Source organism: Lissotriton vulgaris, chromosome 1_1 (genome assembly GCF_964263255.1).
Source record: "Lissotriton vulgaris chromosome 1_1, aLisVul1.2, whole genome shotgun sequence".
Lineage (NCBI taxonomy): Eukaryota > Metazoa > Chordata > Amphibia > Caudata > Salamandridae > Lissotriton > Lissotriton vulgaris.
The window spans coordinates 100,676,957-100,749,045 of record NC_141685.1 but is presented as its reverse complement, the minus strand read 5'-3'; the positions used below and the strand labels follow the sequence as shown (position 1 = coordinate 100,749,045).

The 72,089-nt window shown below is 46.9% G+C and overlaps 1 protein-coding gene across 1 annotated transcript; it reads left to right on the top strand.

Moving 5' to 3' along the window:
• Positions 1-19,477: 19,477 nt before the first annotated feature.
• On the top strand, positions 19,478-21,248 carry LOC147737585 (uncharacterized). Its single transcript, XM_086936405.1, has one exon. It carries the CDS (start codon positions 19,551-19,553, stop codon positions 21,246-21,248), a length of 1,698 nt encoding a protein of 565 aa, XP_086792531.1. The 5' UTR covers positions 19,478-19,550.
• The last annotated feature ends 50,841 nt before the right edge of the window (positions 21,249-72,089 follow it).

Below are 72,089 nucleotides of genomic sequence, written 5' to 3'. Positions count from 1 at the left end.
GGATGAGGTGTTTTAGGTGCTCTCTGATAGTGTATCCTGGGTTGAGCCTTGGGTCTGTAGTATGGCTAGGATGAGGTGTTTTAGGTGCTCTCTGATAGTGTGCCCTGGGTGGAGCCTGGGGTCTGTATGATGGCTGGGATGAGGTGTTTTAGGTGCTCTCCGATAGTGTGCCCTGGGTGGAGCCTGGGGTCTGTATGATGGCTAGGATGAGGTGTTTCAGGTGCTCTCTGATAGTGTACCCTGGGTAGAGCCTGGGGTCTGTATGATGGCGAGGATGAGGTGTTTCAGGTGCTCTCTGATAGTGTACCCTGGGTGGAGCCTGGGGTCTGTATGATGGCGAGGATGAGGTGTTTTAGGTGCTCTCTGATAGTGTACCCTGGGTGGAGCCTGGGGTCTGTATAATGGCGAGGATGAGGTGTTTCAGGTGCTCTCTGATAGTGTGCCCTGGGTGGAGCCTGGGGTCTGTATGATAACGAGGATGAGGTGTTTCAGGTGCTCTCTGATAGTGTACCCTGGGTGGAGCCTGGGGTCTGTAGGATGGCTAGGGTGAGGTGTTTTAGGTGCTCTCTGATAGTGTGCCCTGGGTGGAGCCTGGGGTCTGTATAATGGCGAGGATGAGGTGTTTTAGGTGCTCTCTGATAGTGTACCCTGGGTGGAGCCTGGGGTCTGTATGATGGCGAGGATGAGGTGTTTTAGGTGCTCTCTGATAGTGTGCCCTGGGTGGAGCCTGGGGTCTGTATAATGGCGAGGATGAGGTGTTTCAGGTGCTCTCTGATAGTGTACCCTGGGTGGAGCCTGGGGTCTGTATGATGGCGAGGATGAGGTGTTTTAGGTGCTCTCTGATAGTGTGCCCTGGGTGGAGCCTGGGGTCTGTATAATGGCGAGGATGAGGTGTTTTAGGTGCTCTCTGATAGTGTACCCTGGGTGGAGCCTGGGGTCTGTATGATGGCGAGGATGAGGTGTTTTAGGTGCTCTCTGATAGTGTACCCTGGGTGGAGCCTGGGGTCTGTATGATGGCTAGGATGAGGTGTTTTAGGTGCTCTCTGATAGTGTGCCCTGGGTGGAGCCTGGGGTCTGTATGATGGCTAGGGTGAGGTGTTTCAGGTGCTCTCCGATAGTGTACCCTGGGTGGAGCCTGGGGTCTGTATGATGGCTAGGGTGAGGTGTTTTAGGTGCTCTCTGATAGTGTACCCTGGGTGGAGCCTGGGGTCTGTATGATGGCGAGGATGAGGTGTTTCAGGTGCTCTCCGATAGTGTACCCTGGGTGGAGTCTGGGGTCTGTATGATGGCTAGGGTGAGGTGTTTCAGGTGCTCTCTGATAGTGTACCCTGGGTGGAGCCTGGGGTCTGTATGATGGCGAGGATGAGGTGTTTCAGGTGCTCTCCGATAGTGTACCCTGGGTGGAGCCTGGGGTCTGTATGATGGCGAGGATGAGGTGTTTCAGGTGCTCTCCGATAGTGTACCCTGGGTGGAGCCTGGGGTCTGTATGATGGCGAGGATGAGGTGTTTCAGGTGCTCTCCGATAGTGTGCCCTGGGTGGAGCCTGGAGTCTGTATGATAACGAGGATGAGGTGTTTTAGGTGCTCTCTGATAGTGTACCCTGGGTGGAGCCTGGGGTCTGTAGGATGGCGAGGATGAGGTGTTTTAGGTGCTCTCTGATAGTGTGCCCTGGGTGGAGCCTGGGGTCTGTAGGATGGCGAGGATGAGGTATTTTAGGTGCTCTCTGATAGTGTGCCCTGGGTGGAGCCTGGGGTCTGTATGATGGCTGGGATGAGGTGTTTTAGGTGCTCTCTGATAGTGTAACCTGGGTAGAGCCTGGGGTCTGTATGATGGCGAGGATGAGGTGTTTCAGGTGCTCTCTGATAGTGTGCCCTGGGTGGAGCCTGGGGTCTGTAGGATGGCGAGGATGAAGTGTTTCAGGTGCTCTCCGATAGTTTGCCCTGGGTGGAGCCTGGGGTCTGTATGATGGCGAGGATGAGGTGTTTCAGGTGCTCTCCGATAGTGTACCCTGGGTGGAGCCTGGGGTCTGTAGGATGGCGAGGATGAGGTGTTTTAGGTGCTCTCTGATAGTGTGCCCTGGGTGGAGCCTGGGGTCTGTAGGATGGCGAGGATGAGGTATTTTAGGTGCTCTCTGATAGTGTGCCCTGGGTGGAGCCTGGGGTCTGTATGATGGCTGGGATGAGGTGTTTTAGGTGCTCTCTGATAGTGTAACCTGGGTAGAGCCTGGGGTCTGTATGATGGCGAGGATGAGGTGTTTCAGGTGCTCTCTGATAGTGTGCCCTGGGTGGAGCCTGGGGTCTGTAGGATGGCGAGGATGAGGTGTTTTAGGTGCTCTCTGATAGTGTGCCCTGGGTGGAGCCTGGGGTCTGTATGATGGCGAGGATGAGGTGTTTCAGGTGCTCTCCGATAGTGTACCCTGGGTGGAGCCTGGAGTCTGTATGATAACGAGGATGAGGTGTTTTAGGTGCTCTCTGATAGTGTACCCTGGGTGGAGCCTGGGGTCTGTAGGATGGCGAGGATGAGGTGTTTTAGGTGCTCTCTGATAGTGTGCCCTGGGTGGAGCCTGGGGTCTGTAGGATGGCGAGGATGAGGTATTTTAGGTGCTCTCTGATAGTGTGCCCTGGGTGGAGCCTGGGGTCTGTATGATGGCTGGGATGAGGTGTTTTAGGTGCTCTCTGATAGTGTAACCTGGGTAGAGCCTGGGGTCTGTATGATGGCGAGGATGAGGTGTTTCAGGTGCTCTCTGATAGTGTGCCCTGGGTGGAGCCTGGGGTCTGTAGGATGGCGAGGATGAAGTGTTTCAGGTGCTCTCCGATAGTGTGCCCTGGGTGGAGCCTGGGGTCTGTATGATGGCGAGGATGAGGTGTTTTAGGTGCTCTCTGATAGTGTACCCTGGGTGGAGCCTGGGGTCTGTATGATGGCGAGGATGAGGTGTTTTAGGTGCTCTCCGATAGTGTACCCTGGGTGGAGCCTGGGGTCTGTATGATGGCTAGGATGAGGTGTTTTAGGTGCTCTCCGATAGTGTGCCCTGGGTGGAGCCTGGGGTCTGTATGATGGCTGGGATGAGGTGTTTTAGGTGCTCTCCGATAGTGTACCCTGGGTGGAGCCTGGGGTCTGTATGATGGCGAGGATGAGGTGTTTTAGGTGCTCTCTGATAGTGTACCCTGGGTGGAGCCTGGGGTCTGTATGATGGCGAGGATGAGGTGTTTTAGGTGCTCTCCGATAGTGTACCCTGGGTGGAGCCTGGGGTCTGTATGATAACGAGGATGAGGTGTTTTAGGTGCTCTCTGATAGTGTGCCCTGGGTGGAGCCTGGGGTTTGTATGATTCCTAGGATGAGGTGTTTCAGGTGCTCTCTGATAGTGTGCCCTGGGTGGAGCCTGGGGTCTGGATGATGGCGAGGATGAGGTGTTTTAGGTGCTCTCTGATAGTGTGCCCTGGGTGGAGCCTGGGGTCTGTATGATGGCGAGGATGAGGTGTTTCAGGTGCTCTCTGATAGTGTACCCTGGGTGGAGCCTGGGGTCTGTAGGATGGCGAGGATGAGGTGTTTCAGGTGCTCTCTGATAGTGTGCCCTGGGTGGAGCCTGGGGTCTGTATGATGGCGAGGATGAGGTGTTTTAGGTGCTCTCCGATAGTGTGCCCTGGGTGGAGCCTGGGGTCTGTATGATGGCGAGGATGAGGTGTTTTAGGTGCTCTCCGATAGTGTACCCTGAGTGGAGCCTGGGGTCTGTATGATGGCTGGTATGAGGTGTTTCAGGTGCTCTCCGATAGTGTACCCTGAGTGGAGCCTGGGGTCTGTATGATGGCTGGTATGAGGTGTTTCAGGTGCTCTCTGATAGTGTACCCTGGGTGGAGCCTGGGGTCTGTATGATGGCTAGGATGAGGTGTTTCAGGTGCTCTCTGATAGTGTACCCTGGGTGGAGCCTGGGGTCTGTATGATGGCGAGGATGAGGTGTTTCAGGTGCTCTCTGATAGTGTGCCCTGGGCGGAGCCTGGGGTCTGTATGATGGCTAGGGTGAGGTGTTTTAGGTGCTCTCCGATAGTGTACCCTGGGTGGAGCCTGGGGTCTGTATGATGGCGAGGGTGAGGTGTTTCAGGTGCTCTCTGATAGTGTACCCTGGGTGGAGCCTGGGTCTGTATGATGGCGAGGATGAGGTGTTTCAGGTGCTCTCTGATAGTGTACCCTGGGTGGAGCCTGGGGTCTGTAGGATGGCGAGGATGAGGTGTTTTAGGTGCTCTCTGCCAGTGTGCCCTGGGTGGAGCCTAGGATCTGTATGATGGCGAGGATGAGGTGTTTTAGGTGCTCTCTGCCAGTGTGCCCTGGGTGGAGCCTGGGGTCTGTATGATGGCGAGGATGAGGTGTTTTAGGTGCTCTCTGATAGTGTACCCTGGGTGGAGCCTGGGGTCTGGATGATGGCGAGGATGAGTTGTTTTAGGTGCTCTCTGATAGTGTACCCTGGGTGGAGCCTGGGGTCTGTATGATGGCGAGGATGAGGTGTTTAAGGTGCTCTCCGATAGTGTACCCTGGGTGGAGCCTGGGGTCTGTATGATGGCGAGGATGAGGTGTTTTAGGTGCTCTCTGATAGTGTGCCCTGGGTGGAGCCTGGGGTCTGTATGATGGCGAGGATGAGGTGTTTCAGGTGCTCTCTGATAGTGTACCCTGGGTGGAGCCTGGGGTCTGTATGATGGCGAGGATGAGGTGTTTCAGGTGCTCTCCGATAGTGTACCCTGGGTGGAGCCTGGGGTCTGTATGATGGCTAGGATGAGGTGTTTTAGGTGCTCTCTGATAGTGTACCCTGGGTGGAGCATGGGGTCTGTATGATGGCTAGGGTGAGGTGTTTCAGGTGCTCTCCGATAGTGTGCCCTGGGTGGAGCCTGGGGTCTGTAGGATGGCGAGGATGAGGTGTTTCAGGTGCTCTCTGATAGTGTACCCTGGGTGGAGCCTGAGGTCTGTAGGATGGCGAGGATGAGGTGTTTTAGGTGCTCTCTGATAGTGTGCCCTGGGTGGAGCCTGAGGTCTGTAGGATGGCGAGGATGAGGTGTTTCAGGTGCTCTCTGATAGTGTGCCCTGGGTGGAGCCTGGGGTCTGTATGATGGCGAGGATGAGGTGTTTCAGGTGCTCTCTGATAGTGTGCCCTGGGTGGAGCCTGGGGTCTGTAGGATGGCGAGGATGAGGTGTTTCAGGTGCTCTCTGATAGTGTGCCCTGGGTGGAGCCTGGGGTCTGTAGGATGGCGAGGATGAGGTGTTTCGGGTGCTCTCGGATAGTGTACCCTGGGTGGAGCCTGGGGTCTGTATGATGGCGAGGATGAGGTGTTTTAGGTGCTCTCTGATAGTGTACCCTGGGTGGAGCCTGGGGTCTGTATGATGGCGAGGATGAGGTGTTTTAGGTGCTCTCTGATAGTGTGCCCTGGTTGGAGCCTGGGGTCTGTAGGATGGCGAGGATGAGGTGTTTTAGGTGCTCTCTGATAGTGTGCCCTGGGTGGAGCCTGGGGTCTGTATGATGGCGAGGATGAGGTGTTTTAGGTGCTCTCTGATAGTGTACCCTGGGTGGAGCCTGGGGTCTGTAGGATGGCGAGGATGAGGTGTTTTAGGTGCTCTCCGATAGTGTACCCTGGGTGGAGCCTGGGGTCTGTATGATGGCGAGGATGAGGTGTTTTAGGTGCTCTCTGATAGTGTGCCCTGGGTGGAGCTGGGGTCTGTAGGATGGCGAGGATGAGGTGTTTCAGGTGCTCTCCGATAGTGTGCCCTGGGTGGAGCCTGGGGTCTGTATGATGGCTAGGATGAGGTGTTTTAGGTGCTCTCCGATAGTGTACCCTGGGTGGAGCTGGGGTCTGTAGGATGGCGAGGATGAGGTGTTTCAGGTGCTCTCCGATAGTGTGCCCTGGGTGGAGCCTGGGGTCTGTATGATGGCTAGGATGAGGTGTTTTAGGTGCTCTCCGATAGTGTACCCTGGGTGGAGCCTGGGGTCTGTATGATGGCGAGGATGAGGTGTTTTAGGTGCTCTCCGATAGTGTGCCCTGGGTGGAGCCTGGGGTCTGTATGATGGCGAGGATGAGGTGTTTCAGGTGCTCTCTGATAGTGTGCCCTGGGTGGAGCCTGGGGTCTGTAGGATGGCGAGGATGAGGTGTTTCAGGTGCTCTCTGATAGTGTGCCCTGGGTGGAGCCTGGGGTCTGTAGGATGGCGAGGATGAGGTGTTTCGGGTGCTCTCTGATAGTGTGCCCTGGGTGGAGCCTGGGGTCTGGATGATGGCGAGGATGAGGTGTTTTAGGTGCTCTCTGATAGTGTGCCCTGGGTGGAGCCTGGGGTCTGTATGATGGCGAGGATGAGGTGTTTCAGGTGCTCTCTGATAGTGTACCCTGGGTGGAGCCTGGGGTCTGTAGGATGGCGAGGATGAGGTGTTTCAGGTGCTCTCTGATAGTGTGCCCTGGGTGGAGCCTGGGGTCTGTATGATGGCGAGGATGAGGTGTTTTAGGTGCTCTCCGATAGTGTGCCCTGGGTGGAGCCTGGGGTCTGTATGATGGCGAGGATGAGGTGTTTTAGGTGCTCTCCGATAGTGTACCCTGAGTGGAGCCTGGGGTCTGTATGATGGCTGGTATGAGGTGTTTCAGGTGCTCTCTGATAGTGTACCCTGAGTGGAGCCTGGGGTCTGTATGATGGCTGGTATGAGGTGTTTCAGGTGCTCTCTGATAGTGTACCCTGGGTGGAGCCTGGGGTCTGTATGATGGCTAGGATGAGGTGTTTCAGGTGCTCTCTGATAGTGTACCCTGGGTGGAGCCTGGGGTCTGTATGATGGCGAGGATGAGGTGTTTCAGGTGCTCTCTGATAGTGTGCCCTGGGCGGAGCCTGGGGTCTGTATGATGGCTAGGGTGAGGTGTTTTAGGTGCTCTCCGATAGTGTACCCTGGGTGGAGCCTGGGGTCTGTATGATGGCGAGGGTGAGGTGTTTCAGGTGCTCTCTGATAGTGTGCCCTGGGTGGAGCCTGGGTCTGTATGATGGCGAGGATGAGGTGTTTCAGGTGCTCTCTGATAGTGTACCCTGGGTGGAGCCTGGGGTCTGTAGGATGGCGAGGATGAGGTGTTTTAGGTGCTCTCTGCCAGTGTGCCCTGGGTGGAGCCTAGGATCTGTATGATGGCGAGGATGAGGTGTTTTAGGTGCTCTCTGCCAGTGTGCCCTGGGTGGAGCCTGGGGTCTGTATGATGGCGAGGATGAGGTGTTTTAGGTGCTCTCTGATAGTGTACCCTGGGTGGAGCCTGGGGTCTGGATGATGGCGAGGATGAGTTGTTTTAGGTGCTCTCTGATAGTGTACCCTGGGTGGAGCCTGGGGTCTGTATGATGGCGAGGATGAGGTGTTTAAGGTGCTCTCCGATAGTGTACCCTGGGTGGAGCCTGGGGTCTGTATGATGGCGAGGATGAGGTGTTTTAGGTGCTCTCTGATAGTGTGCCCTGGGTGGAGCCTGGGGTCTGTATGATGGCGAGGATGAGGTGTTTCAGGTGCTCTCTGATAGTGTACCCTGGGTGGAGCCTGGGGTCTGTATGATGGCGAGGATGAGGTGTTTCAGGTGCTCTCCGATAGTGTACCCTGGGTGGAGCCTGGGGTCTGTATGATGGCTAGGATGAGGTGTTTTAGGTGCTCTCTGATAGTGTACCCTGGGTGGAGCATGGGGTCTGTATGATGGCTAGGGTGAGGTGTTTCAGGTGCTCTCCGATAGTGTGCCCTGGGTGGAGCCTGGGGTCTGTAGGATGGCGAGGATGAGGTGTTTCAGGTGCTCTCTGATAGTGTACCCTGGGTGGAGCCTGAGGTCTGTAGGATGGCGAGGATGAGGTGTTTTAGGTGCTCTCTGATAGTGTGCCCTGGGTGGAGCCTGAGGTCTGTAGGATGGCGAGGATGAGGTGTTTCAGGTGCTCTCTGATAGTGTGCCCTGGGTGGAGCCTGGGGTCTGTATGATGGCGAGGATGAGGTGTTTCAGGTGCTCTCTGATAGTGTGCCCTGGGTGGAGCCTGGGGTCTGTAGGATGGCGAGGATGAGGTGTTTCAGGTGCTCTCTGATAGTGTGCCCTGGGTGGAGCCTGGGGTCTGTAGGATGGCGAGGATGAGGTGTTTCGGGTGCTCTCGGATAGTGTACCCTGGGTGGAGCCTGGGGTCTGTATGATGGCGAGGATGAGGTGTTTTAGGTGCTCTCTGATAGTGTACCCTGGGTGGAGCCTGGGGTCTGTATGATGGCGAGGATGAGGTGTTTTAGGTGCTCTCTGATAGTGTGCCCTGGTTGGAGCCTGGGGTCTGTAGGATGGCGAGGATGAGGTGTTTTAGGTGCTCTCTGATAGTGTGCCCTGGGTGGAGCCTGGGGTCTGTATGATGGCGAGGATGAGGTGTTTTAGGTGCTCTCTGATAGTGTACCCTGGGTGGAGCCTGGGGTCTGTATGATGGCGAGGATGAGGTGTTTTAGGTGCTCTCCGATAGTGTACCCTGGGTGGAGCCTGGGGTCTGTATGATGGCGAGGATGAGGTGTTTTAGGTGCTCTCTGATAGTGTGCCCTGGGTGGAGCTGGGGTCTGTAGGATGGCGAGGATGAGGTGTTTCAGGTGCTCTCCGATAGTGTGCCCTGGGTGGAGCCTGGGGTCTGTATGATGGCTAGGATGAGGTGTTTTAGGTGCTCTCCGATAGTGTACCCTGGGTGGAGCCTGGGGTCTGTATGATGGCGAGGATGAGGTGTTTTAGGTGCTCTCCGATAGTGTGCCCTGGGTGGAGCCTGGGGTCTGTATGATGGCGAGGATGAGGTGTTTTAGGTGCTCTCCGATAGTGTACCCTGGGTGGAGCATGGGGTGAGGTGTTTTAGATGCTCTCTGCCAGTGTGCCCTGGGTGGAGCCTGGGGTCTGTAGTATGGCGAGGATGAGGTGTTTTAGATGCTCTCTGATAGTGTACCCTGGGTGGAGCATGGGGTGAGGTGTTTTAGATGCTCTCTGCCAGTGTGCCCTGGGTGGAGCCTGGGGTCTGTATGATGGCTAGGATGAGGTGTTTTAGGTGCTCTCTGATAGTGTACCCTGGGTGGAGCCTGGGGTCTGTATGATGGCGAGGATGAGATGTTTCAGGTGCTCTCTGATAGTGTGCCCTGGGTGGAGCCTGGGGTCTGTATGATGGCTAGGATGAGGTGTTTCAGGTGCTCTCTGATAGTGTACCCTGGGTGGAGCCTGGGGTCTGTATGATGGCTAGGGTGAGGTGTTTCAGGTGCTCTCTGATGGTGTACCCTGGGCGGAGCCTGGGGTCTGTATGATGGCGAGGATGAGGTGTTTTAGGTGCTCTCTGATAGTGTGCCCTGGGTGGAGCCTGGGGTCTGTATGATGGCGAGGATGAGGTGTTTCAGGTGCTCTCTGATAGTGTACCCTGGGTGGAGCCTGGGGTCTGTATGATGGCTAGGATGAGGTGTTTCAGGTGCTCTCCGATAGTGTGCCCTGGGTGGAGCCTGGGGTCTGTATGATGGCGAGGATGAGGTGTTTTAGGTGCTCTCTGATAGTGTGCCCTGGGTGGAGCCTGGGGTCTGTATGATGGCTAGGATGAGGTGTTTCAGGTGCTCTCCGATAGTGTGCCCTGGGTGGAGCCTGGGGTCTGTATGATGGCGAGGATGAGGTGTTTCAGGTGCTCTCCGATAGTGTACCCTGGGTGGAGCCTGGGGTCTGTATGATGGCGAGGATGAGGTGTTTCAGGTGCTCTCTGATAGTGTACCCTGGGTGGAGCCTGGGGTCTGTAGGATGGCGAGGATGAGGTGTTTCAGGTGCTCTCTGATAGTGTGCCCTGGGTGGAGCCTGGGGTCTGTAGGATGGCGAGGATGAGGTGTTTTTGGTGCTCTCTGATAGTGTACCCTGGGTGGAGCCTGGGGTCTGTATGATGGCGAGGATGAGGTGTTTCAGGTGCTCTCTGATAGTGTACCCTGGGTGGAGCCTGGGGTCTGTAGGATGGCTAGGGTGAGGTGTTTTAGGTGCTCTCCGATAGTGTACCCTGGGTGGAGCCTGGGGTCTGTATGACGGCGAGGATGAGGTGTTTCAGGTGCTCTCTGATAGTGTGCCCTTGGTGGAGCCTGGGGTCTGTATGATGGCTGGGATGAGGTGTTTTAGGTGCTCTCCGATAGTGTGCCCTGGGTGGAGCCTGGGGTCTGTAGGATGGCGAGGATGAGGTGTTTCAGGTGCTCTCTGATAGTGTACCCTGGGTGGAGCCTGGGGTCTGTAGGATGGCGAGGATGAGGTGTTTCAGGTGCTCTCCGATAGTGTACCCTGGGTGGAGCCTGGGGTCTGTAGGATGGCGAGGATGAGGTGTTTCAGGTGCTCTCTGATAGTGTACCCTGGGTGGAGCCTGGGGTCTGTAGGATGGCGAGGATGAGGTGTTTCAGGTGCTCTCTGATAGTGTACCCTGGGTGGAGCCTGGGGTCTGTATGATGGCGAGGATGAGGTGTTTCAGGTGCTCTCCGATAGTGTACCCTGGGTGGAGCCTGGGGTCTGTATGATGGCGAGGATGAGGTGTTTTAGGTGCTCTCTGATAGTGTGCCCTGGGTGGAGCCTGGGGTCTGTATGATGGCGAGGATGAGGTGTTTTAGGTGCTCTCTGATAGTGTGCCCTGGGTGGAGCCTGGGGTCTGTATGATGGCGAGGATGAGGTGTTTCAGGTGCTCTCCGATAGTGTACCCTGGGTGGAGCCTGGGGTCTGTAGGATGGCGAGGATGAGGTTTTTTTCTTGGGGTCCGTGGACAGTCGGAGTTTACAAGACAGCATCCCAGGGCCACTATACTCCGGCACTCTGATTCACATAGCCATGACTCTCCCGTTTTGGGACTTGCCTCTGAGGGTACCCCAGACGCGATTCAATACAATGCAGAAGAAGCACTCATTAGCTGCAATGTGCAATCAGTGGTTCAGTTTATAAAAAGAAAACCACTTTTAACAGCAGACAAGTAAACCGTGCATTTAAAATAAGATGAACATTGTAAGTCAAAGGTGCCTACGGGGCAGAATTTACAGACTAGACTCCTTTATTGCGCTCTTTCTTAGGTGCTAGATTGTTGGCTACTGTGAGGCATTTCACCAATTGTTCCTTCACGCTGAGTCCTATAACTAATGTCAATCGACTGGGAGATGCTTCTGGTTAACTGAATAAAGTCCAGAAGGTCTTGGGTTCTTGTTGTTAAAATGTAAGGATGTTTTATGGGATACACCCATGGATTGTGGTATGCAGGCTGTTTTTTATGTACTGCCTTGGTATGCAGAGTATAAAGCTGACAATGCTAAAACTAGTGCCCATCCATGAATAAAAGAAGACACACCCAGAAATAGCTTATCCTAAAAACCCACCTTCCAAACACAAGATACCAAACAAAAGGAAAAGCTGAGCTGCTGCAGGCGATGTCCCTAGTGTCTGATTACCGGTGTTTGTTAAGGTTTACAGGAGTCCAGAGGTTACATAGCAAACTTTGTCTATGCATGCCGTGTATTTTTCATTCATTATTGAAGTGTTTATGAAATCCACTCATCGCGTGCCAGAAGGGAGATGTATTTGACTACAGTTGTTTATATAGCGCCAGACTAGATCTGGTCTGTGTCTCCTGCTCCACAGCTTGTACCCATAAAAGTGCATCAATGTCTCCTTCCCTTGGAAGCAAATCCACTTGTATTCCAGTTTAAGCATATTTATTCTCATAGAATCACTTTAAAAATTCACCGTTCCGCAAGTAAATTTAAATTCAGTCTGCCCAGTTCATTTTGGAGGTTCTCCCTTCATCAGGGGGCGCTCGTGAGGAATCTATGTTGTATGTTGTGTGCGGAAAATAGTGGCATAAGAATTAACTTGCAATGCAATCTAATCCTACAGATACATAAATTAATAGTTTACTACATGACCTGGTAGACCCTAACCGCATGTCTGCGTTTGTGTTATACCAGGGTCTCCACCTTTTCGATAGTGAGAGCTACTTCTGATCGAAGAGAATCATCCTGATCGACTGCCTTTATCACGTGGCTTAGCTAAAGGTAGATAAATGCCAAGCAACTTAATTGCTGCCCCTAAGACGCCCAGTCCTGCTGCAGTGAGCACATAGCATTTGTAGCACTGGGTTAGGAAAGGTTTACCTGTAGGGCCCTAAGCCTTTGTAGCACGTTTAGGTTTACCTGCGGGACCCCAAGCATTTATAGTACTGGTAGGAACAGTGTATCTGTGGGGTCCCCAGGGACGCGTTTTGTTCATTTTATTCTTATTAACGAATCCCATCTGAGAGGTGAGTGTTTCACTGAGGGTTGTGGCCTCTTTGTCATGCAATACATGGGATGCCATTGTTCTCTCTAAGTGAGTGTGAAGACAGAAGACTTCTATTATCTGGTGAGTTGCCCTCCTGTTCATTGGCTCCAGCCAAGATCCGGGCCCTGCTTTAACAATTCAAGATTCATGTTCAGTAGTGGCAGTCACAGTATAAGGACTGTGAGCAAGACCTGCTGTAGAGTTTCCGCTGTCCTAGGAAATATGTCTCAATGTAGGAAAGTGCCTGTTTTGGACATGGTTAGCCTTCACTTTTTACCTGGAAAATGATATAGTATTTACTGGAAGTGCACAGGGTCCCTGCCAACCAGGTCCCCTGAGCCCAATCTCCTTCCCTTAAGTGTACCAGTCGTTTCCACGGTTGGCACCGCATTAGCTCACTTATAAGTCCCTTGTAAAAGATACCTCTGGTACCAAGGGCCTTGTTGTTAAAGAGGGTCTCTAAAGGCTGCAGCACAAATTATGCCACCCTAAGGGACCCCTCACCAAGCACATACATACATACATACATACATACATACATACATACATACATACTGCCACTGCAGCTGTGTGTCTTGGTGCAGACAAAACTGAAGAGTCGACATGCCACACATCCCTGTATGCGATGCCCATAGGGAATGTCTGAGATGTAGGTAAGACACCCCTCTAGCAGGCCTTATAGTGCCCGCTGCTATAGGGATATCTCCTGTGAGGGCATATCTGCATGAGCCGATATGCCCCTGCAATTCCCTTGTCGATTCCGGGATATTGCAAGTGACCAGGCAAGCTCTATAGTAAGCACATTGGCTGGACACTTGTCATTACGAGTTCCCCAGCCTCATGAAGGTTTCCCTGAAATATGGGATATTTGATACCAAACATCTCAGCATATTAAACCTGCATTGATTGCAGTGTCCGATTTATTAAAAATTGCACACAGGGTGCCCCTTAGAGGGGTCCCCTAAGATCTACTAATCCTTAGTGTGATCATCGACTGGCCTGTGTTTTTGGTCTAATCACTCTCACTAATGTGCACCGTATTTTCGGTGTCAACACCATCGATTGAGCACTAGTTCAGTAAAAAGAGATTTACAAAGTACCTGTGTCTTGGCAAGATAAGCAGTGTGCTGGTCATTTATTCAATCGAGTCTGTTGTTGAGCTCTGAGTTCAAGCTGCCCTTTAATGTAAACAGGGTCATTGATTTGGCAGTATCACTATCTGTAGTTAAATTAGATAAAAATTAGTTCTAATTGCCAACTCTCTGACACCCTGAATGGCCTCAACCCAATCGCCATCGCCAAGCTTGCCTAGATCCCTCTCCCACACAGCTCTCCACGTCCCCAAGGCATCCAGAGAATTGTAGATCAACTTCCTGTAGATGGTTGAGATTGCTTTTTCGGTCAGGGGACCAGTTAGTAGCTGATCCTCCAGTAGGGGTGCATCAGGCAACTGCCCCCCTTCCCGGATGTGACTTTGCAGAGAGTGGCCACCTGCAAATGTCAGAACCGTTTTTAGTCACCTAATTTATACTTTTGTTGTAGGATCGTGAAGGACACAAATGCCTGTCCCCACCACACATCGCCCGGCCGCTCTAAGCTAATCAATCCCCATTTTGTGAAGCCCTGCAATCCTCCCACTGCACTTACGAGATCACCACCATACAGTGGAGTAATTTCAGTCCGCTTACCTTCCCAGCCTAAATACTTGGTAGCCTCTCTCCACACCCTTACCACTGTTTGGCTACGAATAGGTAGGGTGCCCTCAAGCTTTCTTCGATAGAGCACCAGGTGGGGTAACCTCTCTTGCCCATGGACTATCTATCTACCCGGTAAGCAGGTTCCTCACGGTCCGCAAAAACCCAGTTGTTGACTGCCACCATCTGCGTGGCCCAGTAATACTTGTGAATGCTCCGGACCGCCGGTCCACCTTAATCAACTCCCCTCTGCAACTTACTCAGCGTGACGCGCCGCCATCCCACAACAGGAGCCGAAGTTCTCAGACTACCTTTTGAAAAAAAATGTCTGGTGGGATCTTAAAGGACATTTTTTGCCCAATGTACAGGAGACCCTGGAGGGTCATCACTTTAAATAGGGCCACCCGGCCCAGTAAGGAGAGCGGGAGCGCCCGCAAGGTGTGGGGTATCCCAGCGAAGACTGTCTAATTTCGGGAGTATGTTCCTGCCTGTGCTCTCTTGTAATGAACACAACCAAATATTTAAAGCCATGTAGTGCCACCCTAACTGTGCACCTAGAGTGCAGCCGCAGGGTCCCTGCCACCAGCAGGAATATTAAGGACTTCTTCCAGTTGAAATTATATCCTGATCAACATGAATACCCCTTATGAGAGGTCCTGGTGAACCCAAACATGTGTGAAGAGCATAGGAGACAAGGAACATCCCTGGTGGACGGCAAAGAATCGGTAGACTGTATTATAGAGCGTATGCTCGCTAGAGGGGCCACATACAAGAGCTTAACAGCAGCGCCACTGGTTCAGCAAAGGAATCCCCTGTTGCATATCCTACTCCATTAAGGTGTCAGAGATTTAAGCGCGTTCCCTGGTGTGGCATAAAGCCCGATTGATCAGGATGAACAACTGTTGCAATTTCTGTCCGCAGGCAGATCGCCAGGGTGTTCACAAGGACCTTAGTCTCAAAATTAAGCAAGGAGATAGGTCTATAAGACCCACACTCAGTTGCTGGTTCGTCCTTTTTTGGGATGACCGCCACCTCAGACGTTCTTTGGTCTTCCGGGAGACACCCTTATTTTCAGGCTGTCTGAAACCTCCTCTCGAGGCACTCCCTGATTTTATCCATCATGCTTTTATATAATTCTAAGGGGAGCTCATCCGACCCCGTCGCTGGTATTGTTTGCAAGGTTCCTATTGTCTTATTAATTTAGTCTACTGTCAGGTCTTGGTCTAGTGCGTCTCGGTCCTTATTTGTTAGCATTGGCATGGTCAGGTCTTTCAGGAAGTCTCTCCCAGTATTTCCGTCCCCTTGTTGTCAGTGTCCTCAAGGATCCAGTTCCATCCTTTGTCTTGTCTCTCTAACCATATAAGCAACTCATTGGCTTTATCACCGACATCATAGAGACAATGCTGGGTAGCCAGCGCATGAGTGCACACTATTTTCCATTAGTGCTCTTAATGTGTGCTGCTTCAGTTGATGGTGTAATGGGAGAGAAACTGATTCCCCACTTGCCAACCGAACCTTCAGGAAAGCACATTCCTTGTCCTGAGACTCGCACTTCAATTTACGTTCCTTCGACATTCTCCCAATCAAGGCTTGTGTCTGGCCTCGAATCACTGCCTTGAATTCATCCTATAGTATGCAAGCTGATTCAACAGGCCGCCCGTTCTCCTTAAAATTGAATTCTGCTCTATCTCTCATACGAGCTTTGAACGTCTTGTCTTTTAAATATCACGGATCAACCCTTGGGGGTAGGATGAAGTCCACAACAGGAGCATCGAGTTGCACCTCCACCAGCGAATGGTCTGAGATTCCCCCTGCTATGTGCGTAGCAGCTCTAAAATCAACTTTATGGACACTGGGTGAAAGGATGGTGCAGGCATGCCAGACTACCATTTGCTGTAGACAGGTGCGTCCAGTTCTGATACCCTCTTACCCTCTAGGGGCATTTAGGAGTATCATGAATATAGTATAGGTGCAGTTCTGTCACTTCAGTCACCCCAATGCGTATATGCTCTGTCGTAAGCATCTTATCCTTCCACAGGATGAATCAGTCTTGTCTAGGTCTCTTTCCTGTTTCCCGGCACTTGAATGGCATGCCCGAACACTCAAGAGTGCAGTGACCCACCAGCAGGCGTTTGTGGAGCGCTTTTGTCCTGGATGTCGGGCTGCATTCTGTAGGGCACCCACTCTGTCTTTTCTTTGCCTTTGCCTGTAGTTCAGCAGTCCCAAGGTAGCAGTCACACCTGGCCTGTCGGTAAGTGCAGCCCCTCTGGAGGCCCGACCGTCAGCAATTGAGCCCACACTGTGGCCAGCTGGACCACAGGCATAAGCTCAGACAGGTTGTTCGACACTGGAGTAGTTGTAGTCCCTCATGGGGCTCTGACACAGAGTAGTCAGAAATTCAACAGCTAAAAGCCCAACACAACACATGCTCTCCAGGAAGCCAGTAGATTCAGACTCTGTTGTGTTAGGAATTTGGCAAATGCAACCTTGAACGGGCCGTTGGCAGCACACAATCGTCCAACTGGGCCTCACCAATCACGTTGTCGTAGAGTTTTATTTTCTTCATTAAACTGTTGGGAGAGTCTTGGCGGGGGAGGAGGTGGTCCCTCAGACTAGCTGGTCCTGCTGGATGGCTTTCCGGCCCGCCCTACAGATAACGAGGATGTGTCGGACCTTGCTTCTTCCAGGACAGCCTTGTCCTCCTGCTGGATAGTCAAACTCCCTTCCCTTTCTTACCAGACAGGCAGGCTTCTAGGCAGACTTCTAGGCTCTTCAGGACAGGCACACAGCTTCTCGATTAAGTAATTCAGCCTGCTGGTGATATCCCCTCAACTTAGATAAACTGTCAGGCTCTCACCATCCCTGGTGTCACAGCAGCCACCTGAGTTCTTTGTAGAGCACTTTATTCCTTTGTAACAGAGGACTTTGAACAAGGGTATAAAAAAGGGATAGATGATCCCACTTGCATACACAACTGCCAGGCAGGAGATGCTGTTTACTCTGTCGCACTCTCACATTGCATTTATTCTACGCGCACCAGCACCCTAAACACACACTTGATGTTAGTGCAAAGTCTGGGCACAGGTATAGAAATGGAGCATTCCATGGGTGTGTCAGTAGGAAGCAACTCCACTGACCATGATGCAAAGATCTCAACAGGCTATTGATCCTTACAACAGGGTGCATTGCCACCACCCTCTATCTGGTAAACCCATGACAGTCCTGTGCCTTAAATAAGGGCACACTTTGTGTGACCCTCCAGGTCACAGGACCGGTCCAAGACCTCTCATAGTCCCTTGTTAGAAGTTGCACAGTACTGGGGTGGCAGAAAAATCTCATGTAATTGTTTTGTGGTAGATTTATCCCAGTAATGTGCAATTACCAGTTTGACGCTATTGACTGTGGAGTTGCCACAAGGAACAGATTCTTCTGCCTGTTAAACCGCATGCTATTCATTATTTCATAATGTTTTTGGGCTTTTATTTACCACTTGATTTAAGCAGCTGGTAGATATATGCATGTGGTTGGTTGGGGGGGCGATGGGTGAAGCAGGGAAGGGAAGGGTAAAGAAATGTCCAACAAAGGGAAGAATTGTGTGTTTCCCCCAGTTTGTAAAAAAACAGCATAAGTCTTGGCTGCTTCTGCTGCACCCAGAGTCTTGTGCGTCTTTTCAGTCTAATTTTCCTGTCTGGAAAATATGGTGTCCTGTTTTTCTGCACCCGGTACATCTAGGCGCAGAAAAACCTAATAACTGATAATCAGGTGGAATAAAATGAGCACATGAGAGTACTCCTTAATTTCATTGCCCTCGATTCATACTCTGGACCATAGTTGAGGGATATGTCTAGGCCTAGTCCTCGCAATACATAATAGATTTGTGTGCGGCAGAGGCCAGAGCTCAAAAGTCAGGATACCAGATACAAGTAGGTGGTAACTCAGGGCAGGGCGAAACGCCTGCTGTCCACAGATGGGAAATTCCCGTCCCAGAAATCTACTTTAAAAATTAATTAATAGTATCCTTTTTGAAATGTATGTTTGGTGCCAGTGCATATGACTTTAATTTCTGCCTTTGGGATTCTATGTTACAAGTTCATAGGGTGCATGTATCCTTTGTGAGCTTAATAAAATGTTGACATTTCTATAAATCCTCACTCCTACATCCAAGTACACTCAGGCTATCATTCTACACTCTGCTCTGTCTGAAAAACAGCTCAACGTTTTCAAAATTCTGCAACTCTGCATTGATTTGGCTTGTAAATTATATTTTTGGAAATTTTCATGTATTAACTATTTAATTTTATTACGATAGGTGATTGAAATTACTGACGAAGAAAGCAAGATATAGCACCAGGCAACTGAAGTCAGTGCCATAAGAAGGATTATTTTGAAAAACTGAAGGACATCCAGCATTCTACGTTTAAACAATTTCCAAAATCTAGGTGTGGCGAGGAAGTGGGAGCTGAGGAAAGTACTATACCTGTAAGTGAAGTCTCTAATTTAGTATTTCATTAACCCAGAGCAAAGCCATATCTGTGCACAGAATAACCTTCATCTAAAGCATCATGTAATTCCAGAGAGGAAGCACACACTGCATAAAAGAAAGTTATAACAAAAGGTTTCCTCTGCAGACCATCAAGGAAAAGACGCTGAGAGAAGACTCTGAAGCTGACACGTTAATAACCGAAAGATTGAAAAATCACCTTTGTTCAACAACCGTTTTAACCAGTTACACAACTTTGAGACTATCTGCCTCTGGGAAGAAAACCGCGACCCAGTCTGCTCACTCTTGCGAAAACCTTAAAAATTCACCACTTTATTGTGTTCATGACCATCTCAGAGTGTTTCCTTTTTATTGTGTACTGTTCTGTATTTCTATGTAAATCGCCTCAACAGTATCTGCTGTGAATGAGTGATATGTAAAACTGTTAAATATAAAAATGGATTAAAGGAGCACCGTTGCGCTATAGGTAATGTAAATACATCCTCGTCTTCAGAACTACAAATCTTAACCTTACACCAAACATAGAAAGGGTAAAAGGAACTGATGTTCTGAGACTCGTGATCCACAATAGTACTCTGCACGTTCTAACACCCTCATTTACTGCAATTACATCAGTGCAAAAAGGTACTTATCAGTTTAATGATTAAATATCAGACTAACACCTTATCACTGCATTGTTAAGAACCTATACAAATAGATTTGAGAAAATCTTCTGTCACAAAATAAGTTGCTGCCGGATAGGCTATAACCTAAAGACTATCATCTGCTTGAAACATTTCGACAGGTGTTACAGGGCTGCTTCCAGACATATTTTGCTCAATTCAAGTAGAGATAAATGCTGAACATTATCTAAACAAGCCTGACTCTAAAATCGGGTTCACTCTTACCGTGGCATATAAGCAAGAGAAAACTAAACGTAGAGATATTAAGTCTAGGTATACACCTTATAAAAACACAGACTGTGAGAACAAATTCAGTGTTCAAAACCGCCTCAATCAAGGCAAAATAACCTAAGTTAGGGAAAAAAGTTACATGTGCCTAAAAAGATACAGCCATAAATCTCATCTCACAATTTTGACAGAATGCACACTGGGGGAAACCACTATGAGTGCGAAGTATGCCAAAAAAGTTTCAGGCGTAAATCTTATCTCACTGAGCATATGAGAATCCACACTGGGGAAAACCACTCTCCGTGCAAAGTATGCCAAAAAAGTTTCAGGCGTAAATCTTATCTCACTGAGCATATGAGAATCCACACTGGGGAAAAACCTTATCAGTGCTCTGAGTGCCAGAAAAGCTTTAGAGTCAAACCGAGTCTATATGAACATGCATTAACCCACTCTGTGGAAAAACCTTACCAGTGCTCTGAATGCCAGAAACGTTTCTGCCGTAAATCTAAACTCACTGAACATATGAGAATCCACTCTGGGGAAAAACCTTATCAGTGCGCTGAATGCCAGAAATATTTCAGTGACAAAAGAGGACTCACTCTACATACAAGAACCCACACTGGGGAAAAACCTTACCAGTGCTCTGAATGCCAGGAATTTTTCAGTGACCAAAGCAGTCTCACTCGGCATATCAGAACCCACACTGGGGAAAAATCTTTTCAGTGCTCTGAATGCCAGGAATGTTTCAGTTTCCAAAGCAGTCTCACTCGGCATATCAGAACCCACACTGGGGAAAAATCTTTTCAGTGCTCTGAATGCCAGAAATGTTTCAGTGACCAAAGTAGTCTAACTCGGCATATAAGAACCCACACTGGGTATAAACCTTTTCAGTGCTCTGAATGCCAGAAATGTTTCAGTTACAAAATCAGACTCACTGAACATACAAGAATCCACACTGGGGAAAAACCTTACCAGTGCTCTGAATGCCAGGAATGTTTCAGTGACCAAAGCAGTCTCACTCGGCATATCAGAACCCACACTGGGGAAAAATCTTTTCAGTGCTCTGAATGTCAGAAATGTTTCAGTGACCAAAGCAGTCTAACTCGGCATATAAGAACCCACACTGGGTATAAACCTTTTCAGTGCTCTGAATGCCAGAAATGTTTCAGTTACAAAATCAGACTCACTGAACATACAAGAATCCACACTGGGGAAAAACCTTATCAGTGCTCTGAATGCCAGAAATGTTTCAGTGAAAAACGCTTTCTCACGGTGCATATAAAAACCCACACTGGGGAAAAACCTTTTCAGTGCTCTGAATGCCAGAAAAATTTCCGAGACAGAAGACGTCTTTCTCAACATACAATAACCCACACAGGGGAACAACCTTATCAGTGTTCTGAATGTCAGAAATGTTTCACAAACAAATTCAGTCTCACTCAACATATAAGAACCCACACTGGGGAAAAACCTTATCAGTGCTCTGAATGCCCAAAAGATTTCAGACTTAAATCACTTCTAACTGCACATGTGAGATTCCACACTGGGGAAAAACCTTATCAGTGCTCTGAATGCCAGAAATGTTTCAGTGACAAAATGAGACTCACTAAACATACAAGGACCCACTCTTGGGTAAAACGTTATCGGTGCATTGAATGTGACAAATGTTTCAGTGAAAAAAGCAGTCTCACTCAGCATATAAGAATCCACACTGGGGAAAAACCTTATCAGTGCTCTGAATGCCACAAATGTTTCCGTCAAAAAAGCAATCTCACTGAGCATATAAGAATCCACACTGGGGAAAAACCTTATCAGTGCTCCGAATGCCAAAAATGTTTCAGCCAAAAATCTCATCTCACTGAACATGTGAGAATCCACACTGGTGAATAAAATTATCAGTGCTCTAAATGTCAGAAAAGATTCAGAGGTAGAGATGGTTAACACACCATCAAAATATTTCAGTGCTACAAGTGCCAGAAAAGCATCAATTTCAAACGCAATCTCACTCTACATGAGCAGACACACAGAGGGGAAAAACATTACCAATGCGATGAATGCCAGAAATTCCTATTTGATTGGCACAGCCTCACTAACCATAAGCGACTCCATACTGATGAAAAACCTTATGAGTGCTCTGAATGCCAGAATAAAATGCAGAGAAAAACGCTATCTCACCATGAGAAGCTCCACACTGGAGAAAGTCCTTGTGCCATAAAAGCTTGTATCTGAAAGACTGTTCTGCTTCATGAGAGATCCCACTCTGGGGAAAAACCTTATGAGTGCTCGAAATGCAAGCAAAGTTTTGGTTACGAATTACTTCTCACTTGACATGAGCGAACTCACACGGGGAAAAAAGCCTTATGTGTGTTCTGAATGTCAGATAAGGTTTAGTCTTGAATACAATGTCACTTCACAAGAGAGAATTCCCACTGGACTAAAGCCATATACAGGAGGGGAAAGCCAGAAACGTTATACTCAGAAAGGAGATCTCACTAAACATGAGAAATGCATCCACACCAGGTGAAAAGTAAGGCGTACCTTGAGATGCAGAAAAGCTTCTAACAACCTGACTTTACATGACAGAGCACATATTGTAGTTGCAATAGGATTCATCAAGAAACTCTTACAGGGGGGAGGAGCCAAGCTCACGACCGTGATGGCCGCATTGTAGCTCGGCTCCGTCAACCTTCCTGCCTGAACCGTAAATCCTGTACTTTATCCTGCCCCAAGGAGACACATTCGACGGACTATGGGACTATGAAAGGCTGCTTGCACTCACCGTTTGTCCCGGGAGCTCCTGAGTGCCGCGGATCTTGAGCTGTGCCCTTGTTTGCTCCGGAGCCTCCGTGGCGTGCAGGCCGGGGACTCGCCTGCAACGGTCGGCCGGAGCGGGGTATCGGCGCCGACCCCTGGTGGAGGAGAGGAGTCGGCTGAAGAGGCCATTGTGCGGTTGGACCGGTGGCGACTGACCGGGCCCTGTCTGGTGGCCCGGGGGCCCAGCTGCGGGGCGCTGCCTCCCTCGGACGGGGGTTGACCGTATAGGAGGCTTGTCCCCCCTTTGTTCTCCAGTCCGGCCATCTTGAAGCCCTTCGCCCGGAATCGGCGGGCGGCGCCCATGAGACGGTGGCGCCGGCTACCCCCAGTGTCTTGGTGACCCATCTTTCTGCCCCAAGATTGTCATTAGCGGGATCCGGCGAGACTCCGCTGAGCCTTGTTTGACGGCCCGGATCGGGGTCGAGGACCGTAGCGGCCTCATTGCGCCGACAAAATGGCGGTCGGCGCCCTGGGTCTCGGACCCGTTGGGGGCGGCGAAACTGGCCTGTCGAACTGCACGTTGGCTGGAGAGTGTGGGAGTGAGCCCACGATTGGCGATGTCTTCGCCGCCCTGTGTTCCTGGCGCACAACCATGGCCTTTGCCGCAGCTGTACAGGATAGCGATTCTACCGCCGGGCTTGCTGGGCCGCCCCCCATGTATGCGGCCCGACCGAGGGAATGTGCTGATTTGTCTCTCCCGGCTGTTGAAGGGAATGCGACCGCCGTTCATCTGAGAGTTCAAATGTCTGTTGCTTCGAGTCTACAGGAGGTTTTGCTTCAGGTGGACGTGGGAGAGGGCCCCACGCCGGGGTCCGTCCAGGTCAGTTTCGCTGGGGTACCCGGCGGTTTTTTGACTCGAAATGCTTGGAAGGGGTCCCATGGCTGTTCCGTGGGGGAAACCTCCCCCCTTTGGTCGGCGAGACTGTACCCGTGCTGCCTGCTGCTCCTGACGTTGCTCTTCGCCAGTCTGGTCCGCGGCTGCCACTATCTGTATTGCTGCTCGAGACTTGGATCCCCTATTTTGCACCCTTGGCCTGCTTTGTTCCGATCCTATGCACACTCCGTGCCTAAAGTACTGGTCAGGAGAGGACAGGGGTGAGATGGAATCGCCTCGGCGGACTGCTAATTAAATGTAAATGTAAATCTATTTGAGCTTATATAGCGCACAGCTACCCGCAGTGGGTTTCCCGGCGCTTGCTTAGGGAACCCTTCCTGGTATTCCCCTGTGAGATAACCCCGGCAGGGTATCCACAAGGTGAAAGCCAGGCATCCCGCCGCGAGGGGCCGTTGTGCAGATTAAGCAAGCTATTGCCCAGAGTCGCAGAGAGTGAACCCGTGAATCGAGAAGGCACCGGAGCGAGAATTATCGAGTCCGTGGAATTTTTAGCCCAAGACCCGCCGAGGCGGGGAATTGAACCCTGGTCCAGGGCCGATCTCAGCTTCCGGGTCTGCCGCCTCTAACCCCTGAGCCACATTTCTCCACTCAATTAATGTGTGGAGATGAGGACTGCTCGCAGCTATAACAGTATGACCAATTCCTCTTCATGTTCCTGATGTTTGAGTTTGTGTCGATTTCATCTCGATGTGGGTTCTAATTGTGTTAAGGTGGGGGGTGGGAGCTGACGGTTCGATTGCATATCTCCTCTCCCACTGGTTTTTTCTTCCCGCTTTCCTTCCTATTTTTGTCTGTAGTGTTCTTTCTTTACTTTCTGATTCTTCTGTATTTCGGGTTCTACTTAGGGCGACAGGCACGCTGCTGGGGGGGGTAGGCCGTAGCCTTCTGCAGGGGTGCAGGGTGGTGTGGGTGGGATAGGGTCTGTATATTGTTCGCTTTTTCTTAGTTCTATGGCTCTTTTGTATCCCTTTATCGGGACGCTATGTCCGCATGCATGCCCCAGGGGGTGTTCGCTGACAGTGTAGGACATGATTTCTTCGCGTTAATGATAATGATAGCACACTTACACATCCTACTTGCCTCGATTCCGATTGTGGGTCTTGAGTATTGTGTGCCTTATCTGCCATGGGGCGCATGCTGCGGCGCTGCGTTCTTTCTTCATTGTTTTTCACATTCCTTCTTCTACCCTTCCTTTCCTTTTCCCCTTCTTTGGGTTAGTATAGCGGATGGCTATTTTTGTGTTGCAGTTCTGACTTCTTTGATTGGTACCAGCACATATTCAAGTGGTGATGGGTGGACGGTGGGCAGCGGTAGGAACTGATTTGCAACGTGGGAACTATGCGTTGCTTTCGCCAATTGTTGCTACTATTTCTGATTCTCACTGCTCCTTTGTATTGCTGCTTCACCAACTGCCCGCCATAGGAATTCGGAAACTAACAGCTGCAATTGTTCCTGCTGTACTTCCTATTATATTATAAAATTAACCTTCTCTTATCCTGCTCCTAGCGGTTATATTGCGACTTTTAATGTTTACTGATTGTTTATAGAATGCTGAGGAACTGCTGGAGAATTTCTATCCTGATTTTGTGCGCCCGTAATGTGTTGTGGCCGGCCTGATTGGTTGTAGGCCCGTATTTGTACGTTTCTGCTTGCACAATAAACGTTTTAAAAAAAAAAAAAAAAAAAAAAGAACCTCCTACAGGATAACTTAGGTTGCCCACATGCAACCTCCAAAGAAATTTCAGGCTTGAATTTTTTTTAATTGCAACAAAATCCACAATTTGAGTATCTGAAATTTACAAAACTCATAAGGTCTTTACTTGATACAGAGAAGTGTTAGTGCTTGAAAAAATCAACTAATTGTCAAAAAAAAACACAATATTAATGTCTTAAATTTTACTCCACCCAAAAGGTTTCTACTCACCCTTGTTTCTTAACATATGACTGATATCTATATTTTCATGGTAAGATTAAGCCTAGGCGGAGTTCCTCGATGAAGAACTCTGCAAAGTGACAAAGATAACTCTGGCGGTCTACGCAGAGTTCCATAAGCAGCGGAGTGCATAAGGGTCATGCTGTTCGTGGTGATTTTGATCTCCTAGTGTTTGTCCCGCCCTATAAAAATAATCGCGAAAGGCACCATGTGCAGCACAAGAGGGTGCAGCTGCTTCTACTCAAGCGGCCGCTTTGTCAATGCGAAGGAAGGTTTCTCAATGCGAGTGGTTGTGACCTGCCACGACCACTTGCATTGAGAAATCCAACGACCCGCTTTGAGAAATCTCGCCAGGAGGTTGATTTTGCTCGCCAACTAGACCTGCGCGAGCAAGGAAAAATCTCATCAGAAGGTGGATTTTCCTCGCTCCATCACATAACGTTGAAGAGTGTGAGCGTTGAAAAAAACCTTGCTATCCTCCACGGAGCGGAGTTTTTAGGAACAACGCGAGCTCCGCGGAGTTCACCACCCAAAATGAGATAATATACAACAGCAGGAAAACATAACACACCAGTTACTTGCCTTTGGTAACGCTCTTTCTGGTGGATACTCCTTTACCTGCATATTCCTCACCTTGTGAATATTCCCCACACACCAGACTGGGTCCTCTAACTTTAAAGCAGAGTAGGAGACAACATTCAGCTCAGTGTCGACGTCATTCTGCTACAGAAGGGACAAGCGGAGACTCAAAGAAGCACTTCCCAGGCGCACTGTGAACAACTACCTATGAGTTCATTATTTCACAGGTCTGTATCACATATGCAGGCCCTGGGCAGATATTAATTCACCATTTTTATCATGATTAGAATTCAGATGAGGCCTTTTCATTTCCCAAAATTCTAATTGTATTCTCAGCAGCAAGTGTATATATAAATCGTTGAGTGATGACTGCGCAGTGCTCAAGATGAAAGTGATATGATGAAAAAACCGTCCGATCCACATTTTGTACACAGAAACAGGGTTGAAAATACTTTTGTACAATACAAATTAAGCAGAGGCGATTCTTAGAAGACATAATTTATATGAAACAGTCCCTGTATAGTTAATGTTTCAACCGTTCCAGTTAATTACCGTGGTCTCATCAGGACGGTAGATCCCCGCCTCTCCAATATGCTTCTCAACTATATTCAGTACAACATAGCAAGGATTCTTCTGTATCTCGGGGCACCGTACCTGGGAGGAAGTCAAATTCAACTAAGCAGTTCCAGCGCCCGTTCGTCGGACCAAACAACTGCAGCCAGTGAATCCTCGGCTCGCTGTCAAACAAGTTCAAGTGTGACTCTTCCTGATGAGACCATCGTCATTGACTGTCTTGTCTGTGAGAAGCTGCACCAGCCCTCCTGTGATAGTGGTCCGGAATACCTTCCCCGCTGATGGTGATGAAGTAGCAGCTTAATTTGCAGAAAGGCATGTTGGCCATCAGTTGTTGCATGGCCAACAATTGCCTTAAATTTAACTCGGAAAAAACAAAGGTTATGATATTCAGCAAATTACTGCCAAATTGGTCATCTTCATGGTGGCCATCTTCTTTGGTGCCCCTTCCACTGCTAGTCACCAAAGTTAGAAATGTGGGCGACAGACTGTCCTTTGTCCCTCATGCCATTGCTGTGGTTTCATCATCATTCCGTAAATTGCGAATGATAAAAAAGCTCTTACCTTTCCTATCTCTTGCGGCTTGAAAGACACCAGTAAGCCCCTTAGTTATGTCTACCATTGACTATTGCAATGGGCTCCTTATTAATGCTCAGAGCAAAGTCCTCTATAAACTCCAAGTGGTTCAAAACTCACCATCCAGAATGCTATCAGGTACCCCCAAATACAAATCCATCTCACATATACTTCACCAGTATCATTGGCTCCCCGTGAAAAATCTAATTAAGTTTAAAGCGCTCTGTATTGCATACAAAGCTTCACGTAACTCTGGACCTCTGTTTCTGAATGAGGCCCTTGATGCTTACATTCCAAATTAGGCCTTACGTTCTTCCACAGCAATCCTGCTAAAGGTCCCTCGTACTAAGACAGCATCATGGGGTGACAAGCGATTCACTGTTGCTACAGCGAAACTTTGGAACTCCCTCCCAATTCATACCAAAGCCAGCCAGTCCTTACTTGCTTTCAGAAAAATGACAACAACATGGCTGTTTACTCAATAAGCTACTCTGTAGTGTGGTTCATGCTCGTTGTCCCCAGCACCGAGACACCTTCAGGTATTTGCACGCTTTACAAATCCAATAAATAAATAAATAAGATAAGTAACTTGTTCGTTTTGTGCCAGCCAGGGATGGTGCATCAATTGAGAAAGAGGGCAGATAATGAAGAACATTAAGAAATAAAGAAAACTGGGTGGGTGCCAGTGCACAGCTTCGCAAACATCTTAATTGATAGGAAATTGTTCAGTCACTTGGCCCTGGGTTCTCCAGCGAACCTGAGCATAATTAACCTCATGTAGACAGATCAGTAGGCTCAATAGCCTCCTGGGATGGCCCATATCACCCAAAACCTGTTGCCCTGCCGACCACAACGATCTTCCAATAGAATAAAAGGAAGCTGAAAACCTGTAAAAATGTGGATATCTTCTTCCGAAAGCCTGTCCGAAAGGGGGATACGATACGATGGCTTTAGCAGCAGTCCATTCCTCAATCCTGCTCAAGACCAATTGGGCAGAAATTTTCTCCCCACTGTTGATCAAGCTGATCATCCTGTAATTGGCTGGATGGAATCTATCTCCGTTCTCATATATCGGGACAACGTCCGCTCCCTTCCAAGAGTCAGGTACTGGGGCACCAATGATAATGGCGTTAGTTAAGAAAAGGTTATACCAAGACAATGTATCTCTTTCTAGCAGAAGTATATAAGCTGGAATGCTGTCTAATAATGGAGTTCTACCTCTCATCCATCATCATCCAGAGCAAAGGGTGTCGGCCAGGTCAAGGAAAGGGACAGGTACAGCTATAGAGGTGTCTGTTTACACAGTCCCCAGCACAGTGTCCGCCTCATTAAAAGGAGTTACTGAATAAAGATTGGAGAAATGATCAACTCAGTTTTGGGGAGAAATGTTATGAAGCAGAGACATCTCTCCCCTCCACTTTACAAGTGCCCAAAACCTGGTGAAGTTCTTAAGAAAGCAATTGAGTTCCTACCATCTTTCTTCCTCCCATTCTTTCTTAGCCCGAGCCTGGGCCCTTTTGTACCTCTCTCCACCCAGACTGATTTTTGAGATGTCCTTTGTGCGAAGTGCCTTACCCCGATATCTACGTCATAGTCTGATTTCTTTATTAAACCAATTGTTTCTTAAGGAGAATTCCGTTTGTGGCCGTTAATAGGGCCTATAAGGTAGGACAGTATTTTCTTTAAGTTGTTGTGGAAGCACTCATTGGCATGCCACACTCTTAGTACTTGCACATTGATTTAGTGTAGGTAGTGATAGATTGATCTTTACCACGCCAGATGACCAAAATATCGTTAATACACACATATAACTGAAATCCCAATTGGCACAGACAAACCATGGGAACAAAAGCAGTGATTGGGATCGAATGGGGCCTGAACACCATTTTCCCTTGTCCATGTAGGATAGGCCCAAATCTCAATTGGTTGCAATAGGAACAAGGGAATTGTCCCTTCTCTGACGGAGGGGGCGCCATTAGACATGACCTTTTCCACGTGAGCGATTTTTCTGGGTGTGTGGTGAAGTGCCACCAGTCACCTACCATACAAGAGAATACATATGGCTAACCATTTAGAACAATGGCTCCTGATAACCAGGTGCCTTTGAATATGTGCGAGGGACACTGCCTGTTCTTCTCTATATTTTCATATATATCTCTTTTTTATTGTCTTCTCATAAGCTCAGAAGAAGATTAGCACCACCAGATACCTGTAACAGACTGTACGTTGGACATGGTCCAACCATCCTACACTTACCCATACAAGATTGGGCACTCTGATTCGGGTGCACTGACATCTCTATACCCTTAGATGTATGGGGCCGACCGCTTGCAACGGGATACATGTGTAGTGCAAGGGACATGGTTTACACACCCATCACTCATTTCTACTATAGGCAATCTGGTTTTCGGGTGTGTGCTTATTTTCCTAATGGGTCTTCTGCCCTTGGGTATACGCCTCTGACCCTTTAAAAATACATGCCAGTACATTGTGGTGTTTGCATTTAACTTCGATGGAGGCCCGGCTTTAGTGATTCTATTCTACGTGAAGACGCGGCTGTGTGTGAGAGAAGCACGAAAGCCTTCCGCATTTAGTGCACGTTCATTCAGATTCATGCTGCCGGCATGGGACTACATTTCTCAAGTACTCGTGGTCATGAGACTGCATCAGAGTGATGCGATTATACAATCTGAGTGAGTAGACACACACCAAATTTGGCTTTAGCGAGCCCCAGATACTCTATACAAGCAGCAGCAATTACTCTGGTCACCGTCCTCCATCTGCTGTGGTATAAAGGATTGCTGGCTCCCCGTATACAGGTATGGGTCTCGGACCCTACGTTTGTTATATCTGCAATTGTTTCGAGGCAGCGTGTTCCTTGTATACAGGAATTGGTCCCTAAACCTACCTTTTTGTTTGACTTGAATCTTTTGTGCACTAAGCCCGTCTTTTCTTTTGTTATGAAATGGAAAGAATGTTGCATTCGTGTAAAAGATATGGAAGTTTCAAAGCACACTCTCTCATGTCGTAGGAAAGTTCTCAGTGCAAAGTGTCAGGTGTTGTATTTTGAAAACAAAGCACGATGCACCCATGCTGAGGTTAACTATTTTAAGCGCATTGATACACAAACTTCAAGGCAGACACACGACTGCCTCCACGGTCTTGGCGTGTCTCCCCCTAGTGTTAAACACCATTACGCTGCCCGCTTGTCTCGATAGACCTTAGTGACATCTGAATACATGCTGGGGAAACTATTAGGGACTTCACAGCCATACGGAAATACCTCAATCACTATTGCAGACAACGCCAATGAGTATTTGGACGGTTTTTAATCTACATGGGCACCATTTTTCTTCACACGTCTTTGTGAAATGCCTAGAATTACAACCTTCCAGAAGACTTATTTTCTTACCATGCTTCCCTTCCAATAACTCTTTTATAGGGCAGATAGCTGCATGCCACGGTAGTTCAGGCACATTTTCCGACGTCAGCGGATGAACCCTTCTACAGTATATTGTTATTGTAGTGAACCTTGTTGTCTAAAAATTATTTTATTTTTCACCTATACTATTAATAACAGACATTGACTATACAGTATATGGTTGTGTCCCGTTCGGATGGCTTTGTATGTCCTGGATTGAATAGCTTTGAAATGTAACGCTAGCATAGTTGTTCAAATGTCTGACCTAGATTTTTTCAAACCAGTCTTATATTTCCTATGTATGTGTTCTTTTAGGTACCACCAGTGAATTCACCACTCTATATGAAGATTAATATGATCACTGGATGGTTTTGTATATTAAAACCCTTCTTTATACTCATATCGGTTCGTATACCATTTTTAGGTCCCCCCTGCGAGGCTTTTAGTAAGGGCTTTAAACTCTGAACGCACGCTCGTTCGTGTGCTTTTTTTTTTCATCACCCGCTATTGGCCTTTGTATGCGTTCTTTCTAATAAAGCCAGCATGCTATTGGCCAAAGGCGGGTTCATGTCCCACCTTCGCTCTCCCCTGGCTTATGGAGCTCTGGAATCGAGCAGCAGCGCCATCTGTTTCCAATTATCGTGCCCGCGTCTCGCTGTCGCATTTATGGGGAACAGATGGCGGTCGCGCTGGCCCTGGTGCACTTTTGCTCCAAACGCGGCGCTTTCACTTTCGCCGCCAACCTGGCACGTGCGGCCGCGCTTGTTCATCCTTGTTGTCTCTCTTTATCACCTTCCCCTTTTCTGCTTTTCCCTCTCTTGCTTTGGGACCTTTTCAATGTTTAACAAAAAGCTGTAAAACCGGCTGACCAATCGTTGTTCTTTTAATAAAGTGTTTTTGTTAATCACCCTGTACATGGAAGCTATGGCAGATTTGAGTACGAAAAAACCCATGAAAACTGGATCTCGTCTGCCGGTTTCTGAGCATTGACCAAGGAGAAATAAATTGCATAATAGCTTGGAGAGATGAACTGACTGTCAGAGATCCTGCGGCAGCTCTGTGGAGACTAAAATTCTCAAGCTCCTTCTTGCAAGGAGTTCTGGGAACCAAATTATGCACACTCCGGAGCACTCCGTTCTCTCTGACCTTTTGCAGGCGATGTAGGTAATTTTAAATCCCTCCTTGTACAAAAATTTCAGAATGCCTAAGAATCCATTCTTTTGAGGTCCGGAGCGTTGGGTCTGTCTACTATATCTATGAGTTTTAATACCAAGTAATGAAAATGCATAGATTTTTGCACCATGTAAGTCAAGGTAGTTTACAAGAACGATGCCTGCCCCTTGCATCTGTTCCCTGCGGCGTGTGCATCATTCCAGGAATCCGACCCAGAACTGGAAGCTCCCGCCGCATTCCTGTGCTTTGGTAGTCTGGTTCATCGAATTGTTGCCTTCTGAAACATTTAACCCCGGTTCGTCCAAAATGCCTTCAGTATTGATACAGTGCCTATTTATTCCTTTACATTTACTTTCCAGTTGGCCCAGTAAACATTTTCTTTTTGGGAGGGGGTATTTTTGTAACAATTCAAATGTAACTCCGGCAGAGGCGCACATGTCCACAGAGGATATCGCATTCACAGTGTATCCATCCTGCTACGTGGGAGATGGGTGTGGGCCGGAGCGTTTTTCAAAATCATCCAATTTTCTTTTGTATATTTAGAAAGCTTTTTTCCTATCCTTGTGCTTGCGGACATGAATTGTATTAAAAATACAAGCCTTGACTGAGCCAATAGACTCTTCGATAGATATTGTTTGCTGTGTTTTTCTCTGCCAGGCGCACAACATATAGACTGTTCACACACTTTCTGTAGTATGCTTCTTTCTGGGCAGATAAACTCTAAGCCCCACCCTACTTCTATCCTCGTGTTAGTGCAGCCCGATGTAAACAGTAATTGTAATGTATTTGCATTTATATAACGTTTACTACCCCTGATGAACATTGAAGCGCTTTTTCGATGAGTAGCACGCTATTCCAGGATCCAGAAATGGTTAGTGATGAATTAGTATAGGGAAATATAAAATTAATTTGAGAGCTGGACATGTTGGTCTGTTAGTTGGGTTAAAAAAGATTGTGGGGGGATAGAAGAGGGAAGGTTTTGCATTTATATAGCGCTTGCTACCCCTGATGAAGTGTTGAAGTGCTTTTCGGCGAGTAGCATGCTACTCCAGAAGCCAAAATGATGAATAGATAGATCAATTATGGTGGGGAGGTTGTTTTATTGTATACACACAACTGTACGAAAATTTATAAAATTCCGTTGTAAAGTTGTATCCAAGAGGCAAGTATAGTCTCTGATAATAATGAATACAATACTGATAAGTTTTAGGTTGGCTTGCCATCAAGACTGATGCCCCGTAATGTTGATGCAAAGTCATCTGTGCTGGAGTATCTTAGACTCTTGTTGAATTGTACCATCCACCTTGTAGGTACTGCTATTTGTATCAGGTCCACGTTGTAGGCAGACACAAACGCCTAAATTGTGCACTATTTATATTAAGCATAATAAGCATAATGTAAGTGAGCAGATGACAGTAGGCACCGTACAATTAGGTGCTTAGAAGTAGAGTGACATAGAGGGCAATAAACACTCACTAAATCTTTTTTATTATTATTAACAGTCCTCATAAGACCATACAATTCAATACAATGTACAAATAGCCCATTGGGGAACAGTTCAGGCATCATCTGGGGATTACACATCCGAGAAACACAAGTGTCTTTCATGAATACAAATTGACTACTCCTCCAAGGACTCCACTGTATTATTGACACAGGCAGAAAGGCAAACAAGCAGTCAGGAGGCGCACTGATTGTATACCCCCCACCTGACATGATGGTGACAGACCCCAACCACCTGCAGGGGAAACGTGCCACCTCACTTAATAGCTGCCAGACGCTTTACTATGTAAGCAGACTGGTGGTTTACAACTTCGCCTACGTTGGGGCACCACATGCTTTTTCCAGCATAATCTGATGTGCTCCCCCCTGTGTGGGATGATAGCACCCACAGTTGTGTAGTCTGGGACAGTGCACCTTCCATGTTATTCTGAACTGGGCCTTTAAATACAGTACTATTTTGTGTGCCTATTTAATTCAGGTATACAAAGAATGTGGTACTACTTGTATACTAGGGTAGGACAAGGAAGATTGAATTTCTAAGGTGGCGGAAATGCTTTTGTCAAACTGCTTTAATCCCTAAACACTCTCCCGTACCCTGAACATAATGAGCTTACTTAGATTACATCTCTGCATGCCTAATGCTGCCATTTGCATTTCAAGACCAGTGATTAATCTGACTTTATCAAGTTCAAAGCCATTAGGCGTTCCCGACCTGTCTGATCGAGCTGCATTTGTACATAGGCCTTCCTATATTATGAGATCTATTTCTGCCTGGTGCCACTGCACCTGCTGCACCAATAGGAAGCTAAGCCACTGGCCTTAACAGCTTCTATTCTAGCCCCACTGGAAAACCGAAACAGCCAAGTACTTACCTGGCCATATCTGCAGGAATGCAGCCGCCTCTTCCACTGAAGGGATTTAAGTCGCCTGAAAGGAGCATGCGGGAAACAACCATTTTCTGAGGCACAGTCAACCAACACCTTGTCTGTTCCAGCCTGAATCTGTTTAAAACCAGAGACCTAATAACTGTTCATCGTCATCCCTTGCTTATTAATCAATCAATCAGAGTACTTGTAGAGCACGCTACTTACCCGTGAGGGTCTCAAGGTGCTGAGGGGAGGGGGTGAAGCTACTGCTCGAAGAGGCAGGTCTTCAGGAGTCTTCTGAAGGCGAGTAGGTCTTGGGTCTGCCGTATGTGGGTAGGGAGGGTGTTTAAGGTCTTGGCGGCGAGGTAGGAGGAGGATCTATTGCCGGAGGTTGTTCGTTGGATGCGGGGGACAGTGGTGAAGGCGAGGCTGGCGGAGCGGAGCTGGCGCGTGGGGGTGTAGAAGCTGAGTCTGCTGTTAAGGTAGGCTGTTCCGACGTTGTGGAGTGCTTTGTGTGTGTGGATGAGGAGCTTGAAGGTGATCCTCTTGTCAACGGGGAGCCAGTGCAGGTCTCTCAGGTGGGGGGTGATGTGGCTGCGACGGGGGACGTTGACGATTAGTCGGGCAGAGGCGTTTTGGATGCGTTGTAGTCGTTGTAGGTGTTTGGATGGGATTCCTGCATAGAGTGCATTGCCGTAGTCCAGTCTGCTGCTGACGAGGGCCTGTGTCACCATTCTTCTTGGTTCGGTCGGGATCCACTTGTAGATCCTGCGAAGCATGCGGGGGGTGATGTAGCAGGAGGAGGAGACGGCGTTGACCTGTGTAGCGTTGTAGAGGGAGGAGCGAGGATGAATCCTAGGTTGTGTACATGGTCGGTGGGTGTTGGTGCTGTTGCCAGTGTGGTTGGCCACCAGGAGTCGTCCCAGGCTGAGGGGGTGGGTCCGAGGATGAGTACCTCCGTCTTGTCTGAGTTCAGTTTCAGACAGTTGCTCCTCATCCAGTCGGAGACAGCCTTTATTCCCTTATGGAGGTTGGTTTTGGCAGTGTGTAGGTCCTTGGTGAGGGAGAGGATGAGTTGGGTGTCGTCGGCGTAGGAGATGATGTTGAGGTCGTGCTGGCGGGCCACTTTTGCGAGGGGGGCCATGTAGATGTTGAGCAGCGTCGGTATGAGCCCTGGGGGTCGCCGCAGATGATGTCGGTGGCTTCGGATCGGAATGGTGGGAGGCGGGCGCTCTGGGATCTGCCGGAGAGGAAGGACGTGGTCCAGTCAAGGGCCTTCTCTTGGATTCCGGCTTCTAGGCGGCGTGTCTTTAGAGTGCGATGACAGACCGTGTCGAAGGCAGCCGACAGGTCCAGGAGGATGAGGGCTGATGTTTCACCGTTGTCTAGTTAGTGCCTGATGTCGTCTGTGGCGGCGATGAGGACTGTCTCGTTGCTGTGGTTTTGTCTGAATCCGGACTGGGATGGGTCCAAGATGTTGTTGTCTTCCAGGTGGCGGGCCAATTGCCTATTGACGATTTTCTCGATGACCTTTGCCGGGAACGCGAGCAGCGAGATGGGCCGGAAGTTCTTGAGGTCCTTGGAGTCCACCTTGGGCTTCTTGAGAAGGGCGTTGATTTCGGCGTGCTTCCAGCTTTCCTGGAATGTCACTGTTTCGAAGGAGATGTTGATGACCTTGCATAGTTGGGGTGTGATGGCTGCATCTGCTTTGTTGAATGCGTGGTGTGGGCAGAGGTCTGCCGGAGCTCCTGAGTGGATGGAGTTCATGACCTTGCGTGACTCATCGTCGTTGACGTTGGACCAGGAGGTCAGGCGGATGGCGCTGGTGGTGTTCCCAGGGGAGGTGGAGTGTGGTGTAGTCGGGCGGTTGTGGTGTTGAAGCTGTCGTGGATGTCAGCGATCTTGCGGTGGGAGAAGATGGCCAGCAAGTCGCACAGTTCTTGTGAGGGCAGGATGTCGTTGGCGTTCGCGTTGGCGCTGGGTTTCCTTTACGATGCTGAAGAGCTCTTTGCTGTTGTGTGCGTTGTTATCCAAGCGGTCTTTGAAGGAGGATCTCTTGGTTAATCTGATGAGGTGGTGATGTCTGCGGGTGGCGTCCTTGTGGGCTACGAGGTTGTCCGGTGTGCGTTCGTGGAGCCATATTTTCTCCAGTTTCCGGCATGCGCGTTTGGAGGTCTGGAGCTCGTTGGTGAACCAGGTGGCTCTCTTGCTGGCGTGGCTGTGGGAGGGTTTCTTGAGAGGGCGAGGGTGTTGGGGCAGTTGTTGATCCACTGTCTGAGGTTGCGGGCTGCGGCGTCTGGGTTGGTAGGGTTGGTGGGTGGGTTCTGCTCGTGGTGGTGATCAGCCGGTCTTCTGTGACTTTGCTCCAGTAGCAGCGAGCCAGCTGTTGGGTGCGGTGGTGCGTGGTTGGTTTCTTGAAGGTGAAATTAATGCAGCGGTGGTCAGTCCAGTGGAGTTTGGTGGTGTGGTCGAAGGCGACGTGGGTGCCTGTGGAGAAGATGGGGTCCAGAGTGTGGCTGGCAGCGTGGGTGGGTGCGGTGACGAGCTGTTTGAGGCAGAGGTTGGTGAGGTTGTCGATCAGGGTGGCGGAGTTGGCGTTCTTGTTGTTCTTGAGGTGGAAGTTCAGGTCCCCGAGGAGGATGTAGTCCGTGCTGGCGGGTGCTGGCGAGGTTGGCGATGGGGTCGCTGAACTGAGCCCGGGGACCAGGGGGGTCTGTAGATGAGCAGGTGTTTGGCGGTGTGGAGGGTGTCGTCTGCGTGGGTGGTGACCTTGAGGGTGGGCTTGTGGACGATGGCTATTCCTCCTCCGGTTCCGTTGGCCCGATCCATGCGGGTGATCTTGTAGCAGTCCGGGATGGCTATGGCGATGTCGGTTGCAGAAGAGCCGTTCCACCCGATCTCGGTCAGGAAGGCCACGTCTGGGGCGGTGGTGTCGAGCAGATCCCAGAGCTTGACGGCGTGTTTGCGTGCGGAGCGGATGTTGAGGAGTATGCAGTAGAGGTGGTTGGGTCCAGACCTTGGAGGTTTGGTGGTTCTGTCGCAGGTGAAGCTGCAGGAGAAAGGTCCGTGGGTCTGTTTTGGGGTGGCCTGGAATTGAGTGCGTGGAGGCTGCTGGCATCGTAGTGGAGTCTGGTGTCATGGCGTTTGCGGGGTCCAGGGGTTCTGGCGCTGGGTGCGGTCCAGGCGCGGATGGGCGCAGACGGGCAGCTGCCACCATTTGAGGGGGAGCTGGGAGGGAGGAGCAGCTGGGAGACGGGAGGCAGGGAATGGCAAATGGGTGCAGGGGCGGGGCCGCGGGGACAGCAACGTCGAGAGGTGAGCAGTGGGCACGGGGGGCGAGGTAAAAAATCAGGGGCAGCGAGGGGGACAGAAGGCAAGAAAACAAGCACAATCAGGGAGCAGAGGCACGAAAAACAAGCACAGTCAGGGGGCAGAGGCAGGAAAAACGATCACAATCAGGGAACAGAGGCAAGAAAATACGAGCACAATCGGGGAACAGAGGCAAGAAAAACGAGCACAATCAGGGGGCAGAGGCAAGAAAAACAAGCACAATCAGGGGGCAGAGGCAAGAAAAACAAGCACAATCAGGGAACAGAGGCAAGAAAAACTAGCACAATCAGGGAACAGAAGGCAGGGTCAGGACACACAGGCGGAGCTGTGTGGTGGGGGAGCGACCTACCAGCAAGTTCAAGGGTCAGAAGGGTAAAATAGATTTATCTAACATTACAGTGTACCACATAAAAAATTGTGATTCTGTGTATAAATTTGAACTAGCATGCATTTACAAAGGGGAGCCTTTGGGCAAAATAGCCATTTTCCCTACCCATACTTTTAGCACATCTTATACAAAAAATGCTAATTACATTGTCATCTGGAAATAGTCATTAGCGCCTAGTCATAAGCAAATACCACTTCAAGCTTTCAAAAGTAAATTGATATAAAAGCAGCATTGAATTTTTTGACATTGTGTACTCTTACCAAAATTTAGAGCATCAATTTTATATGACACACCATAGATAAAGGAGTTGTTTATATATACTAAACCTCCAGAAATGTTCGATTAACCAGTTATAAAGTCACGTCAAGCTTAGTTAGTTTAGAGTCTTCTTTTTTTTAATGGAAATTATTTCACATTGTTACTGGATCTGCATGGCTAAACACTTATAAAGTCCCAAAGGCGAGACCTATTGGCTATGCCAATGCTTGTTATTGATGGAGTACATTGAGCAGCAGAACTTTTGATTAAGTCCTGAAGAATGTGGCAAACACCTCTTTGGAGGGTTAATAGGCTGAAACATGTTGACCTCTTATTGACTCTAACAGTGTATATATATTTCTCCCACAGTGCCCTGTTTTTAATCATGGTGCAGGGGCATACAAATAATGTAAACCACATACCCTTTAGCAAGGTTTAACTTTCACTCTGCTGCCCCCACTACCCTGAGCTCATTATTGTGGTATTTAGTATACCTTTCTCTATACCAAAACATGTCTGAACTCCTCCCTCTCGCTGACGGGGTTGTATCACGGTGCAAGGAGATTCCCAATAAGGAAGCATGCCAACTATGGTGGGTGAGGAAAATCGTCCTTTTAAAAGGATATTTCATCTTAGCTAAGTCTTCATTTGAAATAGTAATCCTCAGAGACCCAGGGGTTTCTTGATTGTGGTAGAAATACATTTTTACCCCTTCATTGTACGTTCAAGCACAGACCATTGCATGAAATGTTGTGATCTATGTAGGGAAAATACTCTGTGCACTGAAAAATGTGTTAAAATAAGAGAAGTTTGATAATCGCATTTAATACCTTCTCAAACCTTGATTTATCTAGAAGAGAAGTCTGTTAATTCTAGCAGATTTTTGATACCACAAGGTATAAGAAATTAGAGGATCTTTATCTGATATCTTTATTAGTAAATTACCTGAAATCATTGAACATAAATGTTTGCAATTATTATTTCTAAAGATAAAGGAAGTTCTATATTTGTTTTCTCAAAACTAACCCCAGTGTGTATGACTACAATAACTACCTCTCTCAAATCAATATTGTGCTTGTTTAGTGAGAAAGCTAAATGATCTAGAGAAACCAGGAACTGCACGTCAATTTTTTTCTTAGGAAGTTTTAAGTTAGAGGGTGAAAACACTTTTTAGAATGCCCCAAAAAATTGATAAAGATATTTCAATATGTTTGACTAAAAGAATAGGTACATTTCGTGACAATATTGAAATGGGAACTAACAGGAACAAATATTTACACGACATTACAAAAATATTAGAGATTAAATTTCAGCAATGTAGGAAATACTGAAGTTCATGTACTAATAATACATTTGGTAAAAAGTGGTGAAGTACCGGGTTTTTAAGAACCCAGCGGTGCCAGGGAACAGCACCCAAAGACTTCCAGCCCTTCCTGTTTCAGACTACAGAAACACAGAGTCTTCTAGGTGAAATCAAAGATCGTATTTATTGGCTGCAGCCAGTAACAGGTATCCTAGAAGTACAACAGCATGTATGTTCTCAGGAGACTGCTCGATCTTACAAAGCCAGTCTTCTCCTTTTATACAAAATAATATGCTTCAGGCAAACATTCCTTATTTTACAGTTGACCATTCACATATTTTCACTACAAAGAAAAAGCAGAGTCATGATGACAAGCCCACATTTCTGTCCGTCCAGCACACAATTAATTACCCGGCAAGGTCCAGTATTTTCATCAGATATCGACGTGTAGTGTAGTTCCTAGTTTCCCACTAGGCCCTGCGCATTGGAATAACATAAACAGTAGTATCGACGTGGAACTGCAGATATTCCAGGCCTCCACTGACTATGCTAAACTTAATTGGGTTGTGTTACCAACTAGCTCAGAGGTCACTGGAAACTTTCTTCTCTGCATAGGAAGTGATCAGCTCCCTTGGCACAGACAAGAAGGGATTCAGTTTTCCAACAACCGTGCAACATGACAACTTTGCTCCTCAGATCAAGAGTCAATCTCTAGGGTCTTGTGAAACAATAGACATAGATTTCACTCAGTCAGTCTAGTGCAGTTTACTTTCACGAGATGTAGAGAATAGAGAGACGGGCGTGTATCAATAAAGGTTAACATTTATTGAACAGTCTTTCTTCTCGTACAAAAGAAATGTATTGCCACAATTGCAATAATTGTTATTATAAAAAGTACGTACAGTAAGATAAGTATTGCGAAATAGAACCGTAAAAGCATTGATATGGTTTCTTAGCCATACAATGGTTAAAAGTAATAAAACATATATACAGTCATATATATATTAGGCTAACATACTCAACTGGTGCTTCTAACTAAGCCTACCCCAGTGTGCCTGACCTAAGCCTAACACGTGAAAAGGGGAGTAAGTAAGTAGCTTAAGTTAAGTTGGTTTTGCCAAGGTTTGTTTCAAGAATTCTCGTCTAAGGGTTTAGTCAACACCATACCTCTGAATAGAATGATGGAGGATTGGTATCTCCTTCAGGGGTCTCTCTCGATATCCCAGTCACCTGCGAGGGTAAACCGGAAGCGCCGGGACTGGATTTCTCTGCACGAGAAAGGCAGCGGCTCTCTTCAGCGCGTCGAGGAAGGAGGGGGGACAGCGTCCGCGGGCAGCTGGAATCTGCTGGATGTCTTCGCAGAGGACGGCTGTTCAGCTCCTTAAGCGTACTGCACCATAGTTCGCGCTGTAGCGGCGATAATGGTAATCAGCAGCTTCACCACCACAGGATAGCAGGCTGCAGCGACAGAGTGCTAGATTTACCAACACGGGGTCTTGCAGGCAGCCAGCATCAGCTCACAGCTCACATTGCTTAAGGCAACGTTGGTAATATTTATACCTGACAGGTGCCGGGTTTGACGCAAGTTTGCTGGACATAAGATGTCAATTAAAGATGTCACTAGGAAGTGACAGTTATCAGTTGCTCATTAGAGTTCCATTACTAATCAAAACATAGCAAGCGGGGATTTCCAGGTTTGCTAAGTTTTTATCTTGTTGAAGAACTCGGAGTGTTATCTAGGAATATCAGATAGTGACTGCTGCTCTGTCATTGCACTAATTGGTCGCAAAGGAAGTAGCAGGGAGTCATGCTGGAATGTGGCTCTGTTCGTGTGAGGCCAGAGATGACTTTTCAGAAAATCGCACTTGAACGGTTATGCCAATATAGGGAATAAATGGATTTATAGCCGAATAGGGGCATAAGGTCACAGTATCGATCAGGAACCTAGATAAGCACGCAACAGACGGACCCCTAATAAAATCGGGCACCTCCTCCTCTTAAAGCAAGTCATAAAGCAAGAAACAGGGACAGGTGTGTGTAATATTAGGCATGGTGTGTGTGCGATGAAAGGTTTATGGTATGTTGTGCCTTGATACTAATCTCGCTCGGACACTGGGAAGGGACCTGGCCGATCAGGTTTGGCTTCGGGCAGTGGAGTCAGCTTGCCCAGGTCACAGGAGAGTCAGCAAAGGTGTACGTGTCCTTCAGAGTCGTTTTTAGCCTTAGTCATTTAGCTATGTGAGGGCAATCACAAAATGGATGCCGTTCACAAAATGGAACCCGAGGGTTCGGTACGGAAACTCCGATTTCAGGGTGATTCCGTCACTCGATCATGACGAAAATGCTTGTGCATAGTATTTAACTCATTACCGGTCTGCTGATACAAAAATCGTCATGATTCGACACAGGTCCAGAATTTTCAGTACTACAGACCCTCCTGTTGCCCTTACATAGGCAATAACCTATACTCATGCTAATCTGAGTCCAGGTCTATATTCATAAAGTCATTGAGATGTTGCTGTAGCATCATCCTATTACTTAGCTCGTTTCTTGATACAGGTTTCCTTACACACGATGTAGCACAGAGGCCACATATTGCAGGAGCACACTGTACACACAAACAGAACAGGAAAAGAATGGCTAAGATCATCCCAATGACTATCAGAATCTTCCATCCCCAGGCGGATATCAGTTCCCAGAACCACCCCATCAGTGACCATTCTCCTTCATCCACGTGAATGGATTCAGAGATCTTATGCAGTTTGGAGATGGCCTGGTATACTGTTGGAGCGTTATCTGGGATGAAAATGCAGCAACTTGATTGAATCACTTTACATACCCCACCGCGGTCTGCAAGTATGACGTCTAACGTGACCCTGTTCTGAAGTGTCATAAGGCGATCCGACTGGAGCTCAGCAGTCAAATTACTAAGGGCACCGGCTGTTTCAATTACAGTGGATTCAATCACCCTTGTCAATTGCCTTATGTTCCTGCTGTTCACCATGGGCCCCAAAAACAGCAGAAAACCCTTTATGAAGTCTCCAAATTCTTGTCCGGCAGTGTCGTCTTCACTCATGACACCTCTAACTACCCTTGTCTTATGGTAATCTGGGTCGGCCGTGTAGGTGGGAGGTACCAGGAACGAAACAAAACATGTGCCCGAGAAGGCACTCTTCTAATTTCACTCTTAACTAATGTTTAGAAATCTTCTTAACGTTGTGCTACTCCCTCTTTAAGTGTTTTGTCTCAGAACACTGTCTAGAAATGCAACATAGGTGAGGGTAGGGGTCCTACACTCTGTATAGAGGTGTGCACATTTTTACTCAGACCTGACGTGGTCCTGTTCTTCACTCCCACAAAGAACCATTGTAGAACCATTGTAGCTGAAAGGTAAGACCAAGTATGGGATGCCCTTATCGGTAGTATGTGGCATAACCCGCACACCCAACAGTTAGTTGTATTCACTACTAGTTGGTGTTGGTGTAAAAGCTGAATGAATGAGTTATTGGCAAATTCTGATCTTTCTAGCGGGCTCGTGTTCAGGCAGAGGATAAAAAGAATGCGAGGAAACAGTAGGAGGAGGTAAGGGCTGTGTAGTGGGTGCAAATGTCACTTGAAAGGTATATAAAACATATCCTATCAAAAACATCATTACACTAAGCAACATACAAATACATAATATCAAAAATCGTGTTTTTGTCATCAATTTGCACATTCTGGCTTTAAAGTTCATCGATTTGGCAGGTCTCTCCATCTTGAAAAACTCCATCCTCTATAATTGCTGCCTGCGGCGGTAGGGTGTTCTATGCTAAGGAATGCTTCTGTCAGTCCAGGGCAACTCCCTTAGACCAACCAGAACCGTCGACCTAACGTCTTCGGCTGCACCCCAAAGACTTGGGCAACCGCGACCCTAGCAGCGGAACCCAGGTGGGGGTTCGAAAAACAAAAATAAGCAAGTTTCTCAGATGGGAGAGCTGCACTTTCAAAAATAGAAGAAAAAGAATTTGTATTTGTCCATAGTCATAGTTCTTGGCCTCAAATTATAACGGGTTCTTCCAGGTGCCGTCTGGTCTTGAAATAAGAGTTCAGGCTTTGTAGTGTTCAATCGAATTGACGGTGGCACAGCTTCTTGCAAGACATTCTCGCTTTCCTGTTCAGAAGTTGTTCCTTTTACACGTGCATCGCTAAAAGGCAGAAAACGAGGCACAGTCTCAGTCTCAGAGTCAGCGATCCCCTCCTGGGTCCACCGGTCGTATGCTAGAGGTAAAGGGACCCTCTTGCAATGATCCCGTGGATCCAATTTTTCTTTTCTTCCACTCGAACAGCTGATCTCGTTGAGAGGAGTACTAGATGAGGGCCGGTCCACCTGGGCTGATCATTCTTTGTTCGCTGGAAATTCTTGATCAGCACGTAGGTTCCAGGAGCGATCGGATGTCCTGGAGTTTCAGAGACCTGAGGTAGGGTGTCGTGGACCTGTTGGTGTAAAACACGCAATTTAGCCGTCAATTCGTACAAATAATCAAGCAGTACAGGGTGTTCTAACTTGCTGAACTTGATTGGCCTTGGCACTCCCCATATGTTGGCCGGACGGGCGAACACTATTTCATAGGGACTAAGTCCCACCCGCGAATGCGCAGTCATTCTCGTTGATAGGAGTGCTAAGGGCAGAGCGTCAGGCCATTTAAGACCAGAACTCGCTTGAATCTTGGCCAGTTTCAGTTTTAACGTGCCGTTATAGCACTCTACTAGTCCAGCTGATTGGGGGTGATTTGCAGCGTGGAACTTTTGATGGATGCGTAGCCCTTCACATACATTTTTCATCACTCGACCCACAAGTTCACTCCCATTATCACTCCAGACCATTCTTGGCATTCCGAATCTGGGGAAGAATTCTTTGACAAGGGTTTTGGCTGTGGATAAGGCAGTATTGTCCTTTAAGGGGTATGCCTCTACCCATCTTGAAAAGGCACAAACAACAACAAGTACGTATTTCAAATTGTTGCACCTTTTCATGTGGATGAAATCTAGCTGCAAAACCTCGAACAGATACGTTGGAGGCGCAAAATTACCAGCTGGAGTTGGGGTTCCCCTACCAGGATTGTATTTCAGACACACCATACAATTCTTGACCGCATTCTCTGCACACTTGGGAATTCCAGCATTTTGCCATCCCGGAGCTAAAAACTTACAAATCCCTTTCACACTGATATGAGCCATTCCATGGGCCATTGTCACCACTGCAAGTACATACGCATCGGGTAACAACCATCGCTGATGTTCTGACAATTCAACCCAACAGCCATTTGCGTCCAATTTACCCTTACTTTCTCTCCATTCATTCAACTCTTTCTCTGTAGCTTCAGCTTGAATGGATTTCACACTCTCAATCGTATCTTCACACATTCCAACGTCCCCAATCCATCTTGCAGGGCCTGCAATATACATTCGGCTCATTACATTCCTTGCAGTTTCTTTCGCGACTTCGTCAGCAAATGCATTTCCGCGACTAACATCATCTGTAACCTTTTTGTGTGCACTGCATTTCACAATCGCAACTTGTAACGCCAAGGTCAGCGACTCAAGAAGCTCATTCACCAACTGACCATGCTGGATCTTAGCACCATGTGAAGTCAGGAACCCACGCTCTTTCCACAATCGTCCAAAACTGTGAGCAACACCAAAGGCATACTGACTGTCAGTGTACACATTCACTAGTTTTCCTTTCACCAACACACACGCTCTTGTCAATGCAATCAATTCTGCTGCTTGCGCAGAGTTATGTGGGATACGTGCAGTTTCAACAATCGTATGCAAAGTCGTAACAGCATATGCCGCAGTCGTATCACCATTCGGCAACTTGAAACACGAACCATCAACCCACAAAGTACCATCACATTCTGGAAGAGGAGTGTCCCTAAGGTCTATCCTCCCTTTTGTTTCTTCTTCTGTTCTGAGACAACAATCATGTATTTCAACATCGCCTGTCTCTACTGAAATCGGCAATAACGTTGCTGGGTTTAACGTATTGCACCTCTTTATGTGTACATGACTCGCTAACAGTGTCAGCTCATAACCTGACAATCAAGCATTAGTTAAGTGCTGTGTCTTGGTTCTGTTTAACAAAGTGTCCACCGCATGTGGAACCATCACGATCAACATATTATTCATCACTAACCCAGCAGACTGTCGAATAGAAACAGCTGCCACGGCTGTGGATCTCAAACAACTCGACAACACCTTAGCTACCGGATATATATAGTCGATGAAAAGTATGTGCATGGACGTTGCTTGTCCCCAAAAGGCTGTGTCAGAACTGGCAATGCACAACCTTCCTTCTCATGGACATACAATGTTAAGGGCTTACTGTAGTCGGGGGTACCCAACACAGGAGCCGAACACAATGCATCACGTAATTCGGAAAAACTTTTCTGACACTCTTCAGACCATGGAATGGGATTCGGTGTATCTTTACAAGTCAATGCCACCAAAGGTTTGGCCAATAAGGAAAAATTTGGTATCTATTGCCTACAATATGATGTAATGCCCAAGAAAGCACGCACTTCTCTCTGTGTCCTTGGCACACTCAATTTTGCAATTGCCTGAATTCTCTCTGGGGTTAGTTTCCTTCCATCCTTCGATAAGAGATGACCTAAGTAGGTCACTTCTTGTCGACAATATTGCAACTTTGAGAGAGACACTTTGTGATGTAGAGCAGACAAATGACGCAACAACGACAACGTGGCTTCTTTACAAATCCCCTCAGTATCTGCAGCTACAAGCAAATCGTCGACGTATTGAATAAGGGTAGCGCCATCAGGTAAAACAATCGTGTCAAGCTGTGTTTTTAAAGCCTGACTATATATTGATGGACTTTCACAGTAGCCTTGAGGAGCGCGTTTGAAGCGGAAGCTTCGGCCTCCTAAACTGAAGCCAAAAATATCTCTGCTCTCCTCGGCAATCGGGATGCTGAAGAAAGCATTCTTCAAGTCAATCACCGAGAACCAAGTCGCTGAAGCTGGAATCATAGTCAATAGGGCAGTGATATCAGGGACAACTGGAAACTGTGGCACAACAATCTTATTCACCTCTCTAAGATCCATCACAAACCTGTAAACGGGTGGCTGGGAAGGATCAGTAGGTTTCAAAACAGGCAGAACAGGACTATTGCAAACGTTGCCTCTTGTCTCTTCAATTACATCTTTTTCAATCAAATCATAAATGATCGCTAACAACGCCTTTTCACCCTCGTTAGAGATCTTGTATTGGGGAATGCGCGGCATCCTAACATTGGCTTTCAGTGTCACAACATATGGTGGTATTTCCAAAAGACCCACATCATTAGGACCAGTAGCCCAAAGAATATCCGGAAGAGAAGACAATTCTGTCGGAAGTTTATCCCTTGACAAATACATTGGAGAAACCACTCTCTTGCCCAGTGTAAGTTGTACTCCCGAAGGAGAACAATACAACGTCTCATATAATCTTTTCAACAGATCCAATCCCAAAAAGTTCTCACCACAACCTGTTGTAAGAATAAGGGGTGCTTCCAATTCACAAGGTCCAACAGAAAGAGAGATAGGACTAGAAATCGGGTTCCTAACCGGGGCGCCAGAAAAACCTACTGAAACATTCATTTCGCCAGACAAAGGTGCGCCAGGGAGTTTCGAGTGCATAATAGAACTCTTTGTAGCACCAGTATCCAACAGTAAAGGCTCTGACACACCTGATGTAATCACCTCAACATAAAGTCCACTCTGATCTACTGGAACTGAAACAACTCCCTCTCTTTGCCCATGGCTGTCCTAGCAATCATTACCTTCCATATTCTCATTCTCTGCATAGTAGTCGTCAGCATAGTACTGAGTTGTCCTACCAGACGCGTTATTCTGCTGATCAAAACTATTCATTGAATTCTGAGGCGGAAAAGATCGTGCATTTTGCGGGAACGCACCGCGTCCCCTACCTCTAGGCGTCTGTTGAGCACCACGGCCTCTCGCACCAAACCCATTTGTGCGCTGTAATAAAACCGGACAACTACTCTTAAAATGACCCTCTTCTCTGCAATACACACACTGATTAGGACCATACGGTAAACGTTGTTGAGAAAACTCGTTTCTTTGCGAGTTTCCAGAATACTGCTGAGGCTGCTGATAATCACGTTGACTATTAGTACGGGGCGGGTAAGCTTGCTGTAGAAGAACTTTTTTCAATTCCTTAGTCTTTTTATCTGCTTTCTCTAATTCATCTTTGCGCCTATTTTCATAGTACTGGGCCATAGCTAAAATCTGTGCCGACGTGGAGACAGCCCACGGACTTTCAGAATCCTTCAAGTTATTACACAATTCAGGAAGTAAATTATGTACAAATTTGTCGACAAAAAACCTCTGGCCACCCTCGGTAGCCATATGCTGACCACTATGATCTACAAAAGTCTCTTCAAATCGCGTGAAAAAGTCAGACACAGTCTCATCTTTCTTCTGCTTACATGCAGACAACTTGTCCCAATTAACACGTAATTTGGGCATTATAGTCTTCATATACGTAATGATTCTACCAGGCAACTCAGCAACTAAAGGCTCAGGTTTAGCACCACCAACTTGTCGGCCATCTGCCGCAACAGTATTAGCCCATGTATCACCTAGTTCTTGATCATGGTTCTCTTGACTTATTTTTCCCCATATAGGCTGTGGAACAACATTTCCAAACACATGTCTATATCAGCCAAATTCATAATGCATGAGCCTGCAGTCTGTGACAACTCCTTATAGTACCCTGCGGGGTTTTTACGGGGATCAGGCAATGTCTGTTTAAGGGCCAAGACTTCAGCTCGTTTCCAAGGAACATGCACCCAAACACGCTGAAAATGTCCCGGACTCGCTGGATTAGCATTTGCGTCCCCTTCCCTCCAAACTGGGGGGACCTCTCTCATGGGATATTGTCTTGCTTTTCTCCTACCTGAAGCGTCAGGCTCAAACATCGGCTGAGAAGGAGACTCATTCCTAAATGACAACAACGTCGCAACTGCTTTCCCAACCTCGGAACCCACAATAGTTCCCTTCGCAAACTCAGACTGTATGTTGATCAACTCAGAAGGAGCTTGTCCCACATCATCATCTTCCCACTCCTCACGAAGGAAAGTGCACACTTTATCGAAAACATATCTCTGCTTTGGCGCTTCCCATTGATGGAAGACATCCGTAACAGACTCCACATCATATTTTAAAGGACGAGTGGCCCATTTACGCGCCAGGCGGTCCAATATTTCTTTCTCCCTCGAATCAGGCAGTTGGCTACGCAACTGTTTACATTCTGTATCAGGGGTCGTGTTAGGCGACCCAAAGAGAAAAGGAAGAAGACTAGTAACAGTGTTTGTCATTCTCTGTCGAACAGAAGGAGATGTTGACAGGACGGGAGATAAAGCGGATTGAGAAAAGGTCAGTGTAGGAGCAGTAGTAGGGTAGGTAGCAAGAATAGGTGGAAGTGTTGCAGGAGTTAAAGGCGGAGCAGGTAACAAAGTCGGTGGCCCTTGAGGACGCTGCACCGGAGGAATAGGAACCGGCTGAAGAGGAGCTGGGGGCTGTTGGATAGCAAGGGGCAAAGCAATTATGGGTTTCGCCACCAAAGGTTGCGGGAGTGCTGTAGCACTCTGCGCATAAGGTGGTGGTGAATTCAAGAGATGCGAAATTAAAGGATCTTTTTCAAGTTCTTTTGCTTCCTGTTCTTTACGTGGCAAAGCTGGGTAGCACTTATCTAGTGCTAATTTCCTAATCCTAAGCATCTGTTCGCTCTCTTGCTCTTCTTCATTATCCCTAAACGCAACAGCAGCTTGTACCATTGACATACCTCGTTTATTTTTCTTCGCTAATTTCATTTCTCTCTGTTTGGCTTCTTTGCGCCATATGCGAAATGAGTCAAACATTGGCGGCCGGGCTTTCATCTTAAAGAGTTTAACCTCTAGATTATCCAGAATCTCTGTGTCAAAGCTAATATTTTGGGGCCATTTTAAAACACCATCTTTCCTGGTGTATTGGATCCATATTCCATTATATGCGATTGGACCTACACCATGTTTCACATATTGTTCATACGTTGGAGTTCCAATCGGAGGAACCGGACACGAGTCCTCCAATCGGGAATCCCTATTACAACCAAGACAAAACAAATTTCCAAGTCTGCTAAGACCAGGCATCTTCGCTCTCTAGTCTAGCTTCAAACTTCAAAGGATTATCGAATACGATATTCTCGTGAATACACAAATCCTTCGGTTTTGGCACTTGCAAGTTCCAAACAAAGTGATCCCGAAGGATACCAAAAACTAAGAATCAAACTAAGGACTGGGAGACGCTCAACTTATACTTAACTGAGGTATTGATGACGTCACCAGAAGACTCGTCTATCGTTTCGCTCTACCAATCATCAAGGGTCCAAAACAGGGTGATAGTCAGGTCAGCAGTCCTTCGTAGCCGTCGGGACGCGGGGGACCTCGCAGCAAAGACTTTCGGACCACGTCGACATACAGGGGTCGATGAAGTGGCGGCCTTCCTCCAGAATTTTCACACGAAGCTCCTCACGAACCTCTGGCTTGGACCGGTACCGCTGAAATCGTTCCACAATGGGCGCCAACTGAAGTACCAGGTTTTTAAGAACCCAGCGGTGCCAGGGAACAACACCCAAAGACTTCGAGTCCTTCCTGTTTCAGACTACAGAAACACAGAGTCTTCTAGGTGAAATCAAAGATCGTATTTATTGGCTGTAGCCAGTAACAGGTATCCTAGAAGTACATCAGCATGTATGTTCTCAGGAGACTGCTCGATCTTACAAAGCCAGTCTTCTCCTTTTTTACAAAATAATATGCTTCAGGCAAACATTCCTTATTTTACAGTTGACCATTCACATATTTTCACTACAAAGAAAAAGCAGAGTCATGATGACAAGCCCACATTTCTGTCCGTCCAGCACACAATCAATTACCCGGCAAGGTCCAGTATTTTCATCAGATATCGACGGACCCCTAATAAAATCGGTCACCTCTTCCTCGTAAAGCAAGTCATAAAGCAAGAAATAGGGACAGGTGTGTGTAAGATTAGGCATGGTTTGTGTGCGATGAAAGGTTTATGATATGTTGTGCCTTGATACTAATCTCGCTCGGCCACTGGGAAGGGACCTGGCCAAACAGGTTTGGCTTCGGGCAGTGGAGTCAGCTTGCCCAGGTCACAGGAGAGTCAGCAAAGGTGTACGTGTCCTTCAGAGTCGTTTTTAGCCTTAGTCATTTGGCTATGTGAGGGCAATCACAAAATGGATGCCGTTCACAAAATGGAACGTGAGGGTTCGGAACGGAAACTCCGATTTCAGGGTGATTCCGTCACTCGATCATGACGAAAATGCGTGTGCATAGTATTTAACTCATTACCGGTCTGCTGATACAAAAATCGTCATAATTAGACACGGGTTGCTTGTTGAGTCAGCACACTACTGTGTCTGTGATTGCTTTTAAATAAAGGCATTTTTTAATGCACCCCATTTTTCTTTCAGATTCACAAATGTCCCCTTGGGTTACTACCTCCTGTTACTGTTTTTGAGCCCACATATGGTTTCAAAGCTTAATACATACCTTAAGGATGTATTAAATATTCAGAAGGGATACTATTAACATTCCCCTTCCAAATTCTGAACTGTTAAATAGGCTTAGTACATTTCAAAAAGGGGTTTAGCATTTGCAAACTCTGTGAATTACCAAACCAGTGGATTTTTTTAACAATAAAACCCTTGGTACATGCAGACATTTTTCTCAATTCCCTCCAAATTAAGTTTGCTAATAATGTTAGTTGAATGATAACCTATGCACATACCTATTTAGTGTTAGTGTTGCTTCAGATCAAATAAAAACCATCATACATAACTCTTACACAATACATAAAGACAGAATTTCTGACATTCAGCTTTAATGTTTTGTTAAATATATTTGCAAATGTTGTCACTTAAACAGGAAAGCAGCTAAAGTGGTCTCTGGACATAAAATAGGATGTAATCATGATCTTTAGATACATTTTCTGAGTTTCAGGAACAATGTGTGTCTTCTGGGTTTACTCTGAACCACTAAAATAAACATATTCAGTCGTTTTAGATGTGATCTGTTTGTACTGGTTTCTATTGCAGACAATAATCTAGATTTAGAGCAAGGATCAATTCCACCCATGGCTTTTAAAATCTATTTATCAATGATCTCTTTTAGTGTTATCGCAACTAAAACTGTAAGAGAACTGATCTGAGAGATGGACCTTCAAGTATTATGCTCAGTCAATTTATTGAACAAACTATGGAGTTATAATCTGAATAGAATATATCCACAAGCATTGCCTGACCACTCCATTTTACATCAATAGATTACTTATCAGCACATTTTCTCTAAGTACAATTCAGTCATCTTCTATTTTTCACAGAGCTCGTGCTGGGTCTGTTTGAACTCTTTTGAAATATAACATTTAATTGTCCAAAAGTTCATGAATTCTAGTTTCAAGTCTGGTTACATCAAATGATGTCCTTCTGCTCCTCATTTGATTGTGCACCATGATTCAGAAATGGCATGTTTTTGATTTTCAGATTTAAAATTCTAAACATATTTATTGTTGTTGCCATTCGAAAAATTATCACTAATTAGGAAGATAACAACAAGTGGTCCTGTGATGGTGGCTGGAATGGGAAGTGTTTAATCAAAAGGTGGATTGAATTAAAGTTTAGGTGACAATTTCACAAAAGTGTATGGATTTTGTATATATTTAAAATTGTTGATCTCCAAAAAGGCCTAAATCAATAAATTGAATTGAAATTCAAGTTTTTCATCTGAATCCTATTGTTGCAAAAGATATGATTTTTGAACCCTATGAGGCGGTTCCTTTCCAGAAAGCATTCAGGTTGTAATCATGAGTCAAATAATGCTGAGGAGGTTAAAATATTCAAATTGAATTCTAATTACACATGAAATGTTCATTGTTCACTATATTTCTCTTAGTATTTTAATATGCGGACTTTATTGCTTAAGGAAAATAATTAGTATTTGTTTTTCTATATGTAGGAAGCATTACATTAATGAAATCACTGTATCCCAACTAATTTCCTTTTCTGTTCTTTATGAACGTTTCTATTGTTGAACTTTAAAGATTGCCCAAAATTAAGAATTGTGCTCTACATAACTTTGCTGTGTAACAGTATGTTGATTTTTATGTACAACGTTTGTCTCTTATGTGTATAGCTATAGAACAACAATGCCCCTGCACTATACAAGTATGTGAAACATTACAGTAATGACATTTGTAGCCTGTCAAGGAATCCATGTCTTAACCAAGATATCTCGTATATTCTCGACAACTCCTCCCGGTTTTTGATATACACCTAAACTGAATAAGATCCCTTAATCACGCAGGCAGCGTGCTACAGACCTCGATATACTCGAATCAACTAACAAGAATCTTGTCCAGACACGGAATTTCCGTACTATTCTGATATTATTTGTCATACTTTCCTCACAAAGCCCTGAAGATTCGCAGTAGGTTCCCTGCGATGAAACACGTGTTGGCATTAACAAAGGAACAATAACCAATTATTTAACACCAAGAACAGAACATTTCTCTTTCTTTTTCGGAACTCTTGTACCTGAACCTGGATTAATTGATCCTCATAAAGTCACTCCGAAAGTGTGGATGTATACTAACTGATCATCATTTGCTACAAATGTCATTACTGTAATGTTTCACATACTTGTATAGTGCAGGGGCATTGTTGTTCTATTGTTACTTGTGTGGATCCTCTTGGTCCAACTTTGGGCGGTTTTGTGAGATTACCGCTCGCCCTTTTGCCTGTACCTACCACTTTACGGTGCTCTCTACCGTGCGGACACACGGGTGTGCGCCCAATATCCCTGGTTGAAGTTGAAAATCTCCTTGTTGTTTACATCTTATGTGTATAGCAACTGATGTTTTGTTTTGCTTTATTAATCAGCTATGTTTATTAGGTTTTATTATTCAATAAAATGTTTCAAACACAACAAATGGTAGTTGATATGTATTTACAAGTGCAGCATTTTCATTGTATGGGCACTTTCAAAGGGGCCAAAAATCTGGTCTGTGGGATGACGGAGGACCACATTGTCATCAGCAGGGAGAGGTTTGGGCAGGTGATTAGGGGTACATGTAAGGTTGGAAGTAGGCGGAACAAAGCATGTACATTGTGTGGACTGTTACTCCTGGAGTTATTGTGAGGGATACGATACTACCCTGTAAATGAATCCCCTAGTGATTATTATCAACAAACTTCATTCGGTTTTATAAAAGAAAACCATAAACGTCATACATAAAATGATAAAACATCTTCCAAGTTACAGATTGACAAATATAATATGTCCAAGTGAATCAGAACACAAGATAGAAATTCATGAATTACAGTACAGAAGTTAATCGCCGCTTGACCTGAGTCTTACAGCAACCCATAAAAAGTTAAGCGTATGCAAAACAGTGTTATTAGAGAGCAGTTGTAAAAAGATAAGAGCTGGTCTCACCCGCCTAAAACCCGCTTTTTTGAGAATGGGAATAATAAATAACTTTCTAGGGACAGCATAAAAACTACAAAACATTAAAAAAGTGCATCATGTCCTGAGGAGACTCACTGTTGCAGCCACAGGGCATGAGGCAATGGCCTCTGTGGAAGCCGCAAGGGTGTGCCATGAGTAATGGAAGAGGTTGAGCCGAAACCGGGACAATAGAAAACGATCATGGATGCTTTTAAGCCCTAGAAGATAAGGTTTGGTGGTTAGTAATGTTTTTAACACAATGTACTTACGCACACTAGGCTTGCACAGCTCATTTCCCTTTCTATCACAGCAGCTCATTCTTTAAAAAACACTCTTTGACCAGAGAAAGATCCCTCTTACATATGCGCTCAGGGTTAGCGAATAGTTTCTACCTACCTGAGTCTTGAGACATGGTCAAGTGAAAGGCATTCCCGTAGGACGTCTTTGCTAAGTGTATTTTCTTAATTAGCCCAAATATTAAGCCACAAAGCCAGGAGACCGAAAACCAGTACATCTGAGAGGAAAGGCATCCCCAACTCTTTGTGCACGACATAAAATGGGGTGCTTTGTAGGACAGAAAGGGCCCATCGCAGGAAAGAGTTTTTAGCACTTTGCACTGCCCCTACCCCAATGTCGACCCATATCTCACTCCCATAACTAACCTTTGAGATATATTTGTCTTCATATGTCTTCAAAAGAGCCCCTATTGGCTTCCCTCCCACTCTGCTGGCAAAATTAAAAACAGCTGCAAAAGCTTTCACTAGATCCCCTTTCTTCCAAGTAAGTAAAGGGAACCAACTCAAGGAATCGTCAAACACAACTCCCAAATAGGAGAAAACATTGGTCTTCGGTATTGACGAAAGTCCGAATTTAAAACTGAACTGCTTAGCTTTACGAGGTCCCACCTGCATAATGAACGACTTGGAATGATTAAACAAAAGGTACAAGTCCTTCATAAAAAGGGCAAAAGAATTCAGAAGAAGTTGTAGGCACCTAGCTGTCCTCACCCAAGTACTGCGTCGTCTGCGTATAGGAGGACTGGCAGGCTACGCTTGCCTACCTGGGGACAATCAGCATTTGTGGCCAAAAGGGTCTTCTCTAAGGAATTAATGTATAGGTTAAAAAGAAAGGGTGCTAAAATGCACCCCTGACACACCCCTCTCTTGATGTCAAGCTGACTGGACACTTTCAGATCCTTTGAATAGTGGGCAACCACGGTTGAATCACGGTGAAGATCCCACAGAAACAAAATGATGTTACTGCCTATACCAAGGGGAACCTTATTGCCAAGTGTGTTGTTTGTGAACTGACCTCGGACTCCTGTCTTCTTTGCTGTCCTGCTGTGACCGCCTGGACCAACACCTCGCCGCGCCTGCTTCGCAGGCGCCGCATCGTGCGGAAACATCAAGGGACGCTGTTTGTGGGCTACGACGAGACTGAGGGGAGATCCAGTCTCGCGGCAGAGAAGGAGTGTTGCGTGGCAGGGACTCTCTCTACCAGGAGTCCCTGCTTGACCACAGCCACCTGGTCCACGCCCCCTGTCAGTACCGCCCCTAGGCTGGTAAATCAGATTTAAACTCTGCTACTTCCACTCGCAGCGGGAAACTTTTTGCCAAGTGTGTTGTTTGTGAACTGACCTCGGACTCCTGTCTTCTTTGCTGTCCTGCTGTGACTGCCCAGACCAACACTTCGCCGCGCCTGCTTCGCAGGTGCTGCATCATGCGGAAACATCAAGGGACGCTGTTTGTGGGCTACGACGAGACTGAGGGGAGATCCAGTCTCGCGGCAGAGGAGGAGTGTGGCGTGGCAGGTACTCACTCTCCCAGGAGTCCCTGCTTGACCACAGCCACCTGGTCCACGCCCCCTGTCAGTACCGCCTCCAGGCCGTCATGCATCTTATTAACCTAGCTTGGTTACCCGTGTGCGGGATGAGCCGGGCGAAGCCCGGGCCAAGGGCCGGCCTGTTGTGGCCGTCCGGGGCCTGGAGGTGCCGGGACGGGCCACCCCCCTAAGAAACTTTGTTTTGGTGGCCATTGGTACGTGGTTTGAGCATTCACTCTTTGTAGTGTTAGCTGCTGACTCAGCGCACGCAACTATCTTCTGTAGGTCTCTTATTGTATACACCGATGTCAACCCGCTCGGGTAAGAGCTTGAGGGGGGGAGGCGGGAGTGTACTAGGTACCATGATCAATTTATCACCCGTGCATTTTCGGTTGTTGAAAAAGAGATTGCCCTGACAGAGCGCAGACTCTCTCGTGAACTCACGACTGACAAACGCTCTTCTTTGGGTGGCACTGACGTTTGTACCTTCGCCAGTGCATGTTGTTGATGCTCTTCTTAATGAAAACCCTGGCCCTGACCACCTTCGTGTAAACGCTATTAGAGCAAGCCTGGATAGACTGTCTTATTTAGCCCAGGGTGGAGGTGTAGTTACATTGCCTGTCCCAGCATCCCTTGAGTCCTCTGCCCCTTTAGTTTCCTTACCTACTCCCCCCGGCCCTGGGGCTTGCACCTCCCAATCGTTGCAGGTCCCAGTGCTAGCTGCAGAAGTAGATTCAATAAAAAGGAAAAGGGCTGTTAGTCCCCGCAAGGGTAGCCGCTCCAAAGCCCATAAAAAGATGAGGATAAATTACAACAGGGTGGGTGTGCCTAAGACAGGTGGAGGGACTGGAGCAAAAACCAGTCAAGAGCAGCAGGGAGGAGAGGTCTCTGATGCCTCCTGGTAGCAGTCGAATATGGTCTTGCCTACTGCTCCAGTCGATGGTTCCAGACCTGAACTATCTCCGGTTGCTCAGATTGAACATCTAATGAGATCCCTGATCATCCCAGTAGTCGAAAGGTTGAAGAAGTTAGGAGAAAGATTGGATAGGTTTGAGCAGGTCTTGTTGGACAATTTTTTTGCCCTGAAATCCTTGACCAAGCTCCATTCCAAAATTAGGGATAGTGAATTGGCAGGGATCACAGCATCTAGGGTACATTCTCCACCCATTTCTCCTGATGTTAGTACTCTCTCTTGTTCGGGAGAGAGTGTGCAGGGGCTCGCTGAGGCTAATACTTTTAGTGTCAGCCCAGTGGTTGTCCCTGTGGGAATGTCCATCACGGGGCCGGCTATATCGGCCGCTCTAGCAAAGCCTGATGCCCCTGGGAAAAGTATTAATCCTCTGAAGAATCCCACAGAGCTTGCCCGTCCCGGATCCAGGTGCCTGGTAAAGAACAAGAACTCTGGGAATAGCAAACGAGCCAACGAGACTGTGAAGGCCAATTCGATCATAGCTCCGCAGACGCACCCAGAAGGAGGCAAAGGAGCAAAAACTGCTCCCAATGCTGATTTACCTCCTGGTTGCCAGCCTTTTGTAGTAGTTCTCACTGGGGTACCCCTGCTTAAGCCAGGCAAGCAAGAGTCGTATAATGAACTTAAGAACAAAACTTTATACTGGCTTAGGGAAAACAGACCTCTGCCCAGTACCATTAATGGCCAGGTTATTTTTGTAAGACGGGTTAGCTGGGTGGGCACCAGGCCTAAAGACTTAAGGGGTGACTGTATTTTAGTCAACTTCAAAGACCCCAGGGTAGCTCGGTTCGTGTGCAGTCAACATCCTAGCGGGAATGCCTCGGGCATTAGCACCTGTGACCTCAGCTATTTCTACCCGTACCCGGCAACCCCATGGTTTAGTGGTCCTCCTAGGGGGGTGGGATGGGGCACCAGCTATTTATCCTCTCCCAGTGTGCTGTACCATAATCCAGGTTTGAGTAACAACTGGCCAGGGTGGGACTACTGACGTAATAGTCACAACCTAACTATTAATCTATCTGCCGTTACTGAAGATCTCCATGGCTGTGGCATATTTAGCCAAGGGGAAATAGGGTTGTCCTTCTTTCACATACCTTCTTCTGGTCTCTCCTCAGGGTCTCTTCCTGTTTGTGCTAACCCAACTGTTATGGAACCATTGGTAGTGGCAGAGGGCGCTTTAGAAAAGCCTGTTTCTGGGTCCACCTCCTCCCTGCAACAATCCCCAGTTAAGGTAGTAGCTATAGATAGTGACCTAAGGTTTATCAGCTGGAATGTAGCAGGAATTTCCCGAAACCTGGATTCTCCGGAGTGGAACACCTTCATTGATCCCTTCGGGGTATGTCTTTTCCAGGAGACTTGGTCCCTGGAACCACAGCACAAGGTTGGTTACATGACCTACTTTGTTCCAGCTGTTCCCCTCCTTTAGGAAGGGGCCGCCCATCGGGCGGCCTACTCATCTGGGTAAGCATTTCTTTGGGCTGCCGGATTAGGCATATAGAAAATTAAAGCCCTGATTTGCAGAGGATTACTATGAGAGGGCCTCTTGGAGGGCGGTCATTGAAAATTTTTAATATCTATGTTAGGGGACCTAATGGGAGTATGTCTTCCCCAACCCTAGTGAGCCTTGACGAGGAACTTAGAGTTTGCAACCCTAATTTGTATATTCTGCTAGCAGGGGACTTCAACTGCTCATATGAGCCGTTGACGGCTGATGATATTTTGGGTACCCTAGAAGAGGACGCTAGAAGAGGCATTCCACCGTTATCAATGGCACCAATTATGAGGTGGTCCCAACGGGTCATTCAATTGAATGCTCTCACATTGGAGTATGAGTTAAGAGCAACTAACGGGAGAACGATGTCGGACCCTGGTGGTGCCCATACGTTCAATAGGCAGATCACTCGTCCAGAATTGATTATATCATGTTGGACCTTAAACTTTGGGCCCACTTGTTGGAAATGGTAGTTATACCAACCTCGGATAGTGACCATAACACTCTCTCACTATCCTTGTCCACCTTTTGGAAGGTAAACAATGTTATACAGGCGCACCAGTTGCTGAGGCAGATGGGTGAAGTCTGCCCATCGAACTGTGGGAGACGCCTGAAATGGAACAAGGTGGCCATTGATGAGGGGAAAGTCGCAGATATAGGGGTGATTATGTCCGAGGCGCTGACCAGTCTGGAGTCAATGACTCAGAGGCCTCAGGAGATATCCACACTTTTTTGCCATATAACAAAAACCCTGGGCGACCTTTTTACCATACGTAGTAGAGAAGGTAGGACAACAGACCGGGCACGTCCCAAGGCTGACCCAGGATGGTATTCCATTGATTGCCAGAGGGCAAAGAGGGAGCTAATTGAAGCAGTTAAAGCAGGGAAAAGTGGGCTAATTAGCACCGCAAGAAAGAACTATAGGGGCGCCATCAGGGAAGCTAAGAAGGGGTGGGAAAATCAATTTTGGATCGATCTAAAAGCGGCAAGTGCAGGGAGGGACTCTAGAGGTTTCTGGGACCTGGTTAGATCTAGGCATAGGCCTGTCGACTCACTCATCACATGTAATATCCCTGAAGCATCCTGGTTTGAACACTTTTCTCTCCTGTATACTTCTTCCTCGGAAGAAGGTTTGGGCCTTTTTGTTTTACCACCATTGGTCCCCCTGGAATAAGTGAGCCAATAGACTTTACTGCCATGGAAGTGGAGAAGGCAATCACATCCCTCGTTCCCAATAAAGCTGCAGATCCTGATGGCTTACCGGGGGATTTGCTTCGCCTCCACTTTGCGGAATGGGGCATTCTCATTTCCTCCCTCCTTAACGCAACTTATTTGGGTGCTATTCTCCCTGAATCCTGGATGGGGGCTGAGGTTGTCCCCATTTTTAAAAAGGGGGAACGGGACAACCCAGGAAACTACCGGCCCATAAGCCTAATTGACTCTACACAAAAAAGTTGCAGGGAAAGTGGTCCATGGAAGGGTCCTCCAGTGGGCTGAAGAACATAGAATCCGGTCTGACTACCAAGCAGGCTTTAGAGCAGGCACTTGGACCATCGAACAGTGCTTTTGTCTATTGCTGCTATATTGGAAGGTAGTCGTACTGGGAAAAGGCAGTCTGTATCTTGCGTTTATCGATTTACGGACTGCCTTTGACCTGGTGCCTCGGGGGCGCCTATGGAGGGCACTGTTCAATATGGGGATGCACCCGCATTTGCTATCCCTAATCATGAAGCTCCACGCAGAGAACTATGCGCAGGTGCGGTCGGGCAAACAGGCCCAAAAGACTGCCCGTATAATAGTTAATCAAGGTGTCCGCCAGGGATGTGTCCTTACCCCCACTCTGTTCTCATTATATGTGAACGGAGTGGTGGAGTACCTTTTAAAAAATCCAGCTGATGCGCCAACCCTGGCAGGCAGGAAAGTCCCCACCCTATTGTTTGCGGACGATACCCTTTTAATTTCCAAATCCCCAGTTGGTTTGCAGAAGCTTCTTGATAGCTTTCAGTCCTGCGACAACAGGGGGTTAGAAATTAACACTGAGAAAACCACGTTTTTGGTCCTGAACCCCCCAAGAAAACTTGGTCGACCACCAGTGTTAAATATGGTAAATTTGGAAAGGGTAAAGGAGTTTGATTACCTGGGTATCTGCCTCACTGACACCATGAGGTGGAATAGTCATCTCCAAAAAATGCTGTTGTGCCATAAACGGGTGGTGGGGGCGCTCATAAAGGAACAGAGGTCATCCAGTATCAAACCTATTGCCCCGGTCCAAGATATTTAGGCAGCAAGAGGTGTTAGCGTGGCCCTATATGGGGCAGAGTTGTGGGGCTCTCAAAATATAGACCTGCTTACCTGTTCGGAGAGCAAGTTTTTAAAAGATCTGTTGTGCGTCCCTTATAGCACTCCAACCCTCCCCCTACTCTTAGACATGGGTTGTCGTGCTATTGCAGATCAGGCCAGACTAAGACCCCTCCTTCTTTGGGCTCGCGTGTGGAGGGTTATTGAACTTTGAAGCTATGCCGAGGGACTGAGGGAAATACTATCCTTGACGGGTTGGTCGAAAATAACGTGGCTCAGGGATGTAAAGCACCTGTTGGGTGAGCTGGGTCTCGAAGAACCTTGGGAGTCTAGATCGGCCCCCCTAAGCAAGTTCTAAAAAGAGTATATTGGGACTGGGTAGCAGGTAGCAGGTAGGAGGAATTCCAGCCCTGACTTATGTAAATCATCCAGAGATTTTTTATTAGTGAAGGAAGTAGCCCTCCGTGAGGATTACCTGGATATAATTTTGCTACCTGCAGATAGGGCTCTATACTTTAAATTTAGGATAGGCTTGCTTCCTGTGGGGGTATTGACTTCCAGGTGGAGGATCCCAGCACAAACTACATCCTTCTGCCCCTTTATCCCGATAGGTCAGAATCTGTGCCCCATCTTTTGTTTGAATGCCCAGCTTATAAATGCCCCCGCGACAGGTGGCTAAAGCTTTTGTGCAAAACATTGGGTACCAGACAGCATAGTGTAGCTTTGAGAATTTTGAAGTCTGATACCCGGCCCCTGTTTGCTTGTGGCATTGCAAAGTTTTTAAGTTGGGCATGGCAGCTTAGGTCAAGAAGTCTTAATTACATTGTTTAATCCTGTTTTATCAAAAAATTGTAAACTTTTTTTAACAATCCATTGTTATTATATGTATTGTATCGTCTGACTGTTTTTATGAATTGGTTTTTATCTTGTTAAATTTTTTATCATGTGTATGTACTGCTTTTTAAGATACGTTTTATATCGAAATAAAGCCAACCTGTCTGACTGGCCAATGGATGACATCAACTGCCACAGCTTGGACCTATTGACACAGTCGAATGCCGAGGACTGCTCCATGAAAGCTTGGTATATGGGGCTGGAACAAGCAACGGTGTATTTGTTCAGAACCATGTACAGGTTTAAAACACTGTTACACAGTGGAATGACCTGGGCGAAAGCCTTAATGGATATCGGATAAAAAGTTGTTTTCATCAACCCAAGATACAAGTGTGTCAAGTACCATGCGGCCCACCACCTTCACCACAAAGTCAAGAAGAAAAAAAAACGGTCTATGCAGCATTTATAGAAGTTTCCACAGTGTTATTGCCTTACATTCCTCGACCTGGCAGCAAGAACTTTTAGGAGGGCACGGTGGCCTCTCAGCCGTAATTCATACTAATAATGGATTGAAACTGGGATGTCTGTAGGAGTCCACCATCTGTCATGTTTACTTTATGTAGATGATATTGTTCTCTTGGATTTAATGCCTCAGGGTCTCAATACCCTCCTGTTTTCTCTCTGTCAGTTTGCTGTTTCCCACTTTTTGAAAGTTTATATTTCCAGGAGTAAAGGTTTGATTTTTAAGGGAAATAAGTTTTGTAAACATTGCAGCTGTGATTTGTACCCTGGTAAAGAGTAGCTGGAAGTAGTGAAGCCTTACCCTTACTTGGACAACATATCTTCTGATATCCAGAATGGAAGTGATCACATATTAAACAACTCCTTGTTGTGTAGGTGGGTTAGAGGCTTATTACAATGTCCATAGGTACTTTCTACATTTATCACCTGTATATCGAGCAAAGTCTCTTAGACTCTGCTGGACGCTATAGAATGCATAGGTATTTCAAAATGCTACTTTTTAAATAAAATTGAATGACAATTTTAAGGAAAATATGTAATTTGAATACACTTCTGGCAGTACCAGCACTTAGACTAGAATTCAGGATAATGAATGGTTTTGTGTAAGGCCTGGCAGCTGTAGTACGATGGGGGCACCGGCTGCAGACGAACAAAGAAAACACAATTAGATATCTTTCACATACAGAAAGTTTTGATATGAAAAAAGAAAAGTGTGCATTCTATAGAAATTTTAAATATGCAATAGATATGTTTGAGTCAAATCAGGAAACTCTTATCTCATGGTCAGTTTATCAGCAAAAACTATTTTTAAAGACATCCTTAGTTTAAGTTTGGATTCTTAATTTTGTACAAATAAGGGAAAATTTGATGTAATAATGTCATCCTTTTCTGTGACAAAGCTTCAAAAATATCTCTGGACTACAAAAGACAAAAAAGCATGCAGCAGCAGACCAAGGTCAAGCACATTAAATTCCACCACTTTCATATATTTCACACAAGTGCAACTGCTCCCGGCATCCGCTGCTGGGGGATGTCAGTTATAGTGAAAGTCCACAAGAAAGGAAGGTGCACTCTGATTGAAGTCAGCCAGGAGACATACGTTATCCAAAATTCTTCTCTTTATTATTATTATTTTTTTAATTTCTTTATTGAAGTAAAGATCACGAGCACATAATAGATCATACAGCTTTTCATCAAGCAATTGTGGGGTTGCAAGAGCAGTGTAATGGACATTATATTTAAAATAAAAAATATATGAACATAAAGCCAGATCCAGACTTGTATACCAAAAAAAAGAATTCCGCTATTTCATTCATTGTATGATGAAGCAACTACTAGAATACATCATAGCGGTACTATGAAAGATCAACTATAAATATAAAACACGATACAGAGAAAATCAGGATTAATCAATCTTCTGCATCCATATATATTCTAACCGGACCCCAGATTTGCTGCCCCAATGCCATTTTCCGCCTTCCCTTCATTGCATACAAATTATATTCCATATTATAAGTAAATAGGAACCGGGTTTGCCATGCTTCAAATGTAGGAGGATCACTTTGTAACCAACTTGAGGGTAGATGCCCAGTCGCTAACAAAATGTATGAGGTGCAGCTTTGAACCCATCCTTCAAGTCCCAGCTACCAGCACGGGTTCTACTATCAAAGCAGCCTTACTAAATTGTAGATCTCTACGCAAGCATGCCCTAGAAATTTTCCATCTACTTGAGGACCAAAATCTTAACATTCTTTTCCTGACTGAGACCTGGTTAGATGATTACTCGGACCCGGACATTATCCAGGCCATGCCCAACGGCTATTCCCTATCTAGACTGGATAGGAAGGACGGCAGAGGAGGCGGCATTGCCATAGCTACGAAAGCCCCTCTAGTCCGTTCCCTATCACACATGCAGGTTGATCACAGTGAAGCTGGTTCCTTCACAATCAACACCGGTCCCAATCATTCCATATCAGGCATCTTGATATATCGACCACCTGGTAGATTGTATGACTTTACATCTACCCTAATGGAAGCTATAACTCATTTAGCACTAAGGAAATCTAAACTATTTTGAAGATCACTTAGACAAAGACGCTGCTGATATTCGAATGGAACTGCACTTGGTTCAGCTCGAATTAAAAAATAAAGAACCATCACATCAATTAGGACACTTACTAGACCCCATCTTTGGAAACTGGCAGGGAGTGTACACCTCAGATCCAATACCCATACCCTGGTCGGATCACTATATCATTCCCATCACAGTCCAACTTGACAGAACGGAGCATTTTCGACATCAATCCCTGCGATACAAACGCAGAAAATGGAAGAACTTCTCTCTAGATTCTTTCATTCAAATCGCCCAAGACGAAGGCCCTCCTAAAGGGGTCGACTGTGAGGCAGCTAACAAGAACTTAAATAATATCGTCACTAAGGCCCTGGACATCACAGCCCCCAGTCGTACCCTGACCAATGCCAGGAGATCAAAAAAAGCTGCTCCCTGGTTTGGCCAAGAACTGCAGACCTTGAAGACGGCATGCAAAAAACTTGAGAGAGCCTGGCGCCAGAACTTCTGCGCAGATATTAAAATGCAATATAAAACAGCACAGAGAGAATACTATAAATCAGTACGTCTGGCCAAAGCAGAACATTATCACACCCGTATCATGGAAGCAGGCAACTCCTCTAGGGAACTGTTTCAGATATATAAAGAAATATCCATAGTGGATGTGACTTCCCCCGCCCAAAATGATTCCGTGGAATCATGTAATAATATTGCACAATACTTTGCAGGCAAAATTAATAAAATCTACACTAGCTTCTCCAAACAGGTAGAGCCGGCCATGGACTTTACTGAAAATGACAACCACGTAAATACACCTGAGTGTCTAAAATCTTTTATAGTCCCCTCTTATGAAGTCCTGTCTAAATTGTGCAACAAAATTAAATCGGGATCTCCTCGGGACCCGGCGCCCCCGAAAATCTTAGCTGAAGCTTTCCCTGTATTAGAACCACACTTCAGGCACTTACTACAGATCTCCTTTATCACTGCTTGCTTACCGGAGGAATGGAAACAGGCAGTAGTATTACCGATCAAGAAAAAACCGAACATCAGCCAAGACATAATGGATAACCTCCGACCAATATCCTTGCTACCCTATGTGGCCAAGTTAGCGGAGAAAATTGCTAATAATCAACTCATGGAACACCTTGAGGCCCATAATGTCTTTCATAAATCCCAGTCGGGTTTCAGATCTGGCTTCTCTACGGAGACAGCTCTCCTGAGGGCCACTGAAACCTTACGAGAGGGAGCAGATGAGGGCAAGACCATGGCCCTCATCATGCTCGATCTCAGTGCCGCGTTTGACACTGTAGCACACTCCATCTTGCTACAGTGTCTAAACAAAGCTGGAGTCACCAACAAGGCACTGGGATGGCTGAAAGCCTTCTTGATCAACAGGAGCTTCCAAGTTCAAAGAGGGACTTTCCTCTCTGACAGGGTGATGCTTGAACAGGGGGTTCCTCAGGGCTCTGCCCTGAGTCCCACCCTGTTTAATCTCTATATGGCCCCCCTGGCAGAGGTGGTACAATCGTTCGGCGTGGAGCTTGTCTCCTACGCCGACGACACGCAACTTCTCATATCTCTGACCCAAGCCCCGTCTATGGAAGCTGATAACTTTAATGCCTGCATGACCAAGCTGGCCACCTGGATGACAGAGCATTGTCTAAAACTTAACGGTACAAAAACGGAGGTCCTCATTATTGGAGGCAATGAGGCCAAATGGAAGCAGAATGGTGGCCCAGTTGCCTGGGACCTCTGCCCTCTCCTAATCGAGAGGCAAAGAATCTTGGCGTCTGGGTTGACAATAAGCTGTCCTTTGATAGCCACATAAAGAAAACTGTAGGCAAATGTTTTGGGGTGATGAAAACGCTCAATCGCACCCTTGACCTGCTACCTATCAACTCCAGGCGAACCATGACGCAGGCATTGATAACTTCCCGTATTGATTACGGCAATGTACTGCTCATGGGTACATCGGAGAAAAACATCAAGAAACTACAGGTTTTACAAAATTCGGCAGCACGCCTGGTGTTAAGGCTTCCCCGCCGAGCCCCTTCACGCCCCTCTCTAGCAGCCCTCCACTGGCTACCTATTAGTAAGAGGATTGTCTTTAAAGCTATGCTCTGGTGCCATAGGATAATCCATCACAGAGCACCGGCCTATATGTCGGATCTGGCATCTTTGTATGAACCCAACAGATCTCTTAGATCCAAAGGAATAGGTCTGCTCAGAACTGCCTGCCCTAAAAAAGCTAGAATGGGGGGCAGATCATTTCGCACCTTAGCGGCTAAGCACTGGAACCTCCTGCCTCTGGATACCAGGCTTGAGAGTAATGAATCCTCTTTTAGGAAGAAGTTGAAAACTTGCCTCTTCACTGTGTGAATGGTTTCTCTCTCTCCTTTTAAGATGCTCTCTCCACAGCGCGGGGACACGCCGGGAGGCGTCACCAAGCGCTTTACAAACTCCTTTAAACTAAACTAAACTAAACTAAAATACTGAGCCTTAACACCGCTGTAGCAACAAATACCAGATACCCAGTATTATCAGTAGACTCGGCTTGAGCACCCTCCATATCTGTACCCAACAAAATCTGCATGAGTGAGAGCTGGAAAGGAGAGCCCAAGATCTCCGATATAAACTTATTTACATGTCTGAGCAATTCCCTCAATTTTACACAAGTGCCAAAAATATGCATTACATCCGCCTGTTGAACATTGCATCTGAAACATTTTCCTTCTGGATCTCCACCCCACTTTGAAATTTTATCTGGAGTACGATACAAATAAAAAAGAGTTTTACAATGTTGTGTTACGAGGTTGGCAGACATAAGCACTCGTCCGGCCACCTCGATTGACCTCTCAAGTGGAATTCCTGGACATCCTAGCCTATTCTCCCATTTACTCACTTGTGCTTCTAAGTCATTAGGCATTGCCGCTAACATTAAATTTAAAGTACTCCGATTTGAGCTCCTTTCTTATTTGCCTTGATAAGAGGGTTGGGTAACATGCATATAGTGGATTTAATTAAATACTCACGGATTTGCAAATACTTGAAGAAATGTGTGGTAGGGAGTTGATATTGCTCCTTCAACTGATTGAACGATTTTAAACCGTCCCCTATATATAAATCCCCGACAGTAATTAAACCTCTCGTTCGCCAATTCACCACTATACGATCCCAACAGATATTGGGGTGAAGGATCGGGGCAGTCAATGGAGTGTATATCGAGGTCTTTTCAATTTTATAAAGATTTTTTATTGCCTTCCAGACTTTATAGGCAGCGACTACCACCTTAAATCTAGTACGTTTGTAGTAGTTCCAGTCCATATTGAGAAACAGGCGGTTACTGGCTTCCGCACCCAAAAGTAGCCCATATATTGAGGGTTGTAATGCTGGCTCCGAAGGTCCAACCCCTGTGAGCAAGATATTCATACGCTGGAGCATACAAGCGTAATAGTATAGAAGGAAATCGGGTACCGACCACCCTCCGACAGCCCTTGGCAACACCATGTACTTTTTTGCGCGGCGCTCCTTTCCCTGAGACCATAAAAATTTCATACAAGTAGCTTGCAGTTGAATAATATATGCAAGGGGAATCTCTAATGGTACACACTGATAGAAATATAGAATCTTGGGTAATACCATCATTTTTAAAGTATTGCACCTGCCTATTAGCGTTAAATGAAGACATTCGGCCTGACCCAGTTGTTTACGGATCCCACTAAGTAACTTCTGCCAGTTAGATTGTACCGTAGCCGAAGCCGAGGCACTGATCTGTACCCCTAAATATGTAACCTCTGATAGAGCCCGGGTATCTGAAAAAGATTTGATATTAACACATAATACCTGGGTCTTGGCAGTATTTAATTTATACCCAGACACCGAGCCATATACCGCTGCTAAATGTTCAATCTCAGGCATTGCCAGAGCCGGCCTTGGAGAAAGCACGGCCACATCATCGGCATACACTAGCACCCAATATTGTTGCTGTTGTATCCTGACTGGGGGAATCCGAGGGCTATTCTCCATCATCTTTAAAAACTGATCTATGTAAAGGGCGAATAGCAACGCGGAACACGGACAACCTTGCCTTGTCCCCCTTTGTATTGGAACCAATGCTGATGTAGCCCCATTACATAGATCCGCGCACTGGGTTGTTGGTACAGCGTCTGTATCGATTTTAAATATTTTGGCCCAAATCCTCGAGAGTGCATCCCATAAGAAAGCCCACAGCACTTGGTCAAAAGCCTTCTCAGCATCCAATAATATGAGACTCAGTGGGACTTCCAAACCGTTTGCATTGTCTATTAAAGCAATCACCCGATTGACATGATCGGTTGTGCCCCGTTTGGGGATAAACCCATGCTGATATACAGAAACCAATGAAGATATCACACCTGAAAGCCTTTACCTTTTTTCTGAAAACCACGATACTGGCCTCGTCCCACGTTTTAGGATATGTTCCAGTCTGCGCCAGCCTGAATGTGGCTAACATGTCGTGTTTTAATACTTGAAAAAAAGATTTGTAGATCTCTAACGGAAGCCTGTCAGGGCCCGCTGCCTTGCCTGCTGGGAGTGCTTTAATTGCTGCTTCGAGTTCAGACATCGCTATTGGAGCCTCTAACTTGGCTACAGTTTCACTATCCAAGTTTTTCTCGCAGAATTGTCCTAGCAAAGCTGTAGCTTTACTACTATCGTAATCTTCTCTAGCATGTACACAAGTATAGAATTGTCTAAAAACTTCCAAAATTTCCATCTCACTTTCTACCATTTGCCCAGCTACATCTTTCATACATTTGATTCGCTGTGCTACTTCCCTCATCCTCATTTTCTGGGCCAGACACCTGCCACTTGCCTCCCCATACTCATATAAAAGCTGGCGCTTAGTGGTATACGTTTTTGCAGCCTCCTTACTCCAATGATGGTTTGCTTTTGCCTTATATCGGGCAACCTCTACTGCTGAGCCTTGGATGTCTGTGCTTGAGCGTATATCCTGCACCAACCGTTCTTCAGCCTTCCCTAAGTCACTATATAGCTCCTGCAGCTTAATGGGTAGTTGCTTTTGCGCGTATAATCCGAAACTGAGAACCTCCCCTCTGAAAGCAGCTTTAAACGTATCCCACACTATCCCCATCTCAGTGCTCCCTCTATTATTATTAAAGAACTCTGCTACCCATTCCATCATATACTCCTGAAATTTTACATCCAACAACAACTTACGGTCAAACGTAAATTCCCGAGGCTTAGTAAGAGGGCAGTTTAACTGAATAGAGAGGACACTAGGGCCATGATCCGACATGGCTGTTCAGGATATACTTCTATTTGTGCACCGGGGAGTAAACTTTGTAGCACTAAAAAATAATCCAACCGCACCAATTTCTGGTGAGGAGCAGAGAAAAAAGTATAGCCAGGGTTACCACCCCTAAGGTGAGACCATACATCAACCAGACCATGTAAGGTAAGGAGTGCTTGTAATGACCTATATACTTTGGGTTTCCTTCCTACGTACACGTATTCATCATTGCCTAATGAGTCTGGTTGAAGATTAATATTTAAATCCCCACACACTATTACTGGGGTAGGCCAGGTTGTTAATTCAGCATTGAGGTATTCTATAACAGCTGACTTATCAAAATTAGATCCATAAATGGAGCACAGCGTACATTTGAAAGTGCCAATGATACATTCTGTAATTGCCCATCTGCCAGCACTGTCCTCCAAAATCCGCCCAGAACCAATAACATGTTTTTTAGCTAATATGGCGACCCCGCGGGTCGTAGAGGTTTGCTTAGTGCATACTAAAACATTCTACCCAAGCTCAGTCAAAAGCTTCCGCTTAGACCATGCAACATGCGTCTCTTGGAGGCAGATGATATCACAACCGAGCCACTGCAATTCCCTAGCCACCCGTTGCCTTTTGTTTATAGCATTAAGACCCCTGACGTTCAATGTACCTAATCCTAACATTCTAGCTGCCAGGCTGACCCCAGCCAGTCCCACCCTCCCTTCCACCCTTCCCTCCCCTGCCACCCACTACAGGGCTTAAGGACATAGTCCTCAGTGATGTGGGTTTGCAGGATCCACCTCCACAGGAAACCCACCAGGACGTCACCCTTTTAATACTTTTCCCACTATCCTTTTCCACAAAAATAACAAATAAAGCAAATTATCTCTACCCACCCAAGGCCATCTATTAACCAAGATTGCCTATAAATATCAGGCAAAGAGGCAACTCCCAAGCAATTAAACCTTTTTAATCATAATCCCGAAACTAAATATTTCTGTTATAAGTGGCCCATTAATCTACTCAGAAACCACAAAAGCGTTTTATAGCAGTCTTAGTTTATGCTGCTGATGTCGGCTGAAGTCCACTGGGTTCTTTATGGTACCAAACTCTCACCCTGTGAAACGAGTTACAAGACCTCTGCTCTTCTTTAAACAACTTCTTTCTTGAGAAGATCGTCAAAATTAAATCCAACATTTATATCACTCCCTTCACTCCACTCCATTCCGCCCCCTCTGCGTCTAATTCTTCCTTTTCCTCTTTTCCGCCTCTTTCCTTGGACTCCTTCTTAGCTCTGCTCACAAAAATCAAGTCTGGCTCTCCTACCGATTGTGCCCCCGCTCGCATCCTGAAAATCCTCTTTTCTTCTTGTCCTACCACTCCTCTTTCCCTTCTCAATGCTTCTCTTTCTACTGGCTTGGTTCCTTCCTCATTTAAATCTGCTATTGTTTCCCCCATTCTTAAAAAACCTGGTCTTGATTCCTCCCTCCCTTCCAACTTCAGACCTATTTCCCTTCTCCCCTATCTTGCTAAAATTCTTGAAAGCTACGTCACTTCCTGTCTTTCTTCTTATATCGAGCAGAACCATCTCCTTGCTTCCCATCAAGCAGGTTTCCGTTCGGGCCATTCGACCGAATCAGTGGTGCTCGCCGTCCTCGACGAGCTGAAAGCTAAGGCTGACACCAACTCCCCTCAAGCTTTGGTTCTCTTCGATTTGTCCGCTGCGTTTGACACAGTCGATCATAACATTCTTCTTGACCGTGTCAGCGCAGCAGGCATTCGGGGCCCTGCCCTTGTAAAATGTGTGTCCATACTAGTATCGATGCCCGGATGGCTGGCGCAAGACGCCTCTTAGTTTCCATTCTGAATAGTTACCAAATAAAGAGACGGGCGCTGGGAGGAGGGACCCAATAACAGGGTTTATTTCTCATGAGGAGAGCCTGTCATTTCAGACACGAAACAAGGTGTCATCGGGAGGTGCTCTAACAAGTGAGCTGAGAGATCGTCTTTTATACCTTACAGAACACTTTAGCATTACAATCATGACATTGTGCAACACGGAAAAGACATCCCCATAATCCTCGTGTCAATCCTACCCCACATATGTTCACAATAGGGACCCTTGACCTGCTGATAAGAGGGGAGGGTAATCATGCAGCTGAGTGTTCCGCCAACTTTTAGGATGTGTGCGCCTGATCATAGCCCAGGGGGTGGGGTGGCCAGGATCAATAGTGGGTCCTTTGAAGAGGGGTGATTCCATACAATAAGCAGTAAACAGTATCTCCTGGCTTAGGAGATGACCTCAGACATGTGTGGACAGTCAATCGCGGAGGGAGGGGTTACTAACAGAGGGGTTATTCATGAAAGGAGAGGAGGCGCTGGTCAGGCGCGGCCGTAACTCCCAAGGACAGGGTCTTGCGGAAGAAGAAGGTTTATGACTTGCCCGTGTGAGGAGAAGGGAGGGGGAGCCAGGGTGGACACAGGGACAGAGTCGCATAGAGAGAGAGAGTTCTTATGACCCGTACATGAGAGAGCGGGGGCAGTCAGGTGCAGCTGGGGAGGGCTATGTCAGCTAAAGCGAAGGATGCCTCTTCAAGAGGGAATGGGGGGTCTGCGTGGGTCAAGCAGGAGGGTTGCCTTTCAGGGCAGGGTCGCGCAGAGGGAGAGGGTTTCATAATCCCTGCATGTGAGAGAGAGAGAGGGGGGTCCAGATACGCGCAGAAGGGAAGCCGGTGATTCTAATGAGCAGGAAAAAAGGCCAGGGTGCCTAAAATGGCTGTCATGTACATATGGGTGCGGGCTTTTACTGGCAGAGTGATGCGGTCAATATTTCACGATATTCATGGTACTTACAGGGAGAGGAGCGGGAAAAATGGAATAATGAACACTGTTTATGTACATCAATTTCTCTAATTTCAACAGTCGCCCCTTTTTACATGACAGGGTTCATTATTGTAATTGATGGGGGTACAAAAATACACAGGCGTAGTTGAAGAATTAGCATTTGTCAATATTAACATCTGGTATGTAATCATGAACAGTTGACGTGATGGGCAGAATGCAGCACAGAGAAAATTGCATTTGTCGAGTTCCCAACATTCAGACGCACTGCATAGCATAAATGTATCTGACTTAAAAAATGCGACCAATGAACATTTTGACCAAGTAGCCGAGGGCGGAATTCAGTTCAATACACAAGGTCTCTTCGTCACAGTGTCTTTTTAACAGTGAGCCATCACTGGTAGGCTCTAGTCCATGTCCTCTCGTTGG

What these genes read in the sequence shown, in the direction of transcription:
- LOC147737585 (XM_086936405.1), top strand. Translation starts at nt 19,551, where the DNA reads ATGCACACTGGGGGAAACCACTATGAGTGCGAAGTATGCCAAAAAAGT.